The following is a 72,089-nucleotide window of genomic DNA, read 5'->3' on the forward strand; positions in this document are numbered from 1 at the left end:
TGGTTGGCCCTGTCTGGGGGTATCGTCGGACGGGGGCATAGTGTCTCCCGACCCCTCCGGTCTCAGCCTCCACTATCTATGCTGCAATAATTTGTGTCGGGGGGCTAGGGTCAATCTGTTATATCTGGTGTAATTCTCCTGTCTTATCTGGTGTCCTGTGTGAATTTAAGTATGCTCCCTGTAATTCTCTCTCCCGGAGGACCTGAGCCCTAGGACCATGCCTCAGGATGACCTGGCATGATGACTCCCAGTCCACCTGGTTGTGATGCTGCTACAGTTTCAACTGTTCTGCCTTCCTTGGTTTCTGCCTTTCTAGGGAGTTTTTCCTAGCAACTGTGTCTCTACATCTGCATTACTTGCTGTTTGGGCTTTAGGCTGGGTTTCTGTATATCACTTTGTGACATCAGCTGGTGCAAAAGGGCTTTATAAATACATTTGATTTATTGCTGGAAATGTACAAATCCTTGTTTGAACAGCAGCCATTCACAACATGGGCAATGAACTCCATTACATTTGACTCATGTAGAATACAAAGTGGGTAATTGTTTGCAGGGTACCAGAGTGATAGATTATATTTTGTTGCAGCCTCGCCTTAACAGTAAAGGTGAGAATGCCCTCACCAACGGCAGCATTCTGGTAGATGGAATGGGAGACAGTGGCCAACACACTCCACAAAACCACCACAATCTGCCACAACTGGATCAGTTTGCATATCAGTCTGTGTCCACCTAAACTCTACTCCAGTTGAACAGGACAGGACAGTCTGACCACACTCCAAAGCCCGCAGCATGATTGTCCAATTTTCCATTGGCCTTCCTCCTGAAGCCCAGGAAGTTGTCCTGTGTCACTGGCCAGTGAAACCTTCCTCCTCCGTAGGTCCAGGAGGAGGGAGGCTCAGGTTAACTGCCACATGGTCACTGTTGAGCATGTTCAACAGGTGAGTCCGTCTGGTAGCAGCGTAAATTCACTCAATAGTCATGACACCTAAACCCCACTCTCTTTGGCTCAGTTGTGTGTTGAAGCAGAGCCTCTTTCTCACCACTTGAACAGTTTTGTTATTCATTTCCCTCAGAACCTTCTGTGAGAGATGCACATTTGAATCTATGCTAGGGCCACCTGTCTCACAGCTTCTAGCTTCCAGACCACAGGCAGAGGGGAAATGTCAATCATATCAAGCCTGGTTGAATCTTCATGGACAAGCTCCTGTCCCGTCCCGTCCCATCCCGTCCCCCCCCCTCCTGCCAGCAACATTAAACAAGATCACTATAAGTTTCATGACGAGTGTAAACGCTGATTGGTTTATTCATTAGTGTTAATGTTGGGGGCTTATCAGGTTTAGACTTGTACCAGTGTTCCTCTGCTGCATCTTTCATAGAACACTGCATATCGTCTTTCACTTCCAGCCCAAACCATTTCAAAAAGTCATCACAGAGAGAGATGTTTGTCATTTCCCTGAACAGAAGAGGCCACCTTCTGATGTAAAATACCACAGGAGACCAAACCAGTAGTAGAAGTACTGTATACCTATTCCAGGCACATTGATTTATTATTTAAGAAATAGTTATTCATCATCTTCACCACTAAAGGAGTCTACAAGGAGTATAAAGGGGCAAATCCACATCTCACATTATCAATCTCATTCAAAGGTCCTGTGTGCTGAGAAAGCACACAGTTAAATGCAGAGGACAGAAACAGCCCAATTCCAAATGGACCCCTGGCACCTAGAATTGGATGCCTCGGCATCACTCACATTAAGAAGTGAAAGCCTGTGACAGAGGCTGGCTAGCCCCTAACCTGGAGCATTTTTCTGTATAGTAAAAATCCAGAGAACAATATGGAGCTATCACAGCTATCCAATCCTCTCAAATCTACATCTGCACGGAGTGCCAAGGGGTTAGAGGTCAATTTCGGATTGGGCAACATCTCCAATTAAAAGGTGTAGAGTCATTTCCGGGGAGAGGATAGGTAGGCCAGAGATAGCTGTTATTGGGCAGTTTCCGGTCTGTGTAAGTGGGCGTACCCTCTCTCGCAAGGCCATTTTTGCACGTGCTCAAGTTGGAAAGCATGCCCATGCGAGAGAGGGAGCGCCCACTTACACAGAAAAGAACCTTGACAATTGTTTTCATGAGTCGTCTTCATTATCCCCTATCTTTTGGGGGAATATATAGAGAGTGAGAGTTACTTATTTAAATGGCTCAATTGTAACTGTAATTGTAACCTCAACAGTCATTATTGGTGCCTAAGACATACATAATTTGATCTGAATGAGGTGTAATTCACCACATGCAAAAAAAACAGGGTTAGGTCAATTCCACTTCAATTCAGAAAGTACACCAAATTCCATTTCCACATTTTCCTCATTGAAAAGCATGGGAATTTCAGTGTACTTCCTGAATTGACTGAAATTAAAATACAATTGACCACAACTCTGACAAAAAATATAATTGCATCTCAGTTATCTCAAATAACAGTAGACTTTGGTTATTTTGTCTGGTGAGCTATTGTAGAATGAAATTGCCTCTAGAAGCTGATTTAGGGTCAGTTTTGCATTTCTCCTCGTAATGGCTAAGGTTTGCCGATCTTAGATCTGTGCATGTAGGCAACTGCTACCAGGAGTAAAGTAAGAGAGGAAAGCAGAAGAATACATATCTACACTGAACAAAAATATAAACACAACATGTAAAATGTTGATCCCATGTTTCATGAGCTGAAATAATAGATCCCAGAAATGTTCCATACACTCAAAAAAATGTATTTCTTTAATTTTGTGCACAAATCCATTTACATCCCTGTTAGTGAGCATTTCTCCTTTGCCAAGATCATCCATCCACCTGACAGGTGTGGCATATCAAAAAGCTGATTAAACAGCATGATCATTAAAACAGGTGCACCTTGTGCTGGGGACAATAAAAGGCCACACAACGCCACAGATGTCCCAGGTTGAAGGAGCATGCAATTGACATGCTGGTATGTCCACCAGAGCTTTTGACAGATAATTGAATGTTAATTTCTCTACCATAAGATGACTCGAACATCATTTTAGAAAAATTGGCAGTACGTCCAATCGGCCTTACAACCGCAGACCACATGTAACCACGTCAGTCCAGGACCTCCACACCCGGCTTCTTCACCTGCGGGATCATCGGAGACCAGCCACCCAGCTGATGAAACTGTGGGTTGGCGCCACAGGAGGTTGGTGGCACCTTAATTGGGGAGGATGGGCTCATGGTAGTGGCTGGAGCGGAATCAAATATATCTAACACATGGTTTCCATGGTTTCTATGTGTTTGATGCCATTCCATTAGCTCCGTTCCAGACATTATGAGCATTCATTGGTTTGCACAACTGAAACATTTCTGCACAAACTGTCAGAAATTGTCTCAGGGAAGCTCATCTGCATGTTCGTCATCCTTACCAGGGTCTTGATCTGACTGCAGTTTGGCATCATAACAGACTTCAGTAGGAAAAAGTTCACCTTCAATGGCCACTAGGGAAGTGTGCTCTTCACATATGAATCCCAGTTGACTGTACCAGGAAGAAGGCAGAAAGCGTGTTCAGCTTCGTGTTGGCGAGGGCGTTGCTGACGTCAACGTTGTGAACAGAGTGTTCCATGATGGCGTTGGGGTTATGGTATAGGCAGGCAGAAGCTACAGACAATGAACACAATTGTATTTTATCGATGGCAATTTGAATGCAGAGATACAGTGATGAGATCCTGAGGCCCATTGTCGTGCCATTGATCTGCCGCCATCACCTCATGTTGTAGCATAATGCACAGCCCCATGTCGCAAGGATCTGTACACAACTCCAGGAAGCTGAAAAAGTCCCGGTTCTTCCATGGTCTGCATACTCAGACATGTCACCCACTGAGCATGTTTGGGATGCTCTGGATCAACAGCGTGTTCCATACCCCGCCAATATCCAGCAACTTCACACAGCCATTCATGAGTGGCATTCCACAAGCAACAGCCTGATCAACTCTATGTGAAGGAGATGTCATGCTTCACAAGGCAAATGGTGGTCACACCAGATAATGAGTGGTTTTCTGACCCACGCTCCTACTTTGGGGGGGGTATTTGTGACCAACAGACACATGTCTGTACTCCCATCATATGAAATTAATAGATTAGGGCCTAATTAATGTATTTCTTATATGAACTGTAACTCATGACATTCTTTGAAATTGTTGCATTTATATTTTTGTTCAGTGGATTCCTACAGCATTTCAGGACACATGATACTGTGAGGCAATGCAAGGATAAGAGAGACGAGCGATTCACAACAAAACAAAAACTGGATGCAGTGATGTCCCATGACGATCCTCATTGGATGGTTGGGTGGGACACCGGAGTGGTCCTGCCTTTCCCTTTCGACTCATAAGTCCTAAACAGAACCTAAGTCCAGAGCTTCTACAGGAGCAGACGCAGGACCTGCTGAGAACCGTACCAGGTGAGAACCGGACCAATTGAGGTGTAGGCAGGCAGACACCAGCCCAGGCCTGAGGGAGTTCATGGCTCACCCACACACGCACCTGTTCAAAAGGTTGGGGTCACTTAGAAAGACAAATTTGTCTATTAAAATATCAAATTGATCAGAAATACATTGTAGACATTGTTAATGTTGTAAATGACTATTGTCGCTGGAAATGGATGATTTTTAATGGAATATCTACATAGGCCTATTATCAGCAACCATCGCTCCTGTGTTCCAATGGCACATTGTGTTAGCTAATCCAAGTTTATCATTATAAAAGGCTAATTGATCATTAGACAACACTTTTGCAATTACATTAGCACAGCTGAAAACTGTTCTGATTAAAGAAGCAATAAAACTGTCCTTCTGTAGACTAGTTGAGTATCTGGAGCATCAGCATCAGTGGGTTCGAACACATCGTTGTACGAGATCTTCAGTTTCTTGGCAATTTCTCGCATGGATTAGCCTTCACTTCTCAGAACAAGAAAAGACGGACGAGATGCCGAAGAAAGGGCTTTGTTTCTGGCCATTTTGAGCCTGTAATCAAATCCACAAATGCTGATGCTCCAAATACTCAACTAGTCTACAGGCCAGTTTTATTGCTTCTTTAAATCAGAAGTTTTCAGCTGTGCTAACCATTGCAAAAAAGGGTTTTCTAATGATCAGTGAGCCTTTTATAATGATTAACTTGGATTAGATAACAAAACGTGCCATTGGAACACAGGAGTGATGGTTGCTGATAATGGGCCTATATAGATATTCCATTAACAATCAGCCGTTTCCAGCTACAATAGTCATTTACAACATTAACAATGTCTACACTGTATTTCTGATCAATTTGATGTTATTTTAAATGAACAAAAAAAATGTGCTTTTCTTTCATAAAACAAGGACATTTCTAAGTGAAGCCAAACCTTTGACCGGTAGTGTGATTTTTATATATATATATATATATATATATATATATATATATATATATATATATATATATATATATTATATATTTACACACACACACACACACACACAGCTCAAAAAAATAAAGGGAACACTTAAACAACACAATGTAACTCCAAGTCAATCACACTTCTGTGAAATCAAACTGTCCACTTAGGAAGCAACACTGATTGACAATAAATTCCACATGCTGTTGTGCAAATGGAATAGACAACAGGTGGAAATTATAGGCAATTAGCAAGACACCCCCAATAAAGGAGTGGTTCTGCAGGTCATGACCACAGACCACTTCTCAGTTCCTATGCTTCCTGGCTGATGTTTTGGTCACTTTTGAATGCTGGCGGTGCTTTCACTCTAGTGGTAGCATGAGATGGAGTCTACAACCCACACAGTGGCTCAGGTAGTGCAGCTCATCCAGGATGACACATCAATGCGAGCTGTGGCAAGAAGGTTTGCTGTGTCTGCTGACTGCAACATCCTCCAGCATGACCGGTTTGGCGGTGGGTTAGTCATGGTGTGGGGTGGCATTTCTTTGTGGGGCCGCACAGCCCTCCATGTGCTCGCCAGAGGTAGCCTGACTGCCATTAGGTACTGAGATGAGATCCTCAGACCCCTTGTGAGACCATATGCTGGTGCGGTTGGCCCTGGGTTCCTCCTAATGCAAGACAATGCTAGACCTCATGTGGCTGGAGTGTGTCAGCAGTTCCTGCAAGAGGAAGGCATTGATGCTATGGACTGGCCCGCCCATTCCCCAGACCTGAATCCAATTGAGCACATCTGGGACATCATGTCTCGCTCCATCCACCAACAGACTGTCCAGGAGTTGGCGGATGGTTTAGTCCAGGTCTGGGAGGAGATCCCTCAGGAGACCATCCGCCACCTCCTCAGGAGCATGCCCAGGCGTTGTAGGGAGGTCATACAGGCACGTGGAGGCCACACACACACTACTGAGCCTCATTTTGACTTGCTTTAAGGACATTACATCGAAGTTGGATCAGCCTGTAGTGTGGTTTTCAACTTTAATTGAGTGTGACTCCAAATCCAGCCCTCCATGGGTTGATAAATTTGATTTCCATTGATAATGTGTGATTTTGTTGTCAGTACATTCAACTATGTAAAGAAAAAAGTATTTAATAAGAATATTTCATTCATTCAGATCTAGGATGTGTTATTTTAGTGTTCCCTTTATTTTTTTGAGCTATATATATATATATATATATAGAGAGAGAGAGAGAGAACTGTCAGTCAGTGGCTATAGGGTTTCAGTCTCAAACACAGAGCCCTGCAGCACTGGGCTAGACTGCTATCTGTGTGTGTCCACCCAGTGCTGTAGTAGAGGGGTTTGTTCGTTCCCGTTGGTGTCCTGTATGACAGTCCTCTCACATCTGATCTGTTAGGAAAAGAGGAGATAGAGAATGTGAGAAATAATGTTAAAAATACAACATTGTTAGCATAGTTAGGATCAAGTATGCTCTCATTTCAGTCTGTGAATCTGTTCATAGAGAACTTTTAATTTGGCCTTTTCACTACAAAAGGCCAAAAAAACAATGTCTCGTCAGTAGTGGTGTAACAGACCGTAGCCGATCCGTGATCCATACGGATCACCCCCCACGGTTCGGCACGCATGTGAACCGAGGATCAATTGCAAAGTTTAACCATCATAATGTGAAATACAGTTCTACTGCCGCTGTTACTCTTTAAAGTCATAATTCCCTAAATCTCAATGCAGAGTTGCAGTGAAAAGAAAGACAAGAGGTGCGTCCTGCGTTTTACTCTGAAGCCTGAAGGTTGTTTTGATTATAAACATTTTAAAAATCAGTTGTGTGTACTGTTCACGTGAAACGGCATGTTGAATCAATCCTGGATCCTCGCGTTGCAAAATGCAAGGAAAAAGAGCGGTGACAGGCATGGCTAGCAGAGGAGCTGAACAACTGGAAAAGCCTCCCGCTTCATTTGAGTCTCATGTACGGGAGCATTTTGGCTTCCCTGTCAAATATGATGATGGAAGAAGGGTGGTGGACAACACCATTACGGTGTGTAGGCATTGTGCCACAAGAAAGCCGTATGATCATGGAAATACATTGAGCATGGCCACATTTAAAGCATCGTCACCCTGGTGTGTCAGTGACAGGAGCCAACTCAGCCAAGAGACAACTTCTCACCGCGGCATTTAAGCAGCCCTTTACTGCAGAATCAGACCAGACTAAAGCCATCACCAAATCTATTGGGATGTTTATCTCTGCAGACATGAGACCAGACTGTTGTGGAAAACAAAGGGTTTCAAAACATGGTGAAAGTGCTTGAGTCACGCTACAAAAATCCCTCACGCACCCACTTCAGTATGAAGATCGTGCCAGATCTTTATGAAGAGGAAAATATCAAAATTGTCAAAGGATTATCAAAGACATCCTCTGTTGCCCTCACCACAGATGGCTGGACCTCCAGGGTAACAGAAAGCTACGTGACTGTGACTGCTCACAACACCACAGAGGAGTGGACCTACAGGGCAACGGAAAGCTACGTGACTGACTGCTCACTACACCACAGAGGGGGAGATGTGAAGTCCGGGGCTACAGACACACCCCCTCTATGAGAGTCACACAGGCACAAATCTGGTGCAGGTAGTGCTAGGAGCAGTAGCAGAGTGGAATCTAGAGAGGCCCAATAGCAATATCCCAACCACCACAGATAATGCCATAACCAAGTAAATGCAGTGATAGAGGCTGGACAGGGGCCACAGATAGCGTGCTTTGCACTTGTGATCAATTTAGCATCTCAAAAGGGAATCTCAGTGAACCAGATTGACCGCCTCCGTGGGAGGATCAGGAAGGTAGTTTCCTTTTTCCACCGAAGCACAACAGCACAATGTTCTTAAGACCAAGCAGGAAATGCTACAGCTACTAAACCACAAGCTCATACATCATGGCACAACAAGATGGAACTCCACTTATGACATGTTGGAGCTCTATCTTGAGCAGCAGGCAACTATATACTCTGCACTGACAGACAAGACCCTGGAAAAACAAACATCTTCACCTTGTCTGATGATGTGAAGGTGGTGAAGGTGGCTGAGGTCCTCCGGGTGATCAAACCTCAAAACAGTTACAACCCTATTGAGCACTGATTAGAATCATTAGACTATTTTAATGCTGTGTGTGATTTAGTCAGTAGAATTATATCTGAGAGTGTAGTTCGTAGTCAGAATTAATGTTTTGGTGACGATATATCTAGTGTCTTGATAATGAACTATCTGAGCAAGATTCAGGGCCGACCTTGGCTGGGGCACTGAGAAATTCCCAGGGTCTCTCTCTATGTCGGCTGGGTAGCAGGACAGTGTGGGCGTATGATAACTAATGTTTTGTGTGGAAGTATGTGTGTCACTATAAAATTAAGGTCTTTGTACTGTGCACGCCAGAACGTTCCCGTGAATAAACATTTGACTATTGTGCACTAGGCCTCTGTCTGTTTTCATTCCAATCAGTATCTTACAAATCCTGGTTGCAGACAGAGTCATTAAATTGGGGTATAAACATTGAGAACCTAATGTGTCCATGATCCTACCTCTGAAAACAAGGATTCTACAATCCATGGCCCCAAGTGAAGACAGCACCATCACTAGAGATGTCAAGGCTGCCATTAGAGGCTGCCATTGATATGGATCGGATCCGGTCAGTAGAGGATGCCTGGTTATTTAAAAAAATGCCTTCCTAACCATCTTAAATAAGCATGCCCCATTCAAGAAATGTAGAACCAGGAACAGATATAGCCCTTGGTTCTCCCCAGACCCGACTGCCCTTAACCAACACAAAAACATCCTATGGCATTCTGCATTAGCATCAAACAGCCCCCGTGATATGCAGCTTTTCAGGGAAGCTAGAAACCATTATACACAGGCAGTTAGAAAAGCCAAGGCTAGCTTTTTCAAGCAGAAATTTGCTTCCTGCAACACTAACTCAAAAAAGTTCTGGGACACTGTAAAGTCCATGGAGAATAAGAACACCTCCTCCCAGCTGCCCACTGCACTGAAGATAGGAAACACTCACCACTGATAAATCCACCATAATTGAGAATTTCAATAAGCATTTTTCTACATCTGGCCATGCTTTCCACCTGGCTACCTCTACCCCGGTCAACAGCACTGCACCCCCCACAGCAACTCGCCCAAGCCTTCCCCATTTCTCCTTCTCCCAAATCCAGTCAGCTGATGTTCTGAAAGAGCTACAAAATCTGGACCCCTACAAATCAGCCGGGCTAGACAATCTGGACCCTTTCTTTCTAAAATTATCTGCCGAAATTGTTGCCACCCCTATTACTAGCCTGTTCAACCTCTCTTTCGTGTCGTCTGAGATTTCCAAAGATTGGAAAGCAGCTGCGGTCATCCCCCTCTTCAAAGGGGGGGGACACTCTTGACTCAAACTGCTACAGACCTATATCTATCCTACCCTGCCTTTCTAAGGTCTTCGAAAGCCAAGTCAACAAACAGATTACCGACCATTTCGAATCTCACCATACCCTCTCTGCTATGCAATCTGGTTTCAGAGCTGGTCATGGGTGCACCTAAAGGTCCTAAACGACATCTTAACCACCATCGATAAGAAACATTACTGTGCAGCCGTATTCATTGATCTGGCCAAGGCTTTCGACTCTGTCAATCACCACATCCTCATCGGCAGACTCGATAGCCTTGGTTTCTCAAATGATTGCCTCGCCTGGTTCACCAACTACTGCTCTGATAGAGTTCAGTGTGTCAAATCGGAGGGCCTGTTGTCCGGACCTCTAGCAGTCTATGGGGGTGCCACAGGGTTCAATTCTTGGACTGTATACATCAATGATGTCGCTCTTGCTGCTGGTGAGTCTCTGATCCACCTCTACGCAGAAGACACCATTCTGTATACTTCTGGCCCTTATTTGGACACTGTTAACAACCCTCCAGGCAAGCTTCAATGCCATACAACTCTCCTTCCGTGGCTTCCAACTGCTCTTAAATACAAGTAAAACTAAATGCATGCTCTTCAACCGATCGCTGCCTGCACCTGCCCGCCTGTCCAACATTACTACTCTGGACGGCTCTGACTTAGAATACGTGGACAACTACAAATACCTAGGTGTCTGGTTAGACTGTAAACTCTCCTTCCAGACCCACATCAAACATCTCCAATCCAAAGTTAAATCTAGAATTGGCATCCTATTTCACAACAAAGCATCCTTCATTCATGCTGCCAAACATACCCTTGTAAAACTGACCATTCTACCAATCCTCAACGTCATTTACAAAATAGCCTCCAATATCATACTCAACAAATTGGATGCAGTCTATCACAGTGCCATCCATTTTGTCACCAGAGCCCCATACACTACCCACCATTGCGACCTGTACGCTCTCGTTGGCTGGCCCTCGCTTCATACTCGTCGCCAAACTCACTGGCTCCAGGTCATCTACAAGATCCTGCTAAGTAAAGTCCCTCCTTATCTCAGCTCACTGGTCACCATAGCATCACCCACCTGTAGCACATGCTCCAGCAAGTCTCTCTCTGGTCACCCCCAAAACCAATTATTTCTTGGCCGCCTCTCCTTCCAGTTCTCTGCTGCCAATGACTGGGACGAACTACAAAAATCTCTGAAACTGGAAACACTTCTCCCTCACTAGCTTTAAGCACCAGCTGTCAGAGCACATCACAGATTACTGCACCTGTACATAGCCCATCTATAATTTAGCCCAAACAACTACCTCTTTCCCTACTGTATTTATTTGATTTGATTTATTTTGCTCCTTTGCACCCCATTATTTTTATTTCTACTTTTCACATTCTTCCACTGCAAATCTACCATTCCAGTGTTTTACTTGCTATATTGTATTTACTTTGCCACCATGGTCTTTTTTTGCCTTTACTTCCCTTATCTCACCTCATTTGCTCACATTGTATATAGACTTATTTTTCTACAGTATTATTGACTGTATGTTTGTTTTACTCCATGTGTAACTCTGTGTTGTTGTGTGTCGAACTGCTTTGCTTTATCTTGGCCAGTTCGCAATTGTAAATGAGAATTTGTTCTCAACTTGCCTACCTGGTTAAATAAAGGTGAAAAAAATAAAATAAAAAAGAGGACCTGAACCCCAGATACCCCCCTAATGTACAGGACTACCTTCATAGATCTACTGGTTCAAGTCCCTGTCTCACTTAGACCCTGCCCTACACCAGAGGACATAAAGTGATCTCACCACTGAGGTACATTTTTAAATTTTTTATGTAAGAGTGAATTACTTAAATAATAAATATACTGTAGTCTAATCTTAGTCTATTAGAATCAGCCATTTGATTTGGAATAATTATGGCTTTTATTAAATGTTATTGCCACAATTATAGTTGAAAGAAATGAAAATAAATAATCAAGTCAAGCCACAGAGCCGACAGGAGCAGACTCAGAGGCATCTCCTTCACAAAATGATTTGACCATGAAGGAGCTTTTTGGGAAGACCTTTGCGAGCAAGGACACAGGCAAGACGTTTGCCAACACCATCAAAGAGGTGGAATCCTACAAGGCAGCAAGCGGCATTCCAGTGGATGGTGATCCACTGACATAGTGGAAAGGAATGAGTGTAAATACCCTCACATTACCATGATGGCAAGATGCTACCTGGCTGTGCCTGGCACTTCAATTCCTAGCGAGAGGGGTGTTCTCCACAGCAGGGGACATAGTAACTGCAAGAAGTCTACCCTCTCCCAGACAATGTAGACATCCTCATCTTTTTGAAAAATGATTTGAAAAGTTAAGCTCAGGTCTGCTTTGCTTTCTTTTTTTGATGTGGACACAGGCAATTTTTTCATTCACTATTGTTCAAAGGAAGAAGGTATAATGCCTCATATTGCACTTTAATTTAACACTTGAATATTGAATATTTGATTTAAAACATTTCAAAGTTCCTTGCTTTAAGTCACAAATGGAAAGCGAAGTTATATTCATCTCCCTTTTTTTTTATGATCCGAAAAATGATCCGTGACTCAAAACCGTGATCCGATCCGTGAGTTTTGTGATCTTTTGCACCACTACTCGTCAGACATGCAACTAAACAGACAAAAACAGTCTCATGTCAGATGCAGAGTCCATTCCACCGGTCAGTGACGGTGCTTAAAAAGGGTCACATGAAAATCACAACATCCTGTCAACAAGCCAGCAGCATACCACCCTGCATACCACTGCTGGCTTGCTTCTGAAGCTAAGCAGGGTTGGTCCTGGTCAGTTCCTGGATGGGAGACCAGATGCTGCTGGAAGTGGTGTTGGAGGGCCAGTAGGAGGCACTCTTTCCTCTGGTCTAAAAAATATCCCAATTCCCCAGGGCAGTGATTGGGGACACTGCCCTGTGTAGGGTGCTGTCTTTCGGATGGGACGTTAAACAGGTGTCCTGACTCTCTGAGGTCATTAAAGATCCCATGGCACTTATCATAAGAGTAGGGGTGTTAACCCCGGTGCCCTGGCTAAATTCCCAATCTAGCCCTCAAACCATCATGGTCACCTAATAATCCCCAGTTTACAATTGGCTCATTAATCCCCCTCCTCTCCCCTGTAACTATTCCCCAAGTCGTTGCTGCAAATGAGAACATGTTCTCAGTCAACTTACCTGGTAAAATAACAGATAAATAAATAAAGATCACCTAAAACATTGTTCATCCAGCAGTCTGCTGCGTGTTAACTTTGGGCTGTTCTTAGACCCTTCCAAAACCCACACTCAAACCACAGGCAGAGATAACTTTGTCTCATGAAACATGGCACAAGAGCAGTGGATGAGAAAAATGGTGTTTTAAAATGATAGAGATGTTGGTAAAAGGTGGTGTGGTGTGGTGTGGTGTGGTGTGGTGTGGTGTGGTGTGGTGTGGTGTGGTGTGGTGTGGTGTGGTGTGTGTGCACCTTGGACATAAGCGTGTGTGTGGGCCTGAAACCCACCTGTGTCATTCACGATACATTTGTCCGTCTGTTGTTTGAGGGCATCTGCGCTGTTTACGGTGTCTTTAACAGATGCCTAAAAGATAACCAGCCCTTAATCAGCCAATCAGAGCAGCTACTGAGCAACCTTATTTGCTGTCAGGTGGTTGATTATAACGTGACAGACAAAAAGCTCAGGGCCATGTTCAGCAGGAAAATGTTGGCCAACGTTCAGATAGAAATGTACAATGTAGAATATACATACCTCACTGGTATATAGAATACGTAATCCATTCAGCTCTAGTCATGGCTTTATCTGCAACATTCCACATTGTTTTTGTACTGAACATGGCCCAGTATTTAGTTTCTCAGCCATTGGGTCATTTGTGTTGAGTCAGTGTGTGTGTTCATGCAGTGTGGTTTCGTCAATGCAGTGTGTGTGCGTTTTTATGAGTGTGTTCATGCAGTTTGAAAACAGATGACTGAGGGCGTGGCATGCAAGACATCCAGGGTTAATGCAATTTGTTAATGACACCTCATACAGACAATCTTGACCAATCAATCGTAACATTTGGATTGTCCCTCTGATCGACCTGATTGATCCGCTTCATACAGTAACAAACAGGCTGGACGTGATCTATAGACATCTTTCTCTTACTGATCAGGAGAACTCTGGTCCCAGAAGGCCAGTGTGTGCAGGCTTTTACTCCGAACCAGCTTCCACGCAGCTGGTTCAGCTAATACTATAGTCATTCTTCAATCTGAACATTAGAACTAGACTAAAGATCTAGAGACTATAAATCATTCTGGTCCAGATTAAAGATCATGACCCCTATAGTTTAACATGCGTTTTAGAGCTGGGTTGTAACAGAAGCCTGCACATCAGTCCCCCAGGACCAGAATTGACCACCCTTCCTAATGGACTGTTATAATCAAATCAAGGCAGATCAGAATCTGTCAGGGTAAATCATGATTTTATTATTTTATATTCATATTGCCATCACATTGTTCTGATTGATATGATAGAGGCATGTTTTCAGGAGTGATTGGGAACAGTTTAACATGTGGACCAACCCCATGGTTCTGGATCACTGTAGGCTGATGTTTTTTCAACGACGCCTGTAGGAAAACAAACAAACAGGCCAACTGATTCCCTGCAACATTTACAACAGTCATAACGCTCTGACCTAAAATGTCTCGGGATGTGCTTGTCACAAACTTATCAGTACAGTCCACTGTCCTTAGGGAACATTGCGTTTCAGCATCTAGACTGTCCATACACAGGTGTGATTCAAATGATGCATCTAAAGTCTACGCAGCTAGTCCAGCCAGTAGAAGTGTGCTCAGCTACTGTAAGGCCGCATACAAACCACATGACGTGATCTCACTAGTGCAGTGAGTGTGTACACAACTCATTTTTGCCTAAATTCTCCAAAACAAGAACCACATTTCCAAAAGGAAAATAAACTTGAAATGGACATTATACCTCATTGAATAAACTGGAACATTAAGAGTTATGTCCACGTGTTTATCAAATTAACTGGCTAATGTAGTGTCAGCTATATTAGGGGAAATCTCTGATTATTTTAACGAGAGACAGGCATTGGGGGTGTGACCTTGTCCCAAAGTGGCACCTCTGCACTGTACAGTATAGATCACTGAACACAATCTACTGAGCTACTCAGTCAGTGAACTACAAACTTCATATGAACTCTGTTTGCTGTGATGTGCACCCCTACTGGTGGAGAGGGGGGAGCACCAGTGTTGGTTTGTTATGCGAGGCTGTGGGAAGAGTCTCTGTTGGGTAGTGGAGAGCTGCTCAGGATTGTCAGAGGGTCACATTGGTTAGTACGCATGCCATGCAGACCAAAGAATGAGCATGTTATTTCTCTCCTCTCTCACAACCATTTGTACCACATCCAGTTTGTGAACAAACACTCTCCCATCCATCCCTCCATGCACATGCAGTGTAGAGGCCTTACCATGTTCCTGTAGTATAGTAGTACAACCCCCAGTATGGTGGCCAGGCCCAGGACTATGAAACAGTACTGCATGTACACCATCACCATTGGCAATAGCACCAGGTTAGTGTGGAACGTCGTCAGGATTTCACCGTCGATATAACCATTCTACCACAGGGGGAGAGAAAATATTATGAGTGGACAGATTTATGGGGGTGTAGAAAGAGTTAGGGGAACGTATATATGCTAGGGTTATGGGTGAGGAATATAGAATGTTATGGTGGAGAGATGGGTATGGGGTATACAGCAGGTTAGGGGGTAAGAACCCAGTAAGTGTCTCAGTCACCTCTTCAAACCACATCATGGGCATCATCACCTCTGAGATCTTCCCCGTTTCCCTGCTCCAGAGGAACACAAACCGTCACAGTTATACACACAAATGCATGCAACGGTCACAGCAGAGGAAGACAGTTCTTCTCCCATCAGAAACAGATTGAACGGGACCCTCCAGCTTTATGGCCTTTGGGGTTAAAGGTCAGGGAATGTCCTTATATGACATGTACATGTTGAAATGTGGAGTGATGGGTTGGGCGTCAGATAGGGGTTATAGATCAGAGAGGTTGAGGGGCAGGTCCTAAAATGAACACCCTCCACCTGACCAAATGCGGGTAGATTTTAGCATTGGCAGGCAGAATGTCTAGCAGTTGTCACACAGCACTTGGGCAATCCAAAGCCCACATGTAAAGAATAGTAAAGAATGCATCAGTGATTTGTAGGCCATTTCTTACAACTTTCTGAAGACATTGCGGCATGAGAACGCCTGTGTAACGTTACTACCTGGTTAAATGTCTCTGTAGCCAGTTAGCAATGCCGAAACAGTCATTTCTAAAAACCTTCTGAATTAATCATGATGTATCAATTGGCTGGGCATTTGTTTAGCAAACTCTGCCATCGCATGGCGCCTAGCATACTAGGGTGGCAGGGAGCCTAGCGGTTAAGGGCATGGGGCCAGTAACTGAAAGGGCGTTGGTTCGAATCCCGAGTGGGCAAGGTGGAAAAATCTGCCGTTCTGCCCTTTAACAAAAGCGTTAACACCCCAGCAACTGCTCCCCCCCTGTGGACATGGATTAAGGCTCCCCCTGTGGACATGGATTAAGGCTCCCCCTGTGGACATGGATTAAGGCCCCCCTGGACATGGACATGGATTAAGGCCCCCCTGTGGACATGGATTAAGGCTCCCCCCCTGTGGACATGGATTAAGGCCCCCCCCTGTGGACATGGATTAAGGCCCCCTGTGGACATGGATTAAGGCCCCCCGTGGACATGGATTAAGGCCCCCCTGTGGACATGGATTAAGGCCCCCTGTGGACCCCCCTGTGGACATGGATTAAGGCTCCCCCTGTGGACATGGATTAAGGCTCCCCCCTGTGGACATGGATTAAGGCTCCCCTGTGGACCCCTGTGGACATGGATTAAGGCCCCTGCACCTCTCTGGAAGACACATTTCAGTTGAATGCATTCAGTTGTGCAACTGACTAGGTATCCCCCTTCCCAATCAACAGTTCTTTGCAAGGTGCCCAATTAAAAATTAAAGGGCAACTACAATCTGTTTTTTTTTTTAAATCTGAGAGGCTGGTAGATTCTCATCTACCTGCCAGTGGCTGGTGGACAAAAAAGTTAGAGTCCCTGGGTAGGGGTTATCCTTACGTGATCCCAGACACTTTCTTCATGTACAAGTTGAGCTGCAGACGGATAGACACATTCAGAGGTACACCAGTCTCCTGCAGAGAGAGAAATTAATAAACTGCATATTTACAGCTTTAATAAGTCAAATGGGGAAAATACTTGCCACAACAAGCAAGTAAACAATGTTGGGTTGTTGGCAGAAGAGCATGAAATATGTTCCCTAGACATCTAATGACAAACAAGTGGTCTTTACTGAGTGCACTAAATACTGTGACTAATTTAAATAGCTCAAACATTTGGACAAGGGCTCTTTGGCCTGAGTTGAAGAACCAGTCGTTAAGCTTAGCGAGAGAGCGCGAACCAAACATCTCATCTTACTCGTTTCGCTTCTCAGGGTAATTTCATTCCACTCCCTTGGTGTCCAAACACACAGTTTGTGGCACGAAACTGTAAATCTACTTGACAATCGCTTTGCTTTCCAAGCCAAGCTGCTTAAAGTCTGTACTTTGTCAAAAACAGGATCACACCTAGCTAAATTAATACTCAAGGGACTTGAGCATCGGTCCCACACACAATTAACTAGGACTTGTCTGTTAGCGGGCTTAGTCGTTATAAAATATACTGAGAAACAACAAAAACATTTGCCTAACATAAAAGCGCTTTTAGTCCCCAGTCTTACAGCAATGTGTGTGGAGTTCCCTAGTTTCAAATGGAGGAATAAACATTGTACTGTATAGGCCTGCATACAGAGTGAGTCTCCCCCCCCTGTGGAAATGTTAGTGTTGCATTGCTCTTCACGCAGTAAATATTCCCCCACAATCTACAGTAGTACTTAAGTTAGAAGTTTGTGTGTAAGCAGAACACATAAAAACAGATACAGGATAGAGACACAGTCAGACAGACAGCTGTTTATATGCTTCTAAAGGAAGGAATTCCAAAATATTGAGGGGAACTTGCTTATTTATCCCTCATTTTACCAAGTAAGTTAACGGAGAACACAATCTCATTTTACAGCAATGACCGGGAGAATAGTTACAGGGGATGATTGATCCAATTGGAAGCTGGGGATGATTAGGTGGCCATGATTGCATGAGGGCCAGATTGGGAATTTAGTCAGGACACCGGGGTTAACACCCCTACTCTTACGATAAGTACCATGGGATCTTTAGTGACCACAGAGTCAGGACACCCGTTTAACGTCCCAGCCGAAAGATGGCACCCTACACAGGGCAATGTCCCCAATCACTGTCCTGGGGCATTTGGATATTAACATATTTTTTTTTAAACCAGAGAACAGAGTGCCTCCTACTGACCCTCCAACACCATTTCCAGCAACATCTATCCTACTATCCAGGGACTGACAAGGACCAACCATGCTCAGCTTCAAAGGCAGCTAAAGATGGGGTCCTAGCTAGAAACACTAGCTGGTGTTATTGATTTATTGTGTGAAAAGTGCATTTGAAATGATTCATGTGCATCCGAACACAAAGGTTTGAGAAACAACCATTGTTATTAAGAGGCACATCAGTATCATCGCAGATCGTTAGTGGCTTCACTTGAGGTGAAAGTATTAGCTGCCCAAGCAGACAGTGCATACTGTCACAAGCCATGAGTTGTTTTTCACCCCATCTGAAACATCAATACCTGCCTGTGCCATATCACACCAAGTTACTGGATAACATGGGACTTGTCAATAAGATTGATAGATTGATCTCCCAACCTTTGTCACAATAACATTTTACTGCCTAGATTCATAACAGACTGACAAATCAACATTATCTACTGGGTCCATTAGCGAACATTTCAGTACAGATCTGTAGGTTACATTCATCAATAAATGAGTGAAAACAGACTGTCATTATCAAAACTGGAGATTAGATATAGTCGGGGTCTGTCAGGTGAGGTCAAAGACTGAAGTGTTAAACTAGACTACACAGTTAAACCATAGACAATATGTTTTTGACAGATCAGCAACTCTGTTCATACAAGTTGTCAAAATACTACCTTAACGTTTCGAATTCTGTTAGCGAGAAACAGGAGTGTGCAAGCTCATGACTCTGCGTAGAGGCTGTTGGGGACGGTTTGCCAGACAGATTGTTCCTAGTCCTGGACTAAACAGCATGCTTAAAATATCCTTTCCATTCTTTTTTAAAAATCCAGAAATAGGCTTAATCTGTGTCTACTCCTTGAAGTTACATGCAAATGTAGTAGATCTACTTCATTCTAACAGTTCCAACGCTGTTCTTCAGGCCCATCTTCATTCAGTAAAACCCCCCAGCTCTGTTTGTCCACAGGACTGTTGAGAAAACAGCCAGATGCAAACAAGACCAGACCCAGAGCTGGTTATGTACTGTACAGTATGTGGGGTAGTGTGAGTGCCATGCACACTCAGTCACACACCCTTCCCCCTGCACACACACACAGTCAGTCACACACCCTTCCCCCTGCACACACACTCAGTCTTCTCACACCCTTCCCCCTGCACACACACTCAGTCAGTCTCACACCCTTCCCCCTGCACACACACACTCAGTCTTCTCACACCCTTCCCCCTGCACACACACTCAGTCAGTCATACACCCTTCCCCCTGCACACACACACAGTCAGTCATACACCCTTCCCCCTGCACACACACAGTCAGTCATACACCCTTCCCCTGCACACACACACACTCAGTCATACACCCTTCCCCCTGCACACACACACACTCAGTCAGTCAGTCACCCTTCCCCCTGCACACACACACACACACTCAGTCAGTCACACACCCTTCCCCCTGCCCACACACACACACACACACTCAGTCAGTCACACACCCTTCCCCCTGCACACACACACAAACACTCAGTCAGTCACACACCCTTCCCCCTGCACACACACACACTCAGTCAGTCTCACACCCTTCCCCCTGCACACACACTCAGTCAGTCATACACCCTTCCCCCTGCACACACACACACAGTCAGTCATACACCCTTCCCCCTGCACACACACACACACAGTCAGTCACACACCCTTCCCCCTGCACACACACACACACACTCAGTCAGTCACACACCCTTCCCCCTGCACACACACACACACACAGTCAGTCACACACCCTTCCCCCTGCACACACACACACACACTCAGTCAGTCACACACCCTTCCCCCTGCACACACACACACACTCAGTCAGTCACACACCCTTCCCCCTGCACACACACACACTCAGTCAGTCACACACCCTTCCCCCTGCACACACACAGTCAGTCACACACCCTTCCCCTGCACACACTCAGTCAGTCACACACCCTTCCCCCTGCACACACTCAGTCAGTCATACACCCTTCCCCCTGCACACACTCAGTCAGTCATACACCCTTCCCCCTGCACACACTCAGTCAGTCATACACCCTTCCCCCTGCACACACTCAGTCAGTCATACACCCTTCCCCCTGCACACACTCAGTCAGTCATACACCCTTCCCCCTGCACACAGTCAGTCAGTCATACACCCTTCCCCCTGCACACACTCAGTCAGTCAGTCATACACCCTTCCCCCTGCACACAGTCAGTCAGTCAGTCATACACCCTTCCCCCTGCACACAGTCAGTCAGTCAGTCATACACCCTTCCCCCTGCACACAGTCAGTCAGTCAGTCATACACCCTTCCCCCTGCACACAGTCAGTCAGTCAGTCATACACCCTTCCCCCTGCACAGTCAGTCAGTCAGTCATACACCCTTCCCCCTGCACACAGTCAGTCAGTCAGTCATACACCCTTCCCCCTGCACACAGTCAGTCAGTCAGTCATACACCCTTCCCCCTGCACACAGTCAGTCAGTCATACACCCTTCCCCCTGCACACAGTCAGTCAGTCATACACCCTTCCCCCTGCACACAGTCAGTCAGTCAGTCATACACCCTTCCCCCTGCACAGTCAGTCAGTCAGTCATACACCCTTCCCCCTGCACACAGTCAGTCAGTCAGTCATACACCCTTCCCCCTGCACACAGTCAGTCAGTCAGTCATACACCCTTCCCCCTGCACACAGTCAGTCAGTCAGTCATACACCCTTCCCCCTGCACACAGTCAGTCAGTCAGTCATACACCCTTCCCCCTGCACACAGTCAGTCAGTCAGTCATACACCCTTCCCCCTGCACACAGTCAGTCAGTCAGTCATACACCCTTCCCCCTGCACACAGTCAGTCAGTCATCACACCCTTCCCCCTGCACACAGTCAGTCAGTCAGTCATACACCCTTCCCCCTGCACACACAGTCAGTCAGTCATACACCCTTCCCCCTGCACACAGTCAGTCAGTCAGTCATACACCCTTCCCCCTGCACACAGTCAGTCATACACCCTTCCCCCTGCACACTCAGTCAGTCATACACCCTTCCCCCTGCACACAGTCAGTCATACACCCTTCCCCCTGCACACACTCAGTCATACACCCTTCCCCCTGCACACACTCAGTCATACACCCTTCCCCCTGTCAGTCATACACCCTTCCCCCTGCACACACTCAGTCATACACCCTTCCCCCTGCACACACTCAGTCATACACCCTTCCCCCTGCACACAGTCAGTACACCCTTCCCCCTGCACACACTCAGTCATACACCCTTCCCCCTGCACACACTCAGTCATACACCCTTCCCCCTGCACACACTCAGTCATACACCCTTCCCCCTGCACACACAGTCAGTCATACACCCTTCCCCCTGCACACACTCAGTCATACACCCTTCCCCCTGCACCCCAGTCATACACCCTTCCCCCTGCACACACTCAGTCATACACCCTTCCCCCTGCACACTCAGTCATACAGTCAGTCATACACCCTTCCCCCTGCACACACTCAGTCATACACCCTTCCCCCTGCACACACTCAGTCATACACCCTTCCCCCTGCACACACTCAGTCATACACCCTTCCCCCTGCACACAGTCAGTCAGTCATACACCCTTCCCCCTGCACACACTCAGTCAGTACACCCTTCCCCCTGCACACACTCAGTCAGTCATACACCCTTCCCCTGCACACACTCAGTCATACACCCTTCCCCTGCACACATCAGTCATACACCCTTCCCCCTGCACACACTCAGTCATACACCCTTCCCCCTGCACACACTCAGTCATACACCCTTCCCCCTGCACACACTCAGTCATACACCCTTCCCCCTGCACACACTCAGTCATACACCCTTCCCCCTGCACACACTCAGTCATACACCCTTCCCCCTGCACACACTCAGTCATACACCCTTCCCCCTGCACACACTCAGTCATACACCCTTCCCCCTGCACACACTCAGTCATACACCCTTCCCCCTGCACACACTCGTATTCCACAAACACACGAACACAACCGTTCCTAGACACAGAGAAACACTCATGTGAGGATAGAGTTCTACTATTCTGATCTGGTTCTGTTCAGACAGTTCTGGCTAGGAAACAGTTCTAGGAGAGCTGGATGGACCTTGGGGACCGCAAGGACTCATGCTGGGATCTAACCCCAGATGGTTAATCCCACATCGGGGATCCTCCCTCCGCGCTCCCTCCTTGAGCTCTGCAGGGCTCAACTGTCCCAGTCTGATACCACTGCCTGCCAATTGTTACAGCAGCAGTTATGAAAGTCATGTCTTTACTTTGACTAAAGAAGCCTACCTGTGTGAAAGTAAACTTCCACATCCTCTATTAAAAGATACCAAGAGGACAGAGTTAATGGCACAGGAGGTTGTGCACCACTGCACTTTCCCTGGATAGGGATGTGGCAGTCATGACATTTTACCAGCTGGTTATTGTTATGCAAAAGCCTGCAGGTCTCACGGTAATTGACCGTTAAATGAACATGTGAAGCATGGTGATGCTAAACATGTACTCATACAAGCATCATAAAAGCCTCTGATGCACACCTATGGAACATCTACATTTTTTAAAAGTCTAAAGCCTAGTGGTTAGAGCGTTGGACTAGTAACCGAAAGGTTGCAAGTTCAAATCCCCGAGCAGTTCTGCCCCTGAACAGGCAGTTAGCCCACTGTTCCTAGGCAGTCATTGAAAATAAGAATTTGTTCTCAGACTTACCTAGTTAAATAAAAGGTTAAAAAAAAATATTTAAAAAAAACACCATCACAATAAACTCCTTATTTCAGGCAGGTCTAAAGAGAGTGGCACACTCCATGTATTAACTCAGTCATTTATTGGCTACCCAAGAAATGACAGAGTTCATTTGCAACTTCGTTTTTATAGCTTACTCGCCATAAGTCAGCACCTCTACACTCAATAATTATCTGGATGTGCACAAGCTCATGCTTTTTATTAAGCAGGTCTAAAGAAATAATGACTAAAATGTGTTTCAGAAGAACTGAATAGGAGTTGGCCTTCTGTATCTGGCTATGAGCCATGCCAGAGGCTTGTTCATTTAACACACAAGATATGCTTAAGATCTGCCATTATTTTATAGTAAGAAGAATATAAAATTTAACTTAGCTGAATAATATAAAGATTTTTCCCATTCCCCATATGAAGTGCCCATGTTAAAAAGGGTCACACGCTAGATTGGGTTATTTGACAACTTTTGTTGAAAATGATACAAATTCAAATGCCTTAGAAAAAAAAAAAAAGGCATAATGGGCAGCATGAAGGGCTGTTGAGATGATTTGAGAAAGTTTGTGCTCCGTTCCTTTCCACAGGCTGCACACACTGCTCTCTCATCAAGTGATCATATTTTCACCCATCAGACTACCCTCAACTTAATCTAGTCTTTAGTTCGGATTTCAAATGGCCATTATCAAATGGGCAAGACAAAAAAGACGACATCCGTGTGCACTGGAATAGCGACTGGAGGCCACGTTCCCGTTTTCCACTCATGTTGGGTAGGATACTCTGGAAATGTCGCTGTGCCACAGGTGATATTCCACCCAAACTACCCAGTACTTCATTTGGGAAACCATGTTAAATCTGTTCAGGAACACCAATAGTAACATGTTTTCACAGCAAAACATATTTAATTAAACTGTTGACAGCCCCTCTCTGCACAGTGGAGAAAGGCATTAAGGAGAGTAGAAGGAAACAGTAGTGAGATATTCTATAGCTAAAGTTAGTGTGTCAGTCCTACTTATGAAAAAAAAGCCCTATTATTAGGCTATTCAAAATCTAAAACAAATTCACTCGTAGGCTAAACCTGAATTTGTTTAACTTAGGTTAGACCAATTATGTACCAAAAATATTACAAAAATACTGATATGTTTTTCTGCCATGTGTATAATGCGGTTGGCTATGTATTGTATAATGGCACAATCATTTAAATGTTTTAATAATGAATCACCTTAGAAAGCACTGTCCATTTTGTTGTGTTAAGCTTTGACAACATCCGCAACGACCATGTCCACTCAGTTTCAACCTATCATTGAACTTCTTTCTTCAAATGTATCAATCAGTGAGGTGAGTTTAAAAAACACATACCGTTTCGATAAGTGTTTGATGGGACATTTATTTTTACTGTTCTGATTACGTTGGTAACCAGTTTATAATAGCAATAAGGCACCTCAGGGGGTTGTGGTATATGACCAATATACAACAGCTAAGGGCTGTATTCAGGCTCTCTGCGCTGCGTTGTGCATAAGAACAGCCCTTAGCCATGGTATATTGGCCATATAGCACACCCCCCTGTGCCATATTGTTTAAATAGAGCCCGGAGTACCAGGCCATAGGCAACCTGATGATTGTTAGCAGGTTGTGTAGGCTACTACTAAGGCATGTCCAGAGTGCGTAAAAGGAGATCATGATGACACAAGTCATATAGAATTTTACTGCAGTAATGACTCATGGTGTGGTGGTAAGTTCATCTCAACAGCCCTAGATCCAAAACGTCACTGGTACAAGCCCTGCTCTGGTTGTTCCCCCTTACTGCTACACCAAGACTGGTCAATTAACCAATTTCTGGGAAAGGCTTATAGCAATCTGTGTCTAGCATGCCTTTAGAATGGGTGTGGGTGAGAGCGTTACCTAAAACAAGTGTGGTTCTTACTTAGACCGCAATGATAAGCTAATCTTATCCCACTATGTACCATTACCCCACATCTATTGGGTCAAATAAAGGGTAAAAATACTAGCAGCTCAGGCACACATGGCCTTCTGTACATCGCATCACCTGTAGCCACATAAAATTGTACCAATATTGTTATATGGTATTGACAAACAGTACAGGACAGCCAAACGCACCAGTCACACCAATACCCTCTCACATCTTAGCTTACTTAATCCGTTTTCATGAGTAATCTGGTTTAGTGGTACCATACAGGCATCATAACACCAGTATCATAACATTCATACCCATATCAAAATAATAATCAATACTGCAATTATAATTAGCTTAACGCTATAGGTCAATGGCATAGGCTCTGTCACTTCATCTTTCTGCAATTCCACACATCCTCTCTCCTTACCTCCTCAAAACACATTGGAGAAGGTGGTCTGAAGGAGGGGACTTCTCTAATATGGCTGAGAATGAAGCAAGGAGATGTGAAGACTCGAAAGACTACCATCAGCATGCATGTTTTGGTTCTGGGTGCCCAGATTACACGGACTAGACCTTTGGCTGCTAATATCGGAGGGAGTTGGGTACAGTCAGACACTCACGTTAAATCACCCCAAAACCTGTGTGTAAAGGACTGCAAAGGAGGACAGAGCTGCCATCTAGATATGACATGTACACACCACTGCCACAGCAAAGCCTTCTGTATAATCTAGGACCCCAGCTACCCTGGTCACTAACGGTTTTCACCCTTACAGTCCGACAGACCAACTCATGTTGTTAAAGTTTTACAGCAAGGTGTTATTAGCTTCATACCAATTCCTCCTCTGACTGTACTATGAAAAGTGTACAGTTCAGAGTTCACATACAGTACAGACAACTTGGCACAGGAGCTGGACAATTGTCTTTTTTTAAAGATATCCGCTCTCACAGCCGTTAGCCCAGGGGTCAGCAACAGGCTTGGTAAAAGGAATTCGACTAAAAATTAGTTTAATTTAGAAAATATTTTCCAATTACTCCCACAAATAAAAGACCTACATGGGGGCCTCTCAATATAAATCAAGGTATGAACTAATTGTATTTTCAAATACAATCTCTTTAGGGGCTTAGTTGTGGTCAATTTACAGTGTACAAATAATTATGTTCCGGCCTCCTAATTATCCTCTCTCTCTCCCCAATAAAAACAGCCAGCGGCTTAATCTAGTCTACCCCTGCGTTAGCATCTCCCACAAGTGTCTTTTAAAACAAGCTTTCTGTGATTACAGCTGAACAAGATCATCTCTATGGTTTGCAGCAAACAGTGAGAGCGGATACAAACGTCTTCCTGACTCAGTCCTGAGTCTTCATGTGAATGTCTCTGAAAATTAATGTCTAAGACCAATTTCCCCCAGTCCAGGGGACAGATAATTGTAAGAAACTGTTAAGGCTAAGCGCTCTCTGTTTTTATGGGTTAGGTGATCGCCACTAGGACAGTATGTATGCATGCTTGACATTCCATACGGCACTACAGCTGTCAGATTAGATGCGTTATCTAAATGGATTGTGTTAAGGACGAAGTGGAATCACTTTTACTGCCTCTCTGGGTGATAAACAGAAAAAGTTGTCGGCAATACCAGTTTCTAACAGATAAATATAGATAATGACATATTGGGCAAACTGAGATTCTGGGTAAATTTATGTTCTGTATATACACCATAGTTTATGATGGGTATGTTTTTGACCATGACACTACTTCTAATAATAAGATGAAAACAAAAGTTTTGGCAGCATCAGACCTTTACCGTATTAATGACTGGAGTTAACGGATGTGCTCAAATTGTCACACACACCCATACAGGTTTCAAAACGGCTAGTTCTTTGCTACAGTTGGCATTTAGTGTCAAAAAAGGTCAAATAAAATGTTGATTGACAAGGCTACTTATGCCTGACAGGCAGGGCGCTTCCAGGCAGCCTGAAACATTTGTGCCCCATTATAGAGATGTACAGTGCAGTCAAAAAGTATTCAGACCCCTTGACTTTTTCCACTTTGTTAGGTTACAGCATTGTTCGAAAACTGATTTTTTTTAAAATCTCAATCTACGCACATTACCCCACACAATAACAAAGCGAAAACAAGTTTAAAGAAAAAAATACCTTATTTACATAAGTATTCAGACCCTTTGCTATGAGACTCAAATTGAGCTCAGGTTAATCCTGTTCCACTGATCATCCTTGAGATGTTTCTACAACTTGGAGCTCACCTGCAGTAAATTGAATTGATTGGACATGATTTGTAAAGGTACACACCTGTCTATATCAGGTCCCACAGTTGAAGTTATTTTTTACCCACCTTTTTCATGGTATCCAATTGTTAGTAATTACTATCTTGTCTCATCGCTACAACTCCCGTACGGGCTCGGGAGAGACGAAGGTCGAAAGCCATGCGTCCTCCAAAACACAACCCGCACTGCTTCTTAACACAGCGCGCATCCAACCCGGAAGCCAGCCATACCAATGTGTCGGAGGAAACACCGTGCACCTAGCGACCTTGGTTAGCGTGCACTGCGCCCAGCCCGCCACAGGAGTCGCTGGTGCGCAATGCAGTGCCATAGACCACTGCGCCACCCGGGAGAAGACAGTGCATGTCAGAGCGAAAACCAAGCCATGAGGTCAAAGGAACTGTCCGTAGAGCTCCAAGACAGGATTGTGGAGGCACAGATCTCGGGAAGGGTACCAAAAAAATTAAGCAGCATTGAAGGTCCCCAAGAACACAGTGGCCTCCCAAGAGGTGCAGCATCTTAGTGTTAGAGGCGTCAGTACAGACCATGGTTAGATTCCAGGCTGTATCATAAACAGCCACACAATTTGCCCAGGGTCGTCCGGGTTAGGGTTTGGCCGAGGTAGGCCATCATTGTAACCAAGAATTTGTTCTTAACTGACCTGCCTAATTAAATCTTTTTTTTTTTTTTTTTTAAATACAACTTAAATGGAAGAAGTTTGGAAACACCAAGACTCTTCCTAGAGCTGGCCGACCGGTCAAACTGAGCATTCGGGGGAGAAGGGCCTTGGTCAGAAACAGAGCTCCTCTGTGGAGATGAGAGAACATTCCAGAAGGACAACCATCTCTGCAGCACTCCACCAATCAGGCCTTCATGGTAGAGTGGCCAGACGGAAGCCACTCCTCAGTAAAAAAGGCACATGATAGCCCGCTTGGAGTTTGAGAAAATGGACTTAAAGGACTCTCAGACCATGAAGAACAATGCAAGCGTCACGTCTGGAGGAAACATGGTACCATCCCTATGGTGAGACGTGGTGGTGGCAGCATCATGCTGTGGGGATGTTTTTCAGCGGCAAGGACTGGGAGACTAGTCAGGATCAAGGGAAAGATGAATGAACAAAGTACAGAGATCCTTGATGAAAACTTGCTACAGGGCACCAGACGGGGGTGAATGTTTACCTTTAAACAGGACAACAACCTGAAGCACACAGCCAACGCAGGAGTGGCTACGGGGACAAGTCTCTGAATAGTGGCCCAGCCAGAGCATCACTGAAGACACCTGAAAATAGCTGTGCAGAGATGCTCCCCATCCAACCTGACAGAGCTAGAAAGGATCTGCAGAGAAATGGGAGAAACCCCCAAAATACAGTTGTGCCAGGCATGCAGCGTCATACCCAAGAAGACTCATGGCTGTAGTCGCTCCCAAAGGTACTTCATCAAAGTACTGAGTAAAGGGTCTGAATACTTATGTAAATGTGCTAATTACAGGTTGTTTTTTTACATTTCTTTGTTATTATGGGGTATATTGTGTGTAGATTGAGGGGAACATTTCATCAATTTTGAAAGAGGCTGTAACAAAACGTGTCAAGGCGTAACAAAAAAAATGTCAAGGGGTCTGAATAATTTCCAGATTCTCACACACACACACACTACCAGTCGAAAGCTTGGAAACCAACTCTTTCAAGGGCTTTTTAATTGTACTATTTTCTACATTGTAGTAGTGAAGACATCAAAACTATGAACACATATAGAATCATTTGGTAAACAAAAAAAAGTGTTAAAATATTTAGATTTGTTTATTTGAGATTCTTCAAAGTAGCCACTCTTTGCCTTGACAGTTTTGCACTCTTGGCATTCTCTCAACCAGCTTCTCCTGGAATGCTTATCCAACAGTCTTGAAGGAGTTCCCACATATATTGAGCACTTGTTGGCTGCCAGGTCATCTGATGCAGCACTCCATCAAGCTCCTTGGTCAAATAGCCCTTACACAACCTGGAGGTGTGTTGGGTCATTGTCCTATTGAATAACAAATTATATTCCCACTAAGCGCAAACCAGATGGGATATCTCTGCAGAATGCTTTGGTAGCCATGCTGGTTATGTGTGCCTTGAATTCTAAATAAACCAGAGTGTCACCAGCTAAGCACCCCCACACCTAATCTTCCATGCTTCACGGTGGGTACTACACATGCAGAGACGATCCGTTCACCTACTCTGCATCTCAAAGATATGAGGGTTGGAACCAAAAAATCTTTCATCTCAGAACAAAAGACAGCATTCCAACGGTCTAATGTCCATTGCTCGTGTTTCTTTGCTCAAGCAAGTCTTCATATTGGTGTCCTTTAGTAGCATTTTCTTTGCAGCAATTCGACCATGAAGGTCTGATTCACAGTCTCCTCTAAACAGTCGATGTGGAGATGTGTCTGTTACTTGAACTCTGAAGCATTTATTTGGGCTGCAATTTCGGAGACTGGTAACTAATGAACTTATCCTCTGCAGCAGAGGTAACTCTGGGTCTTCCTTTCCTGTGGCGGTCCTCATGAGACAGTTTCATCATAGCGCTGGATAGTTTTTCCGACTGCACTTGAAGAAGCTTTTCCAGATTGACTGACCTTCATGTCTTAAAGTAATGATGGACTGTAATTTCTCTTTGCTTATTTCAGCTGTTCTTGTAATAATATTTTACCAAATTGGGCTATCCTTCTGTATACCACCCATAACTTGTCACAACACAACTGATTGGCTCACACATATCAAGAAGGAAAGAAATCCACAATACAAGGCACACCTGTTAATTTAAATGCATTCCAGGTGACTACCTCATGAAGCTGGTTGTGAGAATGCCAATAGCGTGCAAAGCTGTCAAGGCAAAGAGTGGCTACTTTGAAGATCCTCAAATATATATTGATTTGTTTAACACTTTTTTGGGTTCCTACATGCTTCCACGTATTATTTCCCCTCTGAATGGCACAAGACTAAATATTTAAGTGCCTTTAGACGGGGTATGGTAGTAGGTGCCAGGCACACTGGTTTGAGTGTTTTGATGTCTTCACTATTAGTCCACAATGTAGAAAATAATAAAAGAAAAACCCTGGAATGAGTGTGTCCTAACTTTTGACTGGTACTCACACAAATAAACATACACAAATATTACTCACAGGGTGGATGTCTATGAAGAGTCCATGTTGGTCCTCAGTAGGCTGAAGTCCCTGTACATAGTCCAGCAGGACAGGGTCAGCATTGTAGAAGTGCGGGTGGGAGATAAACACTGGGGAGTCTAGAAAACAATATTAATACAATTAATATCCTAAGTAAGAAGTACGAGAGACAAGTGGTTGATTCCTGAATTTGAACTTTTCTTCAAATCTCCCCTCGACATCAATGCATGATTTATACAAAAAAATGGTTATACAGTATGTGGGCATTTCTCAAGCTACAATTCAGCCCCAAGTGTATATGATATATTGATGCATGTTCTATGGGGTGCTAGATTAGGACCAGAGGCATAAGACAGCATTATGTTTCATTACAAAGTGCTTCTCCATCTGTTCACACAGCAGCATGGCTCCTCTGTGTGCGGTTGCCATTCCTCCTCCACTAGTCTGTTTATCAGACAAGGTATCTGGGTCATGATTAAAAGGATCATAATAACCGTCACCCAGGAGGTGTGCCTGTATCTTGTGTGTTTAAAAAATAAAATAGGTGCAGGGAAATGGGTTTTTACAGCCATAGTACAGCACACCTGAAGGAAATTTGGGTTAGTGCTTTTCTCAAAGACAGATTTGACCTTGGCAGCTCGGGTATTCGAACCAGCGACCTTGGGTAATGGACCAACACGCTAACCGCTAGGCTACCTGCAGCCCTAACAAATCATGCGCATGCGTCAAAGTGTGCGCGCGCTCGTGTGTGCACTGACTGGATCTGCAGCTGCTGACGTTGAGGAGGCCAGACTGTCTGCAGGGACAGAATCCCTCGTTGGGAGCGTAGTCTGAGCCATTAGCGAACAGAGTCTTAGGTGCCACGTAACGATACAGAGGAATCCCCTCCATTATCCCCTCACGCTGGTACACCATCTCCAAAGATCTTTAGAGAGAGACATACATACATACTCAGCAAAAAAAGATACATCCTCTCACTGTCAACTGTGCTTATTTTCAGCAAACTTAATGTGTAAATATTTGTATGAACATAAGATTCAACATACAAACTGAACAAGTTCCACAGACATGTGACTAACAGAAATGGAATAATGTGTCCCTGAACAAAGGGGGGGGTCAAAATCAAAAGTAACAGGCAGTATCCGGTGTGGCCACAAGATGCATTAAGTACTGCAGTGCATCTCCTCCTCACGGACTGCACCAAATTTGTCAGTTCTTGCTGTGAGATGTTACCACACACTTCCACCAAGGCACCTGCAAGTTCCAGAAAATTCCTGGGAGGAATGGCCCTAGCCCTCACCCTCCGATCCAATAGGTCCCAGACGTGCTCAATGGTATTGAGATCCGGGCTCGTCGCTGGCCATGGCAGAACACTGACATTCCTGTCTTCAGCCATACTGCTCGTTCTGTGTGTGGTGGCATTGTCATGCTGGAGGGTCATGTCAGGATGAACCTGCAGGAAGGGTACCACATGAGGGAGGAGGATGTCTTTCCTGTAACGCACAGCGTTGAGTTTGCCTGCAACGACAATAAGCTTAGTCCGATGATGCGGTGACACCGCCGCAGAGAATGATTGACCCTCCACCTCCAAATCGATACCGCTCCAGAGTACAGGCATCAGTGGAACGCTCATTCCTTTGACGATAAATGAGAATCCGACCATCACCCCTGGTGAGACAAAACCGCGACAGTGAAGAGCACTTTTTGCGAGTCCTGTCTGGTCCAGTGACGGTGGGTTTGTGCTCATAGGCGACATTGCCGGTGATGTCTGGTGTGGACCTGCCTTACAACAGGCCTACAAGCCCTCAGTCCAGCCTCTCTCAGCCTATTGTGGACAGTCTGAGCACTGATGGAGGGATTGTGCATTCCTGGTGTAACCCGGGCAGTTGTTGTTGCCATCCTGTACCTGTCCCGCAGGTGTGATGTTCAGATGTACCGATCCTGTGCAGGTGTTGTTACAGGTGTTACACAGCTGTCCATCATGTCTCCCTGTAGCGCTGTCATAAGTGTCTCAATACGGACATTGCAATTTATTGCCCTGGCCACATCTGCAGTCCTTATCCCTCCTTGCAGCATGCCTAAGGCACGTTCACACAGATGAGCAGGGACCCTGGGCATCTTTCTTTGTGTTTTTCAGAGTCAGTAGAAATGAAAATTTAGGACACTAAAGAGGCCTAACTGACCTTAACTGCCTAGCGTCTGTAAGCTGTTAGTGTCTTAACGACTGTTCCACAGGTGCATGTTCATTAATTGTTTATGGTTCATTGAACAAGCATGGGAAAGTGTTTAAACCCTTTACAATGAAGACCTGTGAAGTTATTTGGATTTTTACGGATTATCTTTGAAAGACAGGGTCGTTTCTTTTTTTGCTGAGATATCTCAGATATGTGTTATATATGTGTGTGTGTGTGTACCTGCAAGCATCCGGACTGTAGAAGGGCAGTGTAGATTCTTTAGTCATGAAGGGAGGCCACATTTGTCCTGCTGTACCATTGATCATGTTACACTGAGGAGTCTTCCAATTGGTCAACTAGAGAAAGCGAGAGACAGTGTTATCATCCATTAAGAAGTCTTACTAGAGCAGGAAATTATTCAGGATTTCACTGCAGTCAAACTTTATTACTTTGGATTCATTTAATTATTTAGCAGGGATAGTCCACTCCATAACAGTTGCCATTGATTTCCATGGAGTCCTTCTACAAGAGGCCCAAATCAGTTTTCCTCCATGCTTTTTCTAACAGCCCCTCAGCCCAATCTGTAAAGGTGAAGGCACATGGCTGTGTGACCTCACCTTGGTCAGGCCATTCCATGAGTCCACTTTGTGAATCAGCCTGATGTCATCTTTGCCGGTGTGGATTGTGAACAAACCAGTGTTTGAGTTGTTGAACTGATGGAAGAAACAGACAGATTGATATTTCACCCTTCACTAAAACCAGACAACCAACCTAAACAAGTTGTAGATAGAGTACGCAAATACCATTTGAGGTTCTGTCACAGAAAAGTCCTAGGTGGCAAAGGTCCAGATGGATATTGTCATTAATTGCTGTAGTAACAAAGCCCCACCTCACAACCCATCCTAAACTGTTCACAGCCCTCATGTTGGTTGAGAGAAAATGTAGCATTTTTAAAAAGCCAATTTCCTGCAATTCTACACATTTTGCCATATGGAGGAGAGAGAACTTTTCGGTTAAACCATATTTAATGTAATTCTCATGTCTTGTGTGTTCTTATTAGCCAGCCTACTGGTTTTGCTACACTCGTTATGTCTAGTTGTCCTAGGCATAGCTAAGTGGTCTGTAATCAGACTTAATGGTGCAATTAGGGGAGAAGTCAGAATATGAGAACAGTGAATGGGTGCCCCAGGACACAGCAACCTTACCTGGGTCCAGGGCCAGCTCAGTCTCACCTCCTGGGTCAGTCAGCCCAAGCAATTATTGTTTGTTCAGTTGATGCCGAAAATAAATGTATACAAAAGAGAAAAAAAACCACGCTTGCCTAAACTAAAAAAAGAGGTAACATTGTCACAAAATGACCACTGGCAGGCCAAGAGGCTTCTGGCCATCCCTCTCACTGATTGCCGATCACCTTGATTACCCCGCACCTGTGTGCTTATCAAGGCTTCACCAGACTTCCTGGCAGACCACCTGCCCCGGTTACTGCTGCCCCCTGGGAATGGAGTAGAGGTTCGACCGATTAAATCGGAATGGCCGATTAATAAGGCTGATTAAGTTTTCATAATTGGAAATCAGTAATTTTGAATGCCGTTTTTGCAGATTATTTTTTCTACACCTTTATTGAATATTTAACTAGGCAAGTCAGTTAAGAACACATTCTTATTTTCAATGACGGCCTAGGGACGGTGGGTTAACTGCCTTGTTCAGGGGCAGAACGACAGATTTTTACCTTGTCAGCTCGGGGATTCAATCTTGCAACCTTACGGTTAAACTAGTCCAACGCTCTAACCACCTGCCTCACGAGGAGACCGCCTGTTACGCAAATGCAGTAAGAAGCCAAGGTAAGTTGCTAGCTAGCATTAAACTTAATCATAATCAATAGCTATAACTACACATGGTTGATGATATTACTAGTTTATCTAGCGTGTCCTGTGTTGCATATAAATCGATGCAGTGTGCATTCGCAAAAAAGGACTGTCGTTGCTCCAACGTGTACCTAACCATAAACACCAATGCCTTTCTTAAAATCAATATACAGAAGTATATATTTTTAAACCTGCATATTTATCTAAAAGAAATCCAGGTTCGCAGGCAATATTAACCAGGTGAAATTGTGTCCCTTCTCTTGCATTCATTGCACGCAGAGTCAGGGTATATGCAACAGTTTGGGCCGCCTGGCTCATTGCGAACTAATTTTCTAGAATTTTACATAATTATGACATAAGAATATTTAGACTGATGGATGCCACCCGTTAGATAAAATACAGAAGCATTCCATATATCACTGAAATAATAAACGTCTTGTTTTCGAGATGATAGTTTCCGGATTCGACCATATAAATGACCTAAGGCTCGCATTTCTATGTGTTATGTTATAATTAAGTCTATGATTTGATAGAGCAGTCTGACTGAGCGATGGTAGGCAGCAGCAGGCTCATAAGCATTCATTAAAACAGCACTTGTGCATTTTGCCAGCAGCTCTGCGGTTTGACTTCAAGCCTATCAATTCCTGAGATTAGGCTGGTGTAACCGATGTGAAATGGCTAGCTAGTTAGCGGGGTGCGCGCTAATAGCGTTTCAAATGTCACTCGCTCTGAGACTTGGCGTGGTTGTTCCCCTTGCTCTGCATGGGTAACGCTGCTTCGAGGGTGGCTGTTGTCGATGCGTTCCTGGTTCGAGCCCAGGTAGGAGCGAGGAGAGGTACGGAAGCTGTACTGTTACACTGGCAATAAGAAAGTGCCTATAAGAACATCCAATAGTCAAAGGTATATGAAATACAAATGGTATAGAGAGAAAGTCCTATAATTCCTATAATAACTACAACCTAAAACTTCTTACCTGGAAATATTGGAGACTCATGTTAAAAGGAACCACCAGCTTTCATATGTTCTCATGTTCTGAGCAAGGAACTTAAACGTTAGCTTTCTTACATGGCACATATTGCACTTTTACTTTCTTCTCCAACACTTTGTTTTTGTATTATTTAAACCAAATTGAACATGTTTCATTATTTATTTGAGGCTAAATTGATGTTATTGATGTTATTGATGTATTATATTAAGTTAAAATAAGTGTTCATTCAGTATTGTTGTAATTGTCAATTTTACAAATAAAAATAAATACAAATGTAATAAAAAAATATATATATATTATAAAATCGGCCGATTAACCGGTATCTGCTTTTTTGGCCTCCAATAAATCGGTCGACCTCTAGAATGGAGTGTGGAAGTGGTAATGTAGTGTCCACCCATGTGGCAACCCTAAATCAGCACCCATATCATAACAATAAAAATGGGGGCACTCTGGGGGTTGAGGCCCCTGGGCACATACTCTGGCCATGATAACTGGTTAGCCTAACTTACCTACCTGGCTAACGTTGGCTTGTTGATCAACTGGAAATGTCTAACAGGTTTTCAATAGCTCTTTAAGGTCCGTCAGTGAATGACATAATAGGAAAACCCACCCACGCACCTCCCTCCAGTCTAAAATGGCTTGCTCTCCTCCACCCTCTCGCTCACCTCAGCAAAAAGGCCAAACTTGCCAGTGGAGGGCAGCATCCCAGGGAGCCATTTATTGAGGAAGTCCACCAGCTTGCTGTCGTAGCCCCACATCAGCTTTCCTACAGACATGGTAAGGAAAGGTCCCTCCTTAAAGGTCTTGAAGGTGGTGCTGATCATCAGACGCACTGCGAACGGCAAGTTCTCCATCATCACTGCTGCACCCTGGGAGACAGAGGTGGTGGTGAGGGAGAGATGAGAGCAAATACATAGAAGTCCAGTTCTTATACATTAGTGTGTGTGTACTCTGCAGTGCTGTCTTACCAACACCAGCATGTTGGGGATGGTGACCACATCCGACTCATTGCCCACTGACATGCTGGGCTCAAAGAAGTAGCTCCTGTATTCAAGATACGACACTGTGTGGTTTGGATGGAACGTGATGTTCCGCTTCTGAATATGCTTCCTGAAAACACACACAACCCAGGTAAACCTCAAACTGACCGTAGATGTAAATGGACAGAAACTTTACAGCTAGTATAAGGCGTTTATGATTACTTTATAGATTGTTAAATAGTATGTTACGGTTGACTGAAGCTCTGAATGAATAGCTGATCGGGATAAGAGGGAAGCATGGGGAAATGAGAGGAGAGTGAGCTTGCAGGGGAAAGCCTGTCAATACTTCCCCATGACTATGCACTCCCCACAGCCCACTCCCCCACAGAGCCCATTTTTCCCCAACTGACCGAATTGTTACACAATGGTCCACATGTACAGGCTCAGAGCCACAGAATGTTGAACCCCAAAAACTGGACACCATATGCCCCGAAGTCAACCTCCAGAACACACACAGGCTAAGCCATCTAAACCCCCTCCCCCCCCCCCCCCTCATGTACAGGCTAAGAGCCACAGTTTGACTGTTGGACCCAGAGGAGCCAGAGTGTACATTGTCTTTAGTCTAGCACTGTAGAAGTGATTACTTAGGTTTCAGCTAACGACCGCTCCCTCAGATAGTTAAGGCTCCAGGGACCGAGGCTGGACCATGGACCAGGAGTTCCCGTTCCTGGAGGACTCCCACTGCCAGTCGTTACATACTGTTCTTCCAGCAGACAGGATTGAATTAACCAAGTATTTGCCCCCTTTCTGATTCATTTTTGCTTACCGAATGTTATCTGATCTTCAACCAAAACATTAGCTAAGTTTACAAACAACAAAAAGTAAACTAACTTATTTAACTAACAGTTATGCAACACCCAACTCCCCGGTGTGAAAAACTAATTGCCCAATTACATTTGTGGGTTTTCAAGAATGAACTGCTCATTTCAAGACCTGCCACATGGCAATTGGGACTAGGTCTGGACATTCCAAAACTTCAAATCTGTTGATTTTTAACCATTTTGATGAAGACTTGATTGGGTGTTTTGGATCATTGTCTTGCTGCATGACCCAGCTGCACTTCAGCTCACAGACGGGTAGCCTGACATCCTGCTATAGAAATCTCTGATACAGAGCAGAATTCATGGTTGCTTTTATTAAGGTAATTAGTCCAGGTCCTGAGGCAGCAAAACATCCCCAAACCGTCACACTACAACCACCATGCTTGACTGTTGGTATGAGGTTCTTACTGTGGAATGCAGCGTTTTGTTTTCACCAAACATAAATGGGACACATTTCATTCAAAAAAAGTTTACTTAAGTTTGCCAGAAAGCACCTGGAAGATCATCAAGACTCTTGGAAGAATGTACTATGGACAGAATGTTCTATGGACAGTCAAAAGTCTAACATTTTGGACGACATGGGTCCCATTATGCAAACATTGCTGAAAAGCAACAAATTTGAAGTCCAGACCTAATCCCAATGAAGCTGTTGTAGCAGGACTTGAAACGAGCAGTTCATGTTTAAAACCCACAAATGTTGCTGAGTTCGAGCAGTTCTACATGGAAGAGTGGGCCAAAATTCCTCCACAGCAACATGAGACTGATCAACGACTACAGGAAGAGTTGTTGGATTCATTGCAACTTAAGGTGGCACAACCAGTTAGTTGAGTGTAAGGGAGCGATTACTCTTTACACACAGGGGCATTGGTGTTGCATAACTTTGTTTATGAAATTTGTAATTGTGTTATTTCTTAAATCTGGTTCCTTTTATCTAATATTAGGGTTTGGTTGAAGATCTGATAATTCAGTATCCAAAATGTGGCAAAAGTAAAGAAAATCAAAGGGGGCAAATACTTTCACATCACTGTAGGTCTTAAAAGCAGCCCTTCCATCAGCACTGGTTCATTACTGTTTGGCTTATTAACTACTGAGGGGATTCCACTGAGACTGGCACCAATTAGCTTACAGAGACAAAAACAGGAGGACGAGAGAAGTTGTTAGAGTAGAAAGAAGGGGAGGAAAGGTAGAGAGAAAGAAGACTTACGTTTGAAAACGTAACCATCTACAGTCTCTGTGTTTGGGTGAAAGAGGCCAGATCAATATGGAAAGGGGTTCAGAGTATACGATAGACAGGGGTGACTGAGAAGCTAAGGAGACAGAGAAAGGCTGGTCGACATTTATTGAAGACCATGTATGCTTGATCAGGAAATGTGGAGGCTCCGTATGGAGGGTGATGCAATTGTGGCGCCGTCGGAAGGCTCGCGGGGGCCAGATCAAGCTCTATACCACATCGCTTTGCATCTCCGAAGTTTTGTAACAATGCGGAAGGCTCTGTATAGCTCCGTATTGACATGATTGGTTGACGGTAGATGAGGGCGGTACATCCTGTACAAACAAACTTACTACCTTGACAACAGCTCTGCTAAGCACAAGAGGTATGAATGCCCTTGACTTCTGCGGAGGCCACATCGCAGTAAATGCTCTATGGCCAATAGAGATCGGATTGACCATATTTTTTTAAATGATCTTTAAAAAAAAATACAAAAATTAAAAATCGGCTTTTATTGGGATGAGTCTTGTCCTTGAGGCAGAACTGAGCAATGGCCACTAGATGGGCCAGCTGCAAAGTCAAAATAGGCCATATTGTAAAAATGTAAAGGTTAGGCATTAGGGTTAGCAGTGTAGTTCAGGTTAAAATACGATTATATGACTTTGTGGCTGTGCCAGCTAGTGACCATTCTGCAGAGCTGCCTCCAGAGCAAGATTCATGACAACAAAAAAACTGTAAGAGACAGTGAGAGAAAGCAAGAGGGAGGAGAGGCAGGAGAGTGTGAAGAGGGAGACCATCAAATAGGGATTGAGTCTATGCCATCATCCCATTACACTAGGAAAAGAGTGCCCTCCTCCTCATCCCTCGCTCCTAGGGTGAAAGGATGAGAAGAATGCTATGCATTTGGCCCCACAGGGCTCCGAGTCCCACAGCTGACACTAAACTACAGCCATGAACCTTCAATTGAGTGACAGGGGAAGAAATGTTCTTGCTCTTCATTGTAATCAGAGGGCTGATATAAATACTATGCATGACAATCTCTTGGCTATGAGTTGAGAATGACAGCATCACTTTTTGAAAGAAACATGAACGTGTTGAAAATCCCAAATTGTTTGCATAGTCAACTTACACACAGCTCTGACACACTTACCTCACCACACATGCCGCCAGGGGTATTTTCCACAGTCCCCAAATCCAGAACAAATTCAAGAAAGCGTAAGGTATTATAGAGCCATTACTGCATGGAACTCCGATGCATCTCATATTGCTCAAATAAACAATTTTTTTTTTTTTTTTTTTTTTTAACTATACAGCAACACAGCACAACGCCTCACCTCTATTTGACCTAGTTTGTATGTATGTATTGATATGTAGGATACATGTGCCTTTAAAGAAAATGGATGTAGTTCTGTTCATGAGCTGTTCTTGACTATTAATGTTCTGTATTATTCATATGTTTCATATTTTGTGTGGACCCCAGGAAGAGTAGCTGCTGCTTTTGCAACAGCTAATGGGGATACTAATAAAATAACAAACTCCAGATGCATAAAATGGCTCTTCAGCAGAGGAAGCACAAGACTATCCTCCCGGCAGATAACAGCAGATTCAAAAAAGGGGTGTGGTGCTTTCTTGGAGAAAAGCACGCACACATTTAAAAACAATATGCTCCTTATCCTTTTACTTATAAAAAGGTATTGCACAACTAGCTCATTTTGTTTAGAACTTTAGTTATTTTGGGATTCCACCCATGTACAGCGCATTTGGAAAGTATTCAGAACCCTCGACTTTCCACATTTTGTTACAGCCTTATTCTAAAATATTTTTTCCACCTCAATCTGCACACAATAACACATGACAAAGCAAAAACAGGTTGACATTTTTATAGAAAAACAAGAAATATCTACAAACGTATTCAGATCCTTTACTCAGTACTTTGTTGAAGAACCTTTGTCAGCGATCACAGATAGAGTCTTCTTCGGTATGACGCTACAAGCATGGCACACCTTTATTTGGGGAGTTTCTCCCATTCTTCTCTGCAGATTCTCTTAAGCTCTGTCATGTTGGATGGGGAGTGTCTCTGCACAGCTATCTTCAGGTCTCTCCAGAGACATTCGATTGGGGTCTGGGCTCTGGCTGGGCCACACAAGGGCATTCAGAGACTTGTCCCGAAGCCACTCCTGCATGGTTTTGGCTGTGTTAATGTTGTTGTCCTGTTAGAAGGTGAATCTTCACCCCAGTCTGAGGTCCTGAGCACTCTGGAGCAGGTTTTCATCAAGGACCTCTGCTCCAGTCATCTTTCCCTTTATCCTGACTAGTCTCCCAGTCCCAGCCACTGAAAAACATCCCCACAGCATGATGCTGCCACCACCATGCTTCACCGCAGGGATGGTACCATGTTGTTTCCTCCAGACATGACGCTTGGCATTCAGGCCAAAGAGTTCAATCTTGGTTTCATCAGACCAGAGAATCTTGTTTCTCATGGTCTGAGAGTCCTTTGGCCTTTTGGCAAACTCCAAGCGGGCTGTCGTGTGGCTTTTACTGAGGAGTGGCTTCCGTCTGGCCACTACCATAAAGGCCTGATTGGTGGAGTGGTGCAGAGATGATTGTCCTTCTGAAAGGTTCTCCCATCTCCATAGAGAAATTCTGGAGCTCTGTCAGAGTCACCTCCCTGACCAAGGTCCTTCTCCCCATTGCTCAGTTTGGCCGAGCGGCCAGCTCTAGGAAGAGTATTGGTGGTTCCAAATATCTTCCATTTAAGAATGGAGGCCACTGTGTTCTTGGGGACCTTCAGTGCTGCAGAATTTTTTGGGGTACCCTTCCCCAGATCTGTGCCGACAAGCCTTTCTCGGAGCTCTACGGACAATTCCTTCAACCTCATGGCTTGGTTTTTGTTCTGACATGCATGGTCAACTGTGGGACATCAAAGACAGGAATGTGCCAAATCATGTCCAATCAATTTAATTTACCCCAGGTGGACTCCAATCAAGTTGTAGAAAGACCAAGGATGATCATCAGAAATAGGATATCACCTGAGCTCAATTTGAGTCTCATAGCAAAAAGGTCAGAATTATGTAAAATTAATCTTTTTAAAGTTGGTGTTAATTTCTAAACTGTTTTCGCTACATCTGAATACTTTGCCTCATAACGCGTGATTGAGAAGTAGAGTCTAATTTCATACAAAACGCATGTTTCCACATTTCCTTGCCTCGATTACTTTTGACATTTTAAAAAAGCAGGCGAGGCGGCAAGAGGCAAGTAAAACCAATCAAGACCCTCCCAGTGTCAGGAGCACCAATGTTCCCCCTCCTAAAAAAAGGGGACAAGGCCATCACCCACTCTACCCCTCCGCTCATCCCTTCCTCTATACTTGTGTCCTTCTCGCAGTGAGAAGAACATACATGTTAAATGCCATGACCGGTAACAGGAAGAAATTGTCAAGCAGAGGGCATGTCGCCAGTAAGTGAAAACAGAAGAAGCATTTGACTGATGTCAATACTTCAGCCAAGAAAAACAACCCTCCTAGGTGCGCCCCGCCCCATTTCTTGGACATAGAGATGGATACGTTGCACAGAGCAGTCAGCAAAGTGTTTTAACCATGCAGTAATCACATATAGAGAGCAAGGCTCGGATTCCAGCGACAGGACACTACATCCTGACAGAAATACAGTAAGTTGTTTTGGTTTTGTCATGGGTCACATGTATATTGCAGATGCTTTTGTTGGATCAGAAAATTACTGTGTGCAGAACGTACAGTAAAGCTGTTCTTGATCATTTTTGATCGCCTTGTGCCGGTGTGGTTTCCCCTGCCTGTTAAAGACTGTGCTAATGTCTCCAGTCATAATTAAGTAGAATTATATTTTCCTGTGATAACCCCTAAAGCCTACCTACTCTAAGCCACTCCTCACTGCATTGAACAGTATTTTGCATGAACAGTAATTGAGTTATATTGTTAGCCTAAATATCCAATCACATTAGCAGGCCTTTCTAATCGACCTGGCCCGGGTATCCTGGAAGGATATTGACCTCATCCCGTCAGTGGAGGATGCCTGGTCATTCTTTAAAAGTGCCTTCCTCACAATCTTAAATAAACATGCCCCATTCAAAAAAGAACCAGGAACAGATATAGCCCTTGGTTCTCTCCAGACCTGACTGCCCTTGACCAGCACAAAAACATCCTGTGGCGTTCTTAGCATCAAATAGCCCCCGTGATATGCAACTTTTCAGGGAAGTTAGGAACCAATATACACAGGCAGTTAGGAAAGCCAAGGATATTTTTTTCAAGCAGAAATTTGCATCCTTTAGCTCAAAAAAGTTCTGGGACACTAAACTCGATGGAGAAAAAAGCGCCTCCTCCCAGCTGCCCACTGCTCTGAGGCTAGGAAACACTGTCACAACCAATAAATCCACTATAATTGAGTATTTCAATAAGCACTTCTCTACATCTGATCATGCTTTCCACCTGGCTACCCTTACCCCGGTCAACAGCCCTGCACTCCCCAAAGCAACTCGCCCAAGTCTCCCCATTTCTCCTTCACCCAAATCCAGATAGCTGATGTTCTGAAAGAGCTGCAAAATCTGGACCCCACAAATCAGCCGGGGTAGACAATCTGGACCCTTTCTTTCTAAATTGATCTGACAAAATTGTTGCAACCCCCATCAGTAGCCTGTTCAATCTCTTTCGTATCGTCTGAGATTCCCAAAGATAGCTGCCCCAATCATGCCACTCTTCAAAAGGGGGACACTCTAGACCCAAACTGTTACAGACCTATATCTATCCTACCCTGCCTTTCTAAGATCTTTGAAAGCCAAATTAACAGATTACCGACCATTTCGAATCCAACCGTACCTTCTCCGCTATGCAATCTGGTTTCAGAGCTGGTCATGGGTGCACCTCAGCCACGCTCAAGGTTCTAAACGACATAACCGCCATCGATAAGAGACATTACTGTGCAGCCATATTCATCGGCAAGGCTTTCGACTCTGTCACTCACCACATTCTTATTGGCAGACTCAACAGCCTTGGTTTCTCAAATGATTGCCTCGCCTGGTTCACCAACTACTTCTCTGATAGAGTTCAGTGTGTCAAATCGGAGGGCCTGTTGTGCGGACCTCTGGCAGTCTCTATGGGGGTGCCACAGGGTTCAATTCTCAGGCCGACTCTTCTCTGTATTCATCAAGGATGTCGCTCTTGCTGCTGGTGATTCTCTGATCCACCTCTACGCAGACGACACCATTCTGTATACTTCTGGCCCTTCTTTGGATACTTAACTAACCTCCAGACGAGCTTCAATGCTACACAACTTTCTTCCTGTGGCCTCCAACTGCTCTTAAATGCAAGTAAAACTAAATGCATGCTCTTCAACCGATCACTGCCCGCACCTGCCCACCCATCCAGCATCATTACTCTGGGCAGTTCTGACTTAGAATATGTGGACAACTACAAATACCTAGGTTTCTGGCTAGACTGTAAACCTCCTTCGACTCACATTAAGCATCTCCAATCCAAAAGTAAATCTAGAATCGGCTTCCTATTTCACAACAAAGCATCCTTCACTCATGCTGCCAAACATACCCTCGTAAAACTGACCATCCTACCGATCCTCGACTTCGGTGATGTCATTTATAAAATAGCCTCACTCATATCACCCTCACTAGCTTTAAGCACCAGCTGTCAGAGGAGCTCACAGATCACTGCACATAGCCCATCTGTCAACAGCCCATCCAACTACCTCATCTCCATTCTGTATTTATTTATGTATCTTGCTCCTTTGCACCCCAGTATCTCTACTTGCACATCTACCATACAAGTGTTTAATCGGTATATTGTAATTACTTCGCCACCATGACCTATTTATTGCCTTACCTCCCTTATCTCACCTCATTAGCACTCACTGTATATATATTCTCTTATTGTTTTCTACTGTATGTTTGTTTATTCCATGTGTAACTGTTGTTGTATGTGTCGAAATGCTGTGCTTTATCTTGGCCAGGTCGCAGTTGTAAAGAAGAACTTGTTCTCAACTTGCCTACCTGGTTAAATAAAGGTGGGAAAAAATAAAAAATTAGGGATAGTAGGCCATCTTACAGAAGTCTGCAAATGCAAGAATGCATGGAATGCTTTATTATAAAGGTGATGAGAATTAACTTCCCCGAACTTGAAACCCACACACAGCCTGTTAGAATAACTGTCAACATTTACTTTTCCTCAGCCAACAGGAGTAGTAATAAAAAGAAAAATCAATAGCCTACATCGATCTACTATCCCCCATAGCACAAAAGATCCCCTATTTAATTGGTCAGCTTGTTGTTCTGTGCGAGAAAGAAAGAGCCTATCCCAACACACTCTGGGACAGTTGTGGAATGATTGCTCCAAAATTCATATAACCAGGCTACATCCCCCAAAAAGTTTAAAAGCAATGAGGCTCATGCAACAGATCGTTCAGATTAAGATGTTGATCAACTTATTTCTTAACATTCTAATCCACCATGGGAAACAGGTAGGCCTAAGGGTAAGAGATTAGAGGTCAGGGGTGAAGGGCCCTCTGTTCCACCATAGGACAGTGTTAAGGGTTATAGAGAGCTGGGGTAAGATGTCAGGTGTGAAGGCCTACCTGTATACATAGGGTCCTCTCTGCTCCACCATGGGTTTCTCTCCAGCCAGGACTTCAGTAGGGTTCAGGACATTGAAGAAATAGACAGTCATGAAGAAGGGGACAGGGACATCCTTCCACATGGTGTAGGACATCTCATTCTTAGGGTCTATCACTAAGTTCTGAGGAGAAGACAATGATTTAACTACCATACAAAACAACATATGTGCACATAAATATACATAGCGTTCAGTACGACAGCTCATTCTATGCTCTGTGGGAGGGGCTCACTGACAAAAGCCCATATTAAGTGTGTGACCCATGTGGGAATCAAACACCTTCAAATTAGTGGATTCGGATATTTCAGCCACGCCAGTTGCTGACAGGTGTACAGAATAGAGCACACTGCCATGCAATCTGCATAGACAAACATTGGCAATAGAATGGCTTTACTGAAGAGCTCAATGACTTTCAATGTGGGACTGTCATAGGAAGCCACCTTACCAACAAGTCAGTTCGTCAAATTTCTGCTCCGCTAGAGCTGCCCAGCTCAAATGTAAGTGTTATTGTCAAGTGGAAATGTCTATGAGCAACAACGGCTCAGCCATGAAGAAGTAGGCCAAACAAGCTCACAGAACGGGACTGCAGAGTGCAGTTCCGCGTAAAAATCGTCCGTCCTCGGTTGCAACACTCACTAGTTACAAACTGCCTCTTGAAGCAACGTCAGCACATGAATTGTTCATCAGGAGCTTAATGAAATGGGTTTCCATGGCCAAGCAGCCGCACACAAGCCGAAGAGCACCATGAGCAATGGCAAGCATCGGCTAGAGTGATGTAAAGCTCTACGCCATTGGACTCTGGAGCAGTGGAAACGCGTTCTCTCGAGTGACTAATCACGCTTCACCATCTGGCAGTACGACGGACGAATTTGGGTTAGGCGGATGCCAGGAGAATGCTACCTGCTTCATGCATAGGTATGGTTCAGGCTAAGCCCCTTAGGTCCAGTGAAGGGAAAACTTAACACTACAGCATACAATGACATTCTAGACAATTCTGTTCAGTTTGGGGAAGGCCTTTTCCTGTTTCAGCATGAAAATGCCCCAGTGTACAAAGCAAAGTCATACAGAAATGGTTTGTCGAGATTGGTGTGGAAGAACTTCACTGGCCTGCAGAGCCCTGACCTCAACCGCATTGGAACGCCAACTGCGAGCTAAACCTAATCCCCAAACATCAGTGGCCGACCTCAGTAATACTCGTGGCTGAATGGAAGCAAGTCCCCACTGCAATGCTCCAACATTTAGTTGAAAGTCTTCCCAGAAGAGTGGAGGCTGTTATAGCAGCAAAGGGAGGCACCAACCCCATATAGTGCCCATGATTTTGGAATGAGATGTTTGGCTAGTTCCTTCGTGATTATATATACCTTCTTACAATATTGTGCATACTATTTAGCTTTACGTTTCTGCTTGTTAAAACTAAGAAGATATAACCTATTTGATACAAACGTGCACATATTTCATTTTAATCATTAAAATATCAAATCAAGGAATGCAACATTTTGTTCCAGCTCAATAATTAAATGTGAATACATTTTTTTAAAAATATCCCTCAAAACCAAATGAACAATTAAACTCAACTTTGTAGTAAAATTGTTAATTGATATCGTTGTAAATTGCTGTAAATGGCTACTGTTTTTAATTGCATTGAGTTTGTGATGTATCAGTCAGTCTTGCTCGACTTTTTTAGTTTTGTTACATGTGTGTAATGTCTCCGGCTGGATCAACCTAATTTTAATAACTAATTAATTAAATCAATCACCAATATGTACGTCAGGTTCATTATAGGCACTTCGCTATACGTTAGTCGTGACTGACCAGGAGAAATATTAATGGCGTTGCGTTAGAGGTTTTTAAATTATTAAAAACCTATAGGTAAAAACAATATTTTAATTGAATCTCCACTTACCTTGACTATTTGGTTGTCGATAATGATTGGTCCAACGAAAACTAGAACTGTTCCAAAAACTACCGTCAGAGTGCCAACGACTAAAAGTCCGATTGCTAGCTTAGATTTATTCATAGCTATAGACACAGTTTAACTGGGCTCCAATAAAAATGTACTAAATCAAGCTATAGCTAGATAAAAACAATGCATGTAGGCTGTCGGCTATAGCCAAGTCGTTCAGTGGCTTTTGTTTGGAACGCTGTCTGGTTTATTGCAGCTCTAGACAAGATTCAAGAATATGGAGTGTCAACCAATATACACCTACACCTTAACTGAATGGCAAGTGTTGAAGGTCCTTGCCACTCGCCAGAATATGATTTGAAAGTCCAAAGAAATTTAGATATGCCGGTCTTGAAGTTAAGTGAGGGCTCTCAGAGTGGAACCGCTGTGTTTATATCGTTCACGCCACGCCTCCCGACACGCTGGGGATGATGTGCGTGTGTGCATGTGTGTGTGTGTGTGGCGGGGGGGGGGGGTTAATTACCGTAGCAGAGAAACGCATTTAACGCAAAATTTAACGCAACATTTAACGCAAAATCACATTTTAAGACCTAATTGTATAAGAACTAAGCAAATTTAGCAAATGAGGCCCTAGGTCAGAAAATGAAGATAAAGCCCAACATATTAATCTGTCACATTCTGTGGCAGTTGTGAATTATGAGACAGGCAGACAAAGACAGGCAGAGGACAGACAGACGGAACAAGGACAACACCACGTGTAAATTGTTGTGAAATGCTCTGGACCAAAAGAGACCAGTGGAAGGGTGTAAATCTGTGAAGGTTATCTTATTGGGGCAGCAGGTAGCCTAGTTGTTAGGGTGTTGGGCCAGTGGTTACTGGATTGAATCCCTGACCTGACAAAGTACAAATCTATCGTTCTTCCCCTGAGCAAGGCGTTTAACCCACTGTTCCCCTGTGCCGTGGATGTCGATTAAGGCAAAATGCAGAACACACATTTCAGTTGTACAACTGACTACATTCCCTAAATTGATTCAAATGGACCCTCAAGGCAACTTATTTGACCTACACACCACATTTTAAATTATAAAAAGGAATTATTTAGAAGTTTAGGACTCTCTCTGTGTCCCCACTGGGAAAGCTAGTGAGGGTTGACGGGGCAGGGGTGGAATTGGTGAGAAATACATATGCACAAAAGCTTATTTCGCAAATTGTCTGCATACTATACATTTGTTTACACCCCTGTTAGTGAGCATTTCTCCTTTGCCAAGATAATCCATCCAACTGACAAGAAGCTGCATGAACATGATCATTACACAGGTGCACCTTGTGCTGGGGACAATAAAAGGCCCCTCTAAAATGTACAGTTTTGTCACACAACACAATGCCACAGATGTCTGAAGTTTTTAAGGGAGCGTGCAATTGGTATGCTGACTGCAGTAATGTCCAGCTGTTGCCAGATAATTTAATGTTCATTTCTCTACTATAAGCTGCCTCCAATCTCATTTTAGAGAATTTAGCATGGTATGGGTTATGGTATGGGCAGGCATAAGCTATGGCCAATGAACACAATTGCATTCTAGCAATGGCAATTTGAATGCACAGAGATACCGTGACGAGATCCTGAGGCCCATTGTCGTGACATTCATCCACCGCCATCACCTTGTGTTTCAGCATGATAATGCACGGCCCCATGTCGCAAGGATCTGTACACAATTCCTGGAAGCTGATAATGTACCATTTCGATTGCGCAACCAGGGCTGGAAAAACCTTGGATCACTGCTATTCTAACTTCCTCGACGCATATAAGGCCCTGCCCCGCCCTCCTTTCGGAAAAGCTGACCACGACTCCATTTTGTTGATCCCTGCCTACAGACAGAAACTAAAACAAGAAGCTCCCGCGCTGAGGTCTGTTCAACGCTGGTCCGGCCAATCTGATTCCACACTCCAAGACTGCTTCCATCACGTGGACTGGGATATGTTTTGTATTGCGTCAGACAACAACATTGACGAATACGCTGATTCGGTGAGCGAGTTCATTAGAACGTGCGTTGAAGATGTCGTTCCCATAGCAACGATTAAAACGTTCCCAAACCAGAAACCGTGGATTGATGGCAGCATTCGCGTGAAACTGAAAGCCCGAACCACTGCTTTTAATCAGGGCAAGGTGACCGTAACAATTCCCTCCGCAAGGCAATCAAACAAGCTAAGCGTCAGTATAGAGACAAAGTAGAATCTCAATTCAACGGCTCAGACACAAGAGGTATGTGGCAGGGTCTACAGTCAATCACGGATTACAAAAAGAAAACCAGCCCCGCCACGGACCAGGATGTCTTGCTCCCAGGCAGACTAAATAACTTTTTTGCCCGCTTTGAGGACAATACAGTGCCACTGACACGGCCCGCAACTAAAACATGCGGACTCTCATTCACTGCAGCCGACGTGAGGAAAACATTTAAACGTGTCAACCCTCGCAAGGCTGCAGGCCCAGACGGCATCCCCAGCCGCGCCCTCAGAGCATGCGCAGACCAGCTGGCTGGTGTGTTTACGGACATATTCAATCAATCCCTATACCAGTCTGCTGTTCCCACATGCTTCAAGAGGGCCACCATTGTTCCTGTTCCCAAGAAAGCTAAGGTAACTGAGCTAAACGACTACCGCCCCGTAGCACTCACTTCCGTCATCATGAAGTGCTTTGAGAGACTAGTCAAGGACCATATCACCTCCACCCTACCTGACACCCTAGACCCACTCCAATTTGCTTACCGCCCAAATAGGTCCACAGACGATGCAATCTCAACCACACTGCACACACTGCCCTAACCCATCTGGACAAGAGGAATACCTATGTGAGAATGTTGTTCATCGACTACAGCTCGGCATTTAACACCATAGTGCCCTCCAAGCTCGTCATCAAGCTCGAGACCCTGGGTCTCGACCCCGCCCTTTGCAACTGGGTACTGGACTTCTTGACGGGCCGCCCCCAGGTGGTGAGGGTAGGCAACAACATTTCCACCCCGCTGATCCTCAACACTGGGGCCCCACAAGGGTGCGTTCTGAGCCCTCTCTTGTACTCCCTGTTCACCCACGACTGCGTGGCCACGCACGCCTCCAACTCAATCATCAAGTTTGCGGACGACACAACAGTGGTAGGCTTGATTACCAACAACGACGAGACGGCCTACAGGGAGGAGGTGAGGGCCCTCGGAGTGTGGTGTCAGGAAAATAACCTCACACTCAACGTCAACAAAATTAAGGAGATGATTGTGGACTTCAGGAAACAGCAGAGGGAACACCCCCCTATCCACATCGATGGAACAGTAGTGGAGAGGGTAGTAAGTTTTAAGTTCCTCGGCATACACATCACAGACAAACTGAATTGGTCCACCCACACAGACAGCATCGTGAAGAAGGTCGCAGCAGCGCCTCTTCAACCTCAGGAGGCTGAAGAAATTTGGCTTGTCACCAAAAGCACTCACAAACTTCTACAGATGCACAATCGAGAGCTTCCTGTCGGGCTGTATCACCGCCTGGTACGGCAACTGCTCCGCCCACAACCGTAAGGCTCTCCAGAGGGTAGTGAGGTCTGCACAACGCATCACCGGGGGCAAACTACCTGCCCTCCAGGACACCTACACCACCCGATGTCACAGGAAGGCCATAAAGATCATCAAGGACAACAACCACCCGAGCCACTGCCTGTTCACCCCGCTATCATCCAGAAGGCGAGGTCAGTACAGGTGCATCAAAGCTGGGACCGAGAGACTGAAAAACAGCTTCTATCTCAAGGCCATCAGACTGTTAAACAGCCACCACTAACATTGAGTGGCTGCTGCCAACACACTGACTCAACTCCAGCCACTTTAATAATGGGAATTGATGGGAAATGATGTGAAATATATCACTAGCCACTTTAAACAATGCTACCTAATATAATGTTTACATACCCTACATTATTCATCTCATATGTATATGTATATACTGTACTCTATATCATCTACTGCATCTTTATGTAATACATGTATCACTAGCCACTTTAACTATGCCACTTTGTTTACATACTCATCTCATATGTATATACTGCACTCAATACCATCTACTGTATCTTGCCTATGCCGCTCTGTACCATCACTCATTCATATATCTTTATGTACATATTCTTTATCCCCTTACACTTGTGTCTATAAGGTAGTAGTTTTGGAATTGTTAGCTAGATTACTTGTTGGTTATTACTGCATTGTCGGAACTAGAAGCACAATCATTTCGCTACACTCGCATTAACATCTGCTAACCATGTGTATGTGACAAATCAAATTTGATTTGATTGGATTCTTCCATGGCCTGCACACTCATCAGACATGACACCCATTGTGCATGTTTGGGAGGCCCTGGATCAACATATACGACAGTCATTTCCAGTTCCTGCCAATATCCACACAACCACAACCATTGAAGAGGAGTCGGACAATGTGAGGCAAATGGTGGGCATACCAGATACTGACTGGTTTTCTGATCCACGCTCCTACCTTTTTTTAAAGGTATCTGTGACCAACAGATGCATATCTGTATTCCCAGTCAGGTGATACATTACAGAGACTGCATCTACACAGGCATCCCAATTCTGATATTTTGCCCAAATATTGTAGAAAGAGCTGATCTGATTGTTCAAAAAAACAATAAATGGAAAAAGCTCAGAATTGGGCTGCCTGTATAAACACAGCCAGAATGTGATTGAGTGTGTGCAACAGCATGTAGGCTCTAAGCTTGAAACCCAGTTTTATGCCCACCTCCAGGTAATATGATTCACAGCAACATCTGACATTTCAACAGTTTTAACCAACCTAAACTCATATTCTCTATCTGTAGAGCATGACAAAAGAAAGTTCATACTGGTCTATAAACCTTTTTTTTTGTTAATTTATTCTCACCCAAGGTGGAAGGTAGGCGTAGTGGCCTATACTAGAAATGACCAATAAAAAAGGTAAACCCTTCTAATCACAAAGGCACTCAAACACCTTCAACAGATGCTAAACAGGAGGGCGTGTCCTTTCCCAATGTCAACACGGTTTGAAAAGAACTCACCTGTTAGTGGGTGAGCATAATATCATCTGAATGCCATTGTTTTAAAAATACCTGCATGGGTGAGATTTTTAATATAATAATTTCCATAATTTGGGTTTCTAAAGCTCCTGGCTTGAACTGACTGGTTTTTAATGATCTTGACCTCAGACCTGAACTGATTTTGGGCCTCTTAATTAATCTCATGATGACCTCCTGTCAGTCTGAATTTCAACGTATCTGAACTCATGTGTCTATCTGATGACAGAGAGAGTGGACCAGGCTTGACCACGTGTGGACTTCCTAAACATCCTGCATGTCACCAGGCGTCAGTGTCTACGTCCCTCCTGACACAAGACAGATCACTTGCACCATTCCTCTGTCTCAGAGGGTAGGTTGTCTTTTGTCATACAAATCATCAGTCATTTGGATGTTTTGAAACATTTCTGTGTTATATCTGCTCCATTTAATTAAACCCTCATTGCAGTAGACTCCAATTTATGCAGAATTTGTTTTCCCAATAGGGTCAAATAAGATGTTCAAATGGTTTTGGGATTTGGGGAACTGTTAAAAACTCCTTCTACCTCTACCAAACCTTCCTCACAGTTAAAGATGCTTTCAGTTTCCTCTGAATGTTGGAGATTTCCGTCATTTAAAAAGGTTACAGCCTCCTAACCTGGGAGGAGGCCATTACCACTTCCTAAAGAATCTAACAAGGAACTTGTTTGACCTTCCCATATTTAACACCTTTTATATATAATTTTTAAAATTCTGTCAACATATTAACACCTTAAGATAACAAAAAGGAAATTGTCCTTCCTAATGTCCACATCCTTCAAAACTAGTTTACCTGTTAGCAGGTGTTAATCGTATAAACACCTGACAGGCATTGTTTTGTTAATAGATACAAACACCACAGTGTAACGGATTTATGGCAGAGGTAGATAAGATAACTAACATCAAGCTTGACTAGAGTAGAGAGGTATTCTCTTCCTCCTTTATCTCATCCCCCTTCATCCACCACTTCCATAAGTCTCACCCTGCCATATCCAGTCTACGTCCCAAATGGCACCCTATTCCCTACTTAGTGCACTACTTCTGAGCCCTGTGTCAAAAGTAGTGCACTAAATAGAGAATAGAGTGCCATTTGGGATGTGTATATGGTCATCCACATTGGAGACATTGTGGGAAGAGACTCAGCTACATGGACTGTTTCTGCATGTTGCAGGTATGACTAACTGGGCATTCGCTCCAGGGCGTCTATGCAACTTAAGACTGTATTAACTTCAAGTGAAATTTCTAACATTTTCAAGTTCATATTCATCTTCAGCATCAATATAGTGTATGTGAAAATGTAACTATTTCCATCCATCTCCGGTGAACAGTTTAGAAATTAGAGCATCTCCGGTGAACAGTTTAGAAATTAGAGCATCTTCGGTGAACAGTTTAGAAATTAGAGCATCTCCGGTGAACAGTTTAGAAATTAGAGCATCTTCGGTGAACAGTTTAGAAATTAGAGCATCTCCGGTGAACAGTTTAGAAATTAGAACATCTCCGGTGAACAGTTTAGAAATTAGAGCATCTCCGGTGAACAGTTTAGAAATTAGAGCATCTCCGGTGAACAGTTTAGAAATTAGAGCATCTTCGGTGAACAGTTTAGAAATTAGAGCATCTCCGGTGAACAGTTTAGAAATTAGAGCATCTCCGGTGAACAGTTTAGAAATTAGAGCATCTTCGGTGAACAGTTTAGAAATTAGAGCATCTTCGGTGAACAGTTTAGAAATTAGAGCACTTTTTTGTACATAGTTCCCCCATTTTAGGGGAGCAAAAGTATTGAGACAAATTCACGTAAATGTGTATTAAAGTAGTAAAAGAGTTAAGTATTTGGTACCATATTCCTAGCATGCAATGACTACATCAAGCTTATGACTTTTTGTTTTGGTTGTGGGGGTATGATATGTGTGTCTAACTTTCTCACTCATCATTATTCACTATTCAATCAGTATTATCCATAATCATGGTACATCCACATTAAAGTAAAGTATTCAGAAACAGTTAATATTATTGTTTACAATAAAAGTGACTCCAAAATGACACTACATTATTTACCATTCATTTCTATTGGGCACAAAATCATCTGAAACACAACCAAAACAAACACCAAATACATCCAACAAATTTGGGGGGGACCCCACAGTTTGGGAACCACTGTCCTAGGGTATTGAGGAATGGTTTTGTTTTTGCAATGGCCAGAGACTCTGAAGGGACATGTGAACCCCTGTGTACCCTTGGTGGGAAGATGGTTGATCAGGTGGTTCCCACACTCAGTACATTCCTGTCTTGACTCCTGTTTCATGTCATACTTTTTCGGCATATAAAACAGGCGCATGTAGAGACCCACACATTTGAATGTCAGTTTTAGAAGTCCAACAAACCCAAGGCCAAACAGGGAAATGTATAGGCTTATCAAGGCTGTGATGAATATGGTTCTCATGTGATCACATTAAAGCTCTGACAAATTGACACTGTAGTTACCTCATCAGACATTTATTCAGTCAGCCTGATGTTGCTAACAGCAACATACTAGGCCATTGTAGGCCTACTCCCCTTAGCTAACCATCACTAATGAATCAAACCACACTTCACTGTTGATATTCACAGCCTCACCCCATCTTTATCCATGGACATGGGACATCTAGGGTGATGAAGAGAGTTCCTCTTAATTAAATGGCACAAGGCTTAGTAGCCCACCACAAGCCCTCATCTGACTGGCCTGTGAAATCTGTGATCCGGCCTGCCCCTGTCCTGCTTTTAAGCATCAAAAACAGGCTTATGCTGTCTGGCGGGGTGATCAAGAGCTGGCATGGCTCCCTCTGTCACAAGCCTTCCTTCCTGACCAAACGCTAATAAGCATAATACCGGTTTTGACACACACACACACACACACACACACACACACACACACACACACACACACACACACACACACACACACACACACACTGCCAGTCACATGATCAGACGTGGTTCTCCAGAGTACTTCCTTTTTTACATCCTTTTTGTTGTTGTTGTGGAAGCTTGACTTCGAGGGCATTGTTCCATACTTTATGGATCACACACAGTTGATGTGTTGCAAAATATTTGTCAAATAATTCCAGGTGGTGTGTGGGGAAACACATAAGGGCAGTAGGAATGTTAGTGTGGAATTTAATCAAACACATGCCACCGGAGTAGGACTGGCAAAATATCAACTGTCAACTCCTTTCACTGGGACATGCTGCTGTGCAAATCAAATGCAATTGTGAAATATTTTATTTATTCTTTGATGGTGTTTATTATACACTGCTCAAAAAAATAAAGGGAACACTTAAACACAATGTAACTCCAAGTCAATCACACTTCTGTGAAATCAAACTGTCCACTTAGGAAGCAACACTGATTGACAATAAATTGCACATGCTGTTGTGCAAATGGAATAGACAACAGGTGGAAATTATAGGCAATTAGCAAGACACCCCCAATAAAGGAGTGGTTCTGCAGGTGGTGACCACAGACCACTTCTCAGTTCCTATGCTTCCTGGCTGATGTTTTGGTCACTTTTGAATGCTGGCGGTGCTTTCACTCTAGTGGTAGCATGAGATGGAGTCTACAACCCACACAAGTGGCTCAGGTAGTGCAGCTCATCCAGGATGGTACATCAATGCGAGCTGTGGCAAGAAGGTTTGCTGTGGCGTAGTGTCCAGAGCATGGAGGCGCTACCAGGAGACAGGCCAGTATATCAGGAGACGTGGAGGAGGCCGTAGGAGGGCAACAACCCAGCAGCAGGACCGCTACCTCCGCCTTTGTGCAAGGAGGAGCACTGCCAGAGCCCTGCAAAATGACCTCCAGCAGGCCACAAATGTGCATGTGTCTGCTCAAACGGTCATAAACAGACTCCATGAGGGTGGTATGAGGGCCCGACATCCACAGGTGGGGGTTGTGCTTACAGCCCAACACCGTGCAGGACGTTTGGCATTTGCCAGAGAACACCAAGATTGGCAAATTCGCCACTGGCGCCCTGTGCTCTTCACAGATGAAAGCAGGTTCACACTGAGCACATGTGACAGACGTGACAGAGTCTGGAGACGCCGTGGAGAACGTTCTGCTGCCTGCAACATCCTCCACAATGACCGGTTTGGTGGTGGGTCAGTCATGGTGTGGGGTGGCATGTGCTCGCTAGAGGTAGCCTGACTGCCATTAGGTACCGAGATGAGATCCTCAGAGACCATATGCTGATGTGGTTGGCCCTGGGTTCCTCCTAATGCAAGACAATGCTAGACCTCATGTGGCTGGAGTGTGTCAGCAGTTCCTGCAAGAGGAAGGCATTGATGCTATGGACTGGCCCGCCCGTTCCCCAGACCTGAATCCAATTGAGCACATCTGGGACATCATGTCTCGCTCTATCCACCAACGCCACGTTGCACCACAGACTGTCCAGGAGTTGGCGGATGCTTTAGTCCAGGTCTGGGAGGAGATCCCTCAGGAGACCATCCGCCACCTCATCAGGAGCATGCCCAGGCGTTGTAGGGAGGTCATACAGGCACGTGGAGGCCACACACACTGCTGAGCCTCATTTTGACTTGTTTTAAGGACATTACATCAAAGTTGGATCAGCCTGTAGTGTGGTTTTCCACTTTAATTTGAGTGTGACTCCAAATCCAGACCTCCATGGGTTGAGAAATTTGATTTCCATTGATAATTTGTGTGTGATTTTGTTGTCAGCACATTCAACTATGTAAAGAAAAAACTATTTAATAAGAATATTTCATTCATTCAGACCTAGGATGTGTTATTTCAGTGTTCCCTTAATTTTTTTGAGCAGTGTATGACTACTACAGATTTTTGGGGAACTTTAACATCCTGGTCTTTCAACTATTTTAAACTGAGTATTCTACCCCGCGCATACTACAGAAAGCAACCACTCATACTCGCTATGACTGCTAAGTTGTATGGAGGGTAAAAGATTCTGAACACAGCCTCTGGCTCTTTATTTTTCATCCCTCTGCTCCCTACTTCATCTTCTTTCATTTCCTTAAAGACATGCTCTGGAACTTTGGTGACTACTAAGTATTTTAGAAACCTCCCGCTTTGGGCTGGATGTGCCAATGTATAGTTCATATATGCAGAATTTATGAACAGAATTACTGTCTCACCTCAATTTGCCACTAAATACCAAATTTGAAAGAGTTTTTCTGGAAGCTGTGCGCCCTATCAATTAGAGTTCCAGCTAATAACTGTCAAATGGTGACGGGCTGAAGGTCAAGATGCACAAACAGCCAAGTGAAAGCAATGACGTGGTGCACATATCTGCACATATGTGACATACTATGCAATTTTCTGGGACCACATTTGACTTTCAGATCTAAGGCTAAAAACTATGCAGAAGTACAGGATAATCTAAACTGTTCCCCTCCAATGCGTCTCCATGCGTTCACTTCCTTCACGTGGCCCTGATTTCCTGTTCTAAAAAAACAGCCTGAGAGCAGCCACGACCTTATTATGCAAGTCTATGGTCACGACTTACAAGACAGGGGCAGCCCCAAAACAAAAACGGGCCAGATCAAGCGAAATATAAAACGTAGCCCCCCCCAAAGAAATGTCAATTGAAAAAAGGTAAAACGAAACGAAGTGCAGCTTGTTTGCGGTCTTTCCAGCTTCTGCTTGAAGTTAATGTGTTAGCTGTGTTGATGGCTAGCTCTTCTGAACAACTGTCTTACCGAGAGAGCACATTTTCTATGCGAGGCGAAATCGTGCCTCATTAGCTCATTGTTATGGAGGTGTCCAAATAAATGTCACAAGAAAACAGCTTAAACAAATGCAGCTAACGTTACTGTTGTTATTCTGTCTGCACTGTTTGACGTGACTGCAAGTTAGCCGTACTTGGCTAGCTAGCAAGCAAGGGAAAAGAACATTCAGCGAGTATGGCAATGTAACATTTAGAACGAACTACTGGGTCACGTCCATAGATACAGAACAAAAAGACTAAACGACAGTCACGTCTCCGGCAACCGAACCTGCTGGCTTGGGTAGCAAAACCCTAGATTTGTGTCGGGACTACATCTTGTGGAAGGATGAAATATTATGAATAAATAAATTAAACTATGTCAATCATTATTTTAATATATTGGTAACCCGTTGTATAACAGTGAAAATGCACTCGAAGCCGGTGTTATTGGCTAACACCCGTGCCAACATGTGCTCCAAACACCGGCTTCTCGGGCATATCATTTGTAGCCTACGCTCTAGCTCCCCCTAGCTGCATTGCTGTGTGAAAAGTGAGTCCAGTCTGTAAGGCCAGAATTCTAACTTATCTTTTTCTTGTCAAATCACACAAACAAATGCCAAATAACTCAACTTTTTTTACACTGATTTTTTAAAATTCAAACGTGTTTATTCCTGCCAAATCACAACAATAGATGGAAGTAGAGTTGTTGAATGAAGAATGTTTGCAGTAACATTGACATCATGAAATAAAATACATATTTTCCAAAATGTTTTATTAGATTGGAGAACACATTGGGAGGGATCTTAGACGATTCCCCAATACAGAATCAGATCCTTGACATGTTGAGCTTATCAAAGATCCACCACCATATTTTACAGTAGAGGATGGATAAACATTTACAGAATGGTTACCTGGAGGAGGGTTTTGTATATACACTACCAGTCAAAAGTTTGGGGTCACTTAGAATGTAATTTACAATGTCATTAATGTAATTTACAACACTAACAATGTCTACACTGTATTTCTGATCAATTTTATGTTATTTTAATGGATTTTTTTTTGCTTTTCTTTCAAAAACAAGGAAATTTCAAAGTGACCCCAAACTTTTGAACAGTAGTGTATATATATTTTTAATTTAAAAAAAAATTATAGTCCAGGGGAGAGTCATGTAATTGATGAAAGCGTTTTAGAATGAGTTGCTTAACAGGCTATAGATTGACGTGTGCCTGATGCTGCCCCTCAACTCTGATTCTCTGCTGGGCGCGGAATATCAAGTGTGCTTGCAGGCTATTTAGTGTGGTTCAATCAAATGATCCATAGCCTATAGAATACAAAGTGCCTGCTCGGAGAAGCATAGAGCAAAGAAATATTTCTAAAATGGCTGCTGGGATGGTGCAAATAAAACTGGGTTGTATTACACACTGCAATGGATATTCCAACCCCGGCCTGCTCTGATCATCCAAAACGTTAGTGTGCTGCCTAACCAATGGATATTCCAACCCCGGCCTGCTCTGATCATCCAAAACGTTATTGTGCTGCCTAACCAATGGCTGTGCAGGACTACCGTAGCAGTTCAGGAGAAGTCAATGGCTTATTCAGATTTTTATTTATTTATTAGACCTAGTCCAGAAAATGCACTCTTGCGCACAGACTAGCCTATAGCCTATATTCTGTTCAGTTTGAAGAGAGCACAAAGATGGAGGTCAACTTTGATAGCTTGTTACTACTATAATAGATTTGATTAAAAACAATATTTTTCTTGCCAATGATGTATTTATCAGTTATTGACCTCACAATAAGCCAGATTTCAGTCATTTACATTGTGGTGCTGAAACTTGAAGCAGCAGCCGCGGCACAATAAATTGGAAATGGACAGCTCATGGTGCTGAAAGTAGGCAAATTAGAGTAGGAATAATTCATTTCAAGAGGGCTTTGTATTTCTTCCTATCTATTTTTGAAGATAAATAAAAACTGATGTGATTATATAAAGTGATCTATAACAGTGCTATGGTCCGCGATGCTCTCTCATTGCAAATAAGACACTGGTTTGGCATTGGAGAAATATGATATCCAACAAATGTAAATGCCAGTGGTGGGTCTGGCATCTGCATATGCAGAAAATAACCCCGTACCTACTGTAAAATGTGTTATGGGGCTATTTGGTTTCCACTGGTCCTGGGGCCCTTGTTAAGGTCAATGACATGATGGACTTTACCAAGTACCAGGACATTTTAGCCAAAAACCTGGTTGCCTCTGCCAGGAGGCTGAAACTTAGCTGCAAGTGGATCTTCCAGCAAGACAATAACCTCAAGCACACATCAAAATCTACAAAGAAATGGTTAACTGACCACAAAAATCTAAATTTTGCAATAGCCAGCTCTGTCTCAGAATTTGAACCCGATTGAACCTGTGGTTTGAATTGAAGAGGGCAGTCCCATGAGCGCAGACAAAGAATATCAATAATCTGGAAAGATTCTGTATGGAGGAATGGTCTAACATCATTCCCAATGTGTTCACCAATCTCATAAAACATTAGAGAAAAAGGCTATGCCGTTATCCACACAAAGGTGCCGGAGTATTGAAAAGAGGGGTGCCAATAATTTCGACCCCATCTATTGAGAAAAAAAAAAATCTCTTTCTTTGAGCAGTTGTATTAGTATAAAATCATATCATTTAAAAAAATTTGGGAGCATACATTATAGCTCAGTAATTGTATCATTTTTTTATACAGTCTTTTTTGCTCATCTTTATCAAGTGTGCCAATACTTTCCATCATGACTGTATATGTGTGTGGTCACTCACTCATCCCCGTCAAGCCAGCTGGTGCGCGTGTGTATGTAATAATGTAATCGTTCAAGTTTATCTTCACTTCTCTGTTCTGCTCCGACCAATCATTGTTCTTCATTTGCTGTTTTTGATCGAGTCAGGCTTGTCGTCTGAGGGAAACAAATCCATATTGAGGATATTGAGGCAGACCAATCAGTGCATTCACACATGATCAACATTTTGCTGTTTATCTAACCGTTATAGGTTAACGTCTCACCTTGTCGACCATTTCCTGCATTTTGTGGATGAGGGCGAACATGTGAACAGCATCCTCCTTCAGCTTCTTCTCATAGGATGAGCTTTGAAGTTCCACCTTCTCCAGCCTGCTGCTAAGACCCTCCTCCTGGCCCTGAGTGACAGCCGCAGCATCCACTGAGAAAGAATAAGAGAGGGACAGTGAAGAAAGAGGAGCAGAGAGGGGGAAGAGGCATAAAAAAATGGTTAGCCAATAGAAGTCTATGGAATTAACAAGATATATAATAACAGTCTAACAAAATGTGTGTAAGTGTGTGAGAGAGAAAAAAATGAGACGTGTGTAGTACCCAGTGCGTCCTGTAGGGTGGCGATGCGTAGCTCCAGGGCTTTCCGTGTTCTGTCTGCTGCTTCCAGGGCCTGTAGCAGGCTGGGGATGTTTACCACACTGCCCTTGTAGGAGACCACCTCAGCCCCCACAGCTGCAGCTGGCCCCCTGGATCCCCCAGACCTCCGGCCACAAGCCTTCTCCTTCTTTGTAGCTCCACGAAACAACCCACGGTTACCTGAAGACAAAGAGAGACTTAATGTGAGTGTGTGCATGTGTCGATACTCACCCCTGCCCTCTCACTCATTGGGGACACACTGATAACAATTAGAAAAATACTGAACGTGTGTGTGTGTCTAACCTTCCATGCTGATATCAGGTTCTGTGTGTTCCGTCTCCTCCCAGCGAGAGGCTAGCATCCTGTATGGACATTGCCCCTCCACACACACCTTATTCAACAACACCTGGACTTGGGTGGGTGTGAGCCACAGCCCTAGTGACAGTAAAATGTTGTGAAGGTCTGCTTGTCTGAGGCCGCCAGTAAGCCGTTTGTCAAAGAACACACAGGCCAACAACACCCTACGAGACAGCACCTAGAGAGAGGGAGAAAGAGAGAGCAAGAGGGAGAGCGAGAGAGGTAGTTAGTAAGGGGAGAGAGAGGAGAAACCATGAAGCATAGCCACAGGAAGATGTTAGGGGGGAAGAGATACCCCTTTTTAATAAAGCATTGCATGCATCTATAATCGCATCTGCGTAGTGGCATACAGTTGAGGCATTTTTTGAATTTCCACAGATTTTTTTAGCAGGGTCCAGATTTTTGGAGGCCTTTTATAAACGCATTTCCTGCAATTCTACGTCATTTACATGACAGAAGACACTGACAAACTGAAATAAAAAAACCCGGTCTTGAATGCAAACAATAGCCCTGGCCAATGAAGAGACACAGATTGTACAATATTAGGATATAGTGCCTTTGGAAAGTTTTCAGACCCCTTGACTTTTTCCACGTTTTGTTAAGTTACAGCCTTATTCTAAAATGGATTCAATACAACAATGTCCTCAGTAATCTACACACAATACCCCATAATAACAAAGCGAAAACAGGTAATCAATTTGAGCAAATCTATAAAAAATAAAAACAGAACTACCTTATTTACATAAGTATTCAGACCCTTTGCTATGAGACTCGAAATTGAGCTCAGGTCCATCCTGTTTCCACTGATCATCCTTGAGATGTTTCTACAACTTGATTGGAGTCCACCTGTGGTAAATTCAATTGATTGGACATGATTTGGAAAGGCACACACCTGTCTATTTAAAGGTCCCACAGTTGACAGTGCATGTCAGAGCAAAAACCAAGCCATGAGGTTGAAGGAATTGTCCGTAGAGCTCCGAGACAGGATTGTGTCGAGGCACAGATCTGGGGAAGGGTACCAAAATATTTCTGCAGCATTGAAGGTCCCCAAGAACACAGTGGTCTCCATCATTCTTAAATGGAAGAAGCTTGAAACCACCAACTCTTCCTAGAGCTGGCCGCCCAAACTGACAAAGCTCCAGAGTTCCTCTGTTGAGATGGGAGTCTTCCAGAAGGACAACCATCTCTGCAGCAGTCTACCATTCAGGCCTTTATGGTACAGTGGCCAGACGGAAGCCACTCCTCAGTAAAAGGCACATGACAGTCCGCTTGGAGTTTGCCAAAAGGCACTCAAAGACTCTCAGACCATGAGAAACAAGATTCTCTGGTCTGATGAAACCAAGATTGAACTCTTTGGCCTGAATGACAAGTGTCACGTCTGGAGGAAACCTGGCACCATCCCTACGGTGAAGCATGGTTTTGGCAGCATCATGCTGTTGGGAATGTTTTTCAGCAGTAGGGACTAGGATCAAGGGAAAGATGAACGGAGCAAAGTACAGAGAGATCCTTGATGAAGACCTGGTCCAGAGCGCTCCGGACCTAAGGTTCACTTTCAACAGGACAATGAACCTAAGCACACAGCCAAGACAAGGCAGGAGTGGCATTGGGACAAGTCTCTGAATGTCGTTGAGTGGCCAGGAAGAGCCCGGACTTGAACCCCATCTAACAGCTGGAGAGACCTGAAAATTGCTGTGCAGCAACACTCCCCATCCAACCTGACAGGAATTGAGAATCTGCAGAGAAGAACGGGAGAAACTCCCCAAATACAGGTATGCCAAGCATGTAGTGTCATACCCAAGACTCAAGGCTGTAATTGCTGCCAAAGCACTGAGTAAAGAGTCTGAGTACTTATGTAAATGTGATGTATGCAAATGTATTATTATTATTATTTTTTACATTTCCAAAAACCTGTTTTTGCTTTGTCATTATGGGGTAATGTGTGTTGGGGGGGGCTGTAACCTAACAAAATTTGGAGAAAATCAAGGGGTCTGAATACTTTCTGAAGGCATTGTATATATATTTATTATAGGCTAAAGGGCTATTAAATAACCTTTCCAGTGCCACTAAAGATGAAGCCTATGCTACTCACCGGGGATAAGCTACTTTGAAAAACAGTGCTGTTTGCTCATAATTGGGAGTTGAGAAATATTGTTTGAGGTTCTACAGACAGATTAGGCATTTGCATTCCAAACTGTACGTTTGTCCCGTGATTGTCTTTTTAAATATGCGAAAGACAAACTGACCGCCGCAACCAAGTTTACTACTACAATCCATAGATGGCAGTTCCCATTCACGTCAGTACAGGCAGAGATTATTAATGTACCCATGAGTTTAACAGTCAAATACCATCCAGATGGCAGTTCCCATTCAAGTCAGGTCTGGCAGCCATTACTAATGCACCCATGAGTTTAACAGTCAAATTGCCAGGGTTAGAGGTTCCAAACCCTTCTATGGTTGATATGTCTATGGCCATAAAGGAACAAGCAATTCTATATTTGGCTCATGTGCTGCCCACATTGCAGCCTTACCGACTTTACACAGAATGCACAAAACATTTAAAATACCTGCTCTTCCATGATACTGACCAGATCAATCCAGGTGAAAGCTATGATCCCTTATTGATGCCTTATTAAATCCACTTCAATCAGTGAAGATTAAGGGGAGACAGGTTAAAGAAGGATGTTTAAGCATTGAGACATGGATTGTGTATGTGCCATTCAGAGGTTCAATGGGCAAGAAGTACCTTTGAACAGGTTATGGTGCCAGGTGCACCTGTGTGTATCAAGAATGCTCCACCACCCAAAGGACACCCAGACAACTTGCCACAACTGGGAAGCATTGGAGTCAACAATCATTTTCTGAGGGGGGGGTGCAACTCAATATTAGGAAGGTGTTCCTCATGTTTGGTATACTCAGTGTATGTGCTTGTGATCAAACTTAATCCACAGCTATTTTTTAGAAGCTATTGATCTTCTGTGGCTAAATGATGTTCTCTGGTGTAGTATTTTGAATGATTTTATTTATGTCTGTTCAGACAGGAGTAACATTTTTGGCAAAATTATTTAGAGGGTGCTGCAGCACCCCTACTCCCCACGGTGACTCTATGAAGTATAGTAACTTCTAGGGGGCCCTAGAATTTACAGTGTATGTGGGCCTTACATTGTGCTTTAAGAGGCAGTCTGAATTCTCACTAGTAATTCCCTCCTCTCCCAACATCTCTGGGGGGAAAAAAATGAGGAGAAAAGAAAGCAATTTTAGTACACACTCAGCTTCTGGCATTTAACTTCCCCCAACCCAGTCTTTTCAGATCTTCATACCTCTTTCTCCCTCTCCCTCTTTCTCATCTATCTCTTCTCCATCATCATCAGTCTCCTCCGCTGCTGTCCCTCCACTCTCTCCTCTTTCCTGAAATCTTTTACTCCTCTCATCCCGTATTCTCTGCTTTTTGTCGTTCTTTATCTGGTCATCCTCCTGAAAAAGAGATTGGAGAATGTAAGCAGTACTAAATCAGGTGTAGTGAAGAAAACAGGTAACATGTTCATTTGTGTGTGTGTACCGTGGGTGTGTGTGTAGGCGTTAGAGAGCAGAGACAGCGGTAGAGCAGTAGACCAAAGTCCCTCTGAAGCATCTCACAAAACAACTCTGCCAGCAAGCCCACCTAGAGAGAGAGAGGTCCATATAATCATTTATGTTGTATCATGACAACTAACCTACTCCAAAGCGGAGTAGTACAGTATATCTCAGTGTAACTCAGTGTGGTCTATGGGAGTACTTTACCTCAAAGGCCTCCTTGGTTGTGGAGGTGTGGGGCTCCAGGAGAGAGGAGAGGGGGACGGGGCAGAGGGCTAGCCCAGGACGAGGCCTTGCAACCAGGCATGGAGCGGCAGGGAGAGGGGCCCCTTCCTCCTGATAGACAAAGAGACAAACACGCACAAGGCAGCTTTAGAATGGCTGTGAGTTGTGACTTGCCTGATGACTCATATTGAATGGAATTCCGCTGCTCTATCGATCGCTACATACATTCAGTCTGAGACTGCCATCCTAGAAGTCGTTTGCAGTGACGTCAAAGTGAGAGCCTCTGTACAAAACAAGTCATTGGAGACTGGATCATCTCTAACCAATCAGAGTATCAAAGCCAATTACTATTTCCGAAACGCTGCTTTACCCACGTGTGTTCAAGCTCTGTCCCAACCCATCAGTTTCTGGCACCAATCAGAACGGTCTGAATCTGTTCGCATTCGAGAAGTCGTCGGGAAGGAGATCAAATCCAGTGTATTCGTAGATTTGATCTGGGCGTGGCGTTTAGCCAGGGTGATGTGGATGGGTGGCCAGGTAAAGATGTGACTACTACAGGATATGTATCGAACTATCACCTCACACACACACACACACACACACACACACACACACACTCACCTCCTGAGTCCTGAGTGTGCTCCAGTCATCCTCTGTAGGTACGATCCGCCAGACATCAGGTAACAGAAACACCACTGTCTCCAGCTTCCCCTCACAAACATAGCTCAGCTCAGCCATCTTATACCTGAGAGAGGGAGTTGTTCATCCCATTGTAAATGGAGTGCCACACCGTGTTGAAAAGGGGAAAAAAACAAAAACAAGCATTTGATTGGCTGGTTTACTACCTGGCTGTGTGAGAGTCAAAAGAGTGTGTGAGCATAAAGATGTGCTTGTGTGATCATGAACATGCAAGTGTGTATACTGACCACTGGGAGCAGCCGCTGAGGTCCAGTCCACTCTGTTCCCTCACACAGCGCAGGGCTGTCCTCAGCAGTGCCCGAGGGTCCTTCAGCGGACTGGGACCGCCGCCATCTGTCTCAAGACACCACGGACCCCCAAGGGCCCGAAACTCACCCCCTACCTCCCCCAAAAGGAACTGACAGAGAGGGGAGAGAGATCATGTACAGTTGAAGTCAGAAGTTTACAAACACCTTAACCAAAGACATTTAAACTCAGTTTTTCATCATTCCTGACATTTAATCCAAGTAAAAATTCCCTGGTTTAGGTCATTTAGGATCACCACTTTATTTTAAGAATGTCAAATGTCAGAATAATAGTAGAGAATTATTTATTTCAGCTTTTATTTCTTTCATCACATTCCCAGTGGGTCAGAAGTTTACATGCACTCAATTAGTATTTGGTAGCATTGCCTTTAAATTGTTTAACTTGGGTCAAACGTTTCAGGTAGCCTTCCACAAGCTTCCCACAATAAGTTGGGTGAATTTTGGCCCATTCCTCCAGACAGAGCTGGTGTAACAGTCAGGTTTGTAGGCCTCCTTGCTCGCACATGCTTTTTCAGTTCTGCCCACAAATTTTCTATGGGATTGAGGTCAGGGCTTTGTGATGGCTACTCCAATACCTAGACTTTGTTGTTCTTAAGCCATTTTGCCACAACTTTGGATGTATGCTTGGGGTCATTGTCCATTTGGAAGACCCATTTGCGACCAAGCTTTAACTTCCTGACTGATGTCTTGAGATGTTGCTTCAATATATCCACATAATTTTCCTTCCTCATGATGTCACCTATTTTGTGAAGTGCACAAGTCCCTCCTGCAGCAAAGCACCCCACAACATGATGCTGCCACCCCCGTGCTTCACGGTTGGGATGGTGTTCTTCGGCTTGCAAGTCTCCCCCTTTTCCCTCCAAACATAACGATGGTCATTATGGCCAAACAGTTCTATTTTTGTTTCATCAGACCAGAGGACATTTCTCCAAAAAGTACGATCTTTGTCCCCATGTGCAGTTGCAAACCGTAGTCTGGCTTTTTTTTAATGGCGGTTTTGGAGCAGTGGCTTCTTCCTTGCTGAGCGGCGTTTCAGGTTATGTCGATATAGGACTCGTTTTACTGTGGATATAGATACTTTTGTACCTGTTTCCTCCAGCATCTTCACAAGGTCCTTTGCTGTTGTTCTGGGATTGATTTGCACTTTTCGCACCAAAGTACGTTCATCTCTAGGAGACAGAACACGTCTCCTTCCTGAGCGGTATGACGGCTGCGTGGTCCCAAGGTGTTTATACTTGCGTACTATTGTTTGTACAGATGAACGTGGTACCTTCAGGCGTTTGGAAGTTGCTCCTAAGGATGAACCAGAATTGTGGAGGTCTACCATTTTTTTCTGAGGTCTTGGCTGATTTCTTTTGATTTTGCCATGATGTCAAGCAAAGAGGCACTGAGTTTGAAGGTAGGCCTTGAACTACATCCACAGGTACACCTCCAATTGACTCAAATTATGTCAATTAGCCTATCAGAAGCTTCTAAAGCCATGACATTTTCTTGAATTTTCCAAGCTGTTTAAAAGGCACAGTCAATCTAGTGTATGTACACTTCTGACCCACTGGAATTGTGATACAGTGAATTAATCTGTCTGTAAACAATTGTTGGAAAAATGACTTCATGCACAAAGTAGATGTCCTAACTGACTTGCCAAAACTATAGTTTGTTAACAAGAAATGTGTGGAGTGGTTGAAAAACTAGTTTTAATGACTACAACCTAAGTGTATGTAAACTTCCGACTTCAACTGTATTTAGTATGTAATTATGATTTGACCAAAGTTGAGGTGTATAGTGGGCTGTACCCAGTCACAAAGTAACCGTCCTCACCTTGATGAGAGAGGCAGGGTGCATAGCACCCTCCTGTTGTTCTTTCCGGTCCTGCAGCCCACAGCACTGTCTGTACAGCTCCTCTGAACTGGCCATGGACAACAGCAGCACCTGTGTGACACACACACACACCATTTAGGGGTTCCCGAGTGGCGCAGCGCTCTTAAGCATTGCATCTCAGTGCTAGAGGCGTCACTACAGACACCCTGGTTCGAATCACAACCGGCCGTGATTGGGAGACCCATAGGGCGACGCACAATTGGCCCAGCGTCATCTGGGTTACGGTTTGGCCACTGTAGGCCATCATTGTAAATAAGAATGTGTTCTTAACTGACTTGCCTAGTTAAATAAAAGGTTACATTTAAAAAATTTATATACACTACCCGTCAAGTGTTATAGAACACCTACTCACTCACGGGTTTTCTTTATTTTTACCATTTTCTACGTTGTAGAATAATAGTGAAGACATCAAAACTATGAATTAACACATATGGAATAATGTAGTAACCAAAAATATTGTTAAACAATACAACATATATTTTATATTTGAGATCCTTCAAATAGCCACCCTTTGCCTTGATGACAGCTTTGCACACGCTTGGCATTCTCTCAACCAGCTTCACTTGGAATGCTTTTCCAACAGTCTTGAAGGAGTTCCCATATATGCTGAGCACTTGTTGGCTGCTTTTCCTTCATTGACTCTGCTGTCCAACTCATATCCCAAACCATCTCAATTTGGTTAAGGTCGGGGGATTGTGGAGGCCAAGTCATCTGATGCAGCACTCCATCACTCTCCTTCTTGGTAAAATAGCCCTTACACAACCTGGAGGTGTTGGGTCATTGTCCTGTTGAAAAACAATGATAATGGGATAATCCCAAAACCAGGTGGGATGGCGTATCACTGCAGAATACTGTAGTAGCCATGCTAGTTAACTTCTTTGGGGTAGGGGGCAGTATTTTCATGTCCGTATGAAAAGCATGCCCAGAGTAAACGGCCTGCTACAAAGCCATAAAAGCTAGAATATGCATATTTTTAGTAGATTTGGATAGAAAACACTCTGAAGTTTCTAAAACTGTTTGAATGATGTCTGTGAGTATAATAGGACTGAGAACTTCGAATCAGGAAGTGAGAAATCTGAGGTTGGTCGATTTTCAACTCAGCTCCTATTGAAGATACAGTGGGATATTGGTAATGTTGCACTTCCTAAGGCTTCCACTAGATGTCAACAGTCTTTAGAACCTTGTCTGATGCTTCTACTGTGAAGTGGGGCCGAATGAGAGGGGATTGAGTAAGGTCTACCATGGCCTGAACTTGCGCTGACCATGCGCATTCATGTGAGAGCGAGCTCTGTTCCATCACACTTCTGAAGACAAAGGAATTCTCCAGTTGGAACATTATTGAAGAATTATGTTAAAAACATCCTAAAGAGGCCTCCTGGGTGGCGCAGTGGTCAAGGGCAATACTTTGTCATGTTTTTAGGGACTGTAAGATAACTATAACTTTTCGTCCTTACTTTCCGCTGGACTGACCCGCGCGTCGTGAGTTTGGAAAGTGTACTGAACGCTAGAAGAACAAGGATGAATTTGGACATAAATGTAACCAAATGGACATTATCGAACAAAACAAACATTTATTGTGGAACAGGGATTCCTGGGAGTGCATTCTGATGAAGATCAAAGGTAAGTGAATGTTTATAATGTTATTTCTGACTTCTGTTGAATGCACAATATGGCGGATACATTTGTCTTGATTGGGATCTGAGCGCCGACCTCAGATTGTTGCATGGTTTGCTTTTTCCGTAAAGCTTTTTTGAAATCTGACACAGCGGTTGCATTGAGAAGTGCATCTAAAATTCCATGCATAACAGTTGTATCTTTTAGCAATGTTTATTATGAGTATTTCTGTAAATTGATGTGGCTCTCTGCAAAATCACCGGATGTTTTAGAACTTCTGAACGTAGTAACGCACCAATGTAAACTCAGATTTTTGGATGTAAATATGAACTTTGCCTAACAAAACATACATGTATTGTGTAACAAAGTCCTATGAGTGTCATCTGATGAAGATCATCAAAGGTTAGTGATTAATTTGATCTATATTTCTGCTTTTTGTGATTCCTCTCTTTGGCTGGAAAAATGGCTGTTATTCTGTGAATAGGCACTCACCTAACATAATAATTTGGTTTACTTTCGTCGTAAAGCCTTTTTGAAATCGGACACTGTGGCTGGATTTACAACAAGTGTTTCTTTAAAATGGTCAAATACATATATGTTTGAGGAATTTTAAATATGGGATTTTTTTTGTTTTGAATTTGGCGCCCTGCAGTTTCACTGGCTGTTGAGGTGGGACGCTACGTCCCACGTACCCTAGAGAGGTTAAGTGTGCCTTGAATTATAAATAAATCACAGTGTCAGCAGCAAAGTACCCCCACACCATAACACCTCCTCCTCCATGCTTTATGGTGGGAAATACACATGCAGAGATTATCCGTTCACCAATACCGCGTCTCACAAAGACACGGCGGTTGGAACCAAAAATCTCCAATTTGGACTCCAGACCAAAGGACAAATTTCCACCGGTCTAATGTCCATTGCTCGTGTTTCTTGGCCGAAGCAAGTCTCTTCTTCTTATTAGTGTCCTTTAGTAGTGGTTTCTTTGCAACAATTCGACCATGAAGGCCTGATTCACACAGTCTCCTCTAAACAGTTGGTGTTGAGATGTGTCTGTTACTTGAACTCTGAAGCATTTATTTGGGCTGCAATTTCTGTTAACTTTAATGAACTTATTCTCTGCAGCAGATGTAACTCTGGGTCTTCCTTTCCTGTGGTGGTCCCCATTAGAGCCAGTTTCATCATAACGCTTGATGGTTTTTGCGACTGCACCTTAAGAAACTTTCAAAGTTCTTTACAATTTCTTTATTGACTGACCTTCATGTCTTAAAGTAATGACATTTCTCTTTGCTTATTTGAGCTGTTCTTGCCATCTTAAAAGACTTGGTATTTTACCAAATAGGGATATCTTCTGTATACCCCCCCTTTTGGTTACTACATGATTCCATGTGTGTTATTTCATAGTTTTGATGTCTTCACTATTATTCTACAATGTAGAAAATAGTACAAATAAAGAAAAACCCTTGAATGAGTAGGTGTTCTATAACATTTGATGGGTAGTGTATATAATAAAATCCAGTGGGCAAACAAGACACACAGGTGGTGAATGGGAAGGTGAGAGTCAGAGTGTTTGTTTGGTGTGCTTTACCTTTACAGTGCACTCTGCACCCTCTCTCTCAGTGTGTATGTGTTGTTCAGGCTCGACGGGGCCTATGTGGTAAAGGCAGGGCTGTGGGAGCGGGAAGGGGAGGGGCTGGGAGGGAGGAAAGCTGTCAATCCAACTGATTGACAGGTGGCAGACGGATGGGGGGAGAGGGAGATGGGGGTAGCGACGCTGTAGCTCTAGACTGTCACAGGACACACTGGGGGAGACGGCAGGGAGACAATGGGTTGGAGATTAATCGATTACCAAAGTTAAATTCTTTGATTGACTGATTGCATAAATAAATAAATGACAAGTGGACTCACCAATCCCTGGGGAAGCAAGAGAAGAGGGCGGGACTCTGAACTGGGGTAGGGGAGGTCTTTTTGGGGTGTGCTCCCTTATCCTCCTCCTCCTTCCACCTCCTCCTCTTCTGGTCACAACCCCTCACTCCACTGTCCTCCCTGACACACACAAAATAATATTGCACACAATTGATTTTCCCTGGGGTGAACAAAGAGACAGAACACACACAGACACACTCACCGGCGG

General features: G+C 44.0%; 2 protein-coding genes across 6 annotated transcripts in view; both read right to left on the reverse strand.

The window, feature by feature from the left end:
- Positions 1-6,659: 6,659 nt before the first annotated feature.
- Positions 6,660-47,582, reverse strand: LOC112220225 (scavenger receptor class B member 1). Of its 3 annotated transcripts, XM_024381957.2 has the most exons (13): positions 47,088-47,582; positions 45,147-45,307; positions 36,433-36,574; positions 36,130-36,333; positions 33,229-33,324; positions 32,852-32,967; positions 31,196-31,362; positions 30,438-30,556; positions 17,019-17,092; positions 15,658-15,709; positions 15,333-15,479; positions 13,372-13,447; positions 6,660-6,820 (listed from the first exon to the last, which is right to left on the reverse strand). In XM_024381957.2, the coding sequence occupies exons 1-13, from the start codon at positions 47,199-47,201 to the stop codon at positions 6,810-6,812; spliced, it is 1,479 nt and encodes a 492-aa protein (XP_024237725.1). In that variant the 5' UTR covers positions 47,202-47,582; the 3' UTR covers positions 6,660-6,809. The 3 variants fall into 3 exon arrangements, with proteins under 3 accessions (XP_024237725.1, XP_024237726.1, XP_024237723.1); XM_024381958.2 differs by lacking the exon at positions 13,372-13,447 and having other exon boundaries at positions 6,663-6,820; XM_024381955.2 differs by lacking the exons at positions 6,660-6,820; positions 13,372-13,447 and adding an exon at positions 14,308-14,469 and having other exon boundaries at positions 47,088-47,581.
- A 10,968-nt stretch (positions 47,583-58,550) lies between these two features.
- Positions 58,551-72,089, reverse strand: part of ccar2 (cell cycle and apoptosis regulator 2) — a 22,307-nt gene continuing 8,768 nt past the window's right edge. For all 3 annotated transcript variants that reach the window (XM_024381953.2, XM_024381954.2, XM_024381952.2), the window contains exons 6-19: positions 72,084-72,089; positions 71,864-72,001; positions 71,544-71,757; positions 68,285-68,395; positions 66,389-66,558; positions 66,084-66,207; positions 65,445-65,573; positions 65,224-65,325; positions 64,985-65,138; positions 64,827-64,885; positions 61,614-61,845; positions 61,275-61,490; positions 60,950-61,104; positions 58,551-60,842 (exon numbers count right to left, since the gene is read on the reverse strand). The exon at positions 72,084-72,089 is cut by the window's right edge and continues 94 nt beyond it. In XM_024381953.2, the coding sequence (XP_024237721.1) occupies positions 60,798-60,842; positions 60,950-61,104; positions 61,275-61,490; positions 61,614-61,845; positions 64,827-64,885; positions 64,985-65,138; positions 65,224-65,325; positions 65,445-65,573; positions 66,084-66,207; positions 66,389-66,558; positions 68,285-68,395; positions 71,544-71,757; positions 71,864-72,001; positions 72,084-72,089 (1,855 nt within the window). In that variant the 3' untranslated portion in view covers positions 58,551-60,797. The remainder of the gene's footprint in view (positions 60,843-60,949; positions 61,105-61,274; positions 61,491-61,613; positions 61,846-64,826; positions 64,886-64,984; positions 65,139-65,223; positions 65,326-65,444; positions 65,574-66,083; positions 66,208-66,388; positions 66,559-68,284; positions 68,396-71,543; positions 71,758-71,863; positions 72,002-72,083) is intronic.

This window comes from Oncorhynchus tshawytscha, linkage group LG20 (genome assembly GCF_018296145.1).
Source record: "Oncorhynchus tshawytscha isolate Ot180627B linkage group LG20, Otsh_v2.0, whole genome shotgun sequence".
NCBI lineage: Eukaryota > Metazoa > Chordata > Actinopteri > Salmoniformes > Salmonidae > Oncorhynchus > Oncorhynchus tshawytscha.

Excerpts from the sequence above, each read along its gene's own strand:
- LOC112220225 (XM_024381955.2), bottom strand. The coding sequence starts at position 47,201 with ATGAATAAATCTAAGCTAGCAATCGGACTTTTAGTCGTTGGCACTCTG. Across the intron at positions 31,363-32,851 it reads TACAGTCCGGATGCTTGCAG|ATCTTTGGAGATGGTGTACC; the intron begins GTACACACACAC and ends CTCTCTCTAAAG. Across the intron at positions 15,480-15,657 it reads CCATGATGTGGTTTGAAGAG|AATGGTTATATCGACGGTGA; the intron begins GTGACTGAGACA and ends CCCCTGTGGTAG.